Here is a 72,089-nt window from a genome sequence, read left to right on the forward strand (position 1 = left end):
CTTAAGACCCACGACCATAAAACATGTTGGGGAATCTATTCTCAAAGATTAACTATCAAATACACTCTCTCAAACACTCTCAAATCCCTAAGTCAAGAATACTATGGTTTCTGAAGGAATTTGCAATTAGAGCTTCAAAGGATCTATTCTCTCCATAAATCTTGATATCTCAGACATGTTACTCCTCCCAAAAGCTTATTTTATTGAAATCATGTATTAAATTGTTACCCATGTAATTTAATTATGGTTTATGAATGTGGGTTTGAGGGTTTTGGAATGAATGTTACTTGAATTGAACTCTGATAATTCTATATGCATTATTTATGCTTTATCAATGGTTTTTGAACTAATTAGGTGCATGGGTATGGGAATTGGAAAGGGGGCAGAGGTATTCCCCCAAATTGATAGTTTCTTGTTGGAAAATTGGTTTGGAAATTGTTTTCCCTCAATCCACATGTGTTATTGGGTTTAAAAATGGTTTGTCACATAATTTGACTTACTTACCTATACTATAGCATTGCATAAATGGTTAAACTGATAAACATGAATTTTGAAGTACTTGATATCCATGGTAGATATTATTAAAATTGGAAGCTCGAGGAATTCCCTCGGGTTAAATTGATAAACCAAAAAGGGGTTGAGCCAGTCCCCAAATTTGATTTACTAAACAAAAGGGGTTACTGCATTCCCCCATATTGATTTAATAAACAAAGGGGGTCGAGGCATTCCCACTTAGTTAATGGAATTTTAATGGCATAATTATAAGCTTGCAAGCGTAAGTTTATGGCTATACCTATGGTGTGCCTTAGTGGTCAATTCCTTGGTTCAATGAATGGGTTATGTAAAACTTGTTTCAACTGGTTTTAATAGGGGTTATGCAGCTAAGCCATGAATGTATAGGCACTGAAGGATCGATACTGGAAACTCATATTTTTTGGCGTGAGGGTGTAAGACCTTGCAAAATTCTAAGCATGACTCAGTCCTTTAAAGCTTACAAAGGGGTCCCAGACTTAGAAAAAAATTCAGCTAAGTATTTATATTTAGAGTCATTGAACCAGTCAACTCAGCTAGGGGTCGTGTCGCGATAGGTAGTCAACCCAAGTAGGGGTCGCGACGCAAGGGGTATCCCAGTTCAACAAATTTCAGTTACGAGTTATGGGGGTAAATAGGTCAATTTCCCTACCCATATTCACCCAAAAACATGAAATTAAGCCCCCATTCACCAAAATATACTCACTTTCTCTCAAACTCTCTCAAGATCAAGCATTAGGGTTTTAAATTCAAGATTCAAATCTCAAGAATTCTTCCATCAATCTTCTAAAAAACAAGCATAAAGGTATGTGAAGTTTTCATCCAAGGGCCCTTTTACCCTTGGAGTTCAAGAAACCCTTTTTAAAATCTTAATACATGATTTCCATGTTGTGGGTTGTTTGTATTCATGTTAATCTTATTGTGTGATTTCCAAGATGATGTCTTTAATGAATTTTATGAATTTATGTTAGCATATGGTTGAAATCTTTGAAATTGAAGTGATTAATGTAGTCATGATGTATTGAATTATTATTCATGCCCAAGTATAATGTGATGACTCCTATGTGTTTGCCAAAAATTCCTAAGTGAATTAATTGTGCAATTTGATCCATTGTTGATCTTAATTATGAACTCATGAAAGAACTACATGTCTAAAGGACTCCTATGTTAAAGCTATGCCTTGAAGGTGTTTGTTGAAATGCCTATGTTAATTGTTAGTGTACTTATGACATGATAGCATGCATCCTTATACATGTACAAGTTCAAGATTTACAAGTGTTTGATGAAATGCCTTATAAAATGAATTATGAACATGTGGCCATTGTCGTGCCTTCAACATTTATATTACGCTTTACTCTTTACGCTATCGATTCCTGAGGGTATTTAATACTCGACAATTTAGTTGTATACCTAAAGCCAGTGTCAGTTATAGAATAGTCTCCGCCAAGTCATGATCAGTGGTACTTTTAGTCAGTTCCAGAATCCAGGAAAACTCAGTAAACTTAGTACTAATCTAGTCCAGTTCAGTAATAGTTCAGTCAAGCCTAGTATGAACTAGGAAACCAGTTCAGTGTCTATTCAGTTTGGAGTAGAATTCAACACCGAGTGAACCCAAGGATGGGGAGTCACCTACCAGTAGAGGGTGTGACTCTTAGAAGCAATCCTTAAATTCCAGAACTACATAGCCAGTATAGGTTGAGACATCAAATCTGCCAGTCGAGGGTTGATAAGGTATTTTAACCTGTCAGTTAAGGGTTCAACCATTCTCATTAGAGTACCTGCCAGATGAGGGTATCTCTTCAGTTGTCTTTACCCGTGGCATGGTACTGGCACCCTTCTAATCGGAGTTACAGGTTGGACCCCAAAAACTATTTAGAAAAAAGGGCATGTCGATTAGATGATTACCTCACATAGTCTCAGTTTCAGATTCAGTCTCAGATTAGAACTCAATATAGTTTTATAGACTTTAGGACTATCAGATATGGTCATCCAGATAATTAGTAATACAGTATCATTAAAACTAGATATCTGTAAATTAGTATTCAGACTGAGTATCCGGTATCATCACAATTTTAGTTACATTCTACGTATTCATGCATGCACTTCTATTCAGTCATATTCATATTATTCAGTTAGTATTTTTCATGCATCATGAACCCATGGATTTCAGCCTGCCTCACTGAGCATACCAGTACATTCAAAGTACTGATGCATGCTTTTTGTGCTATGATATCTTATATCATAGGTTCAGACGCACAGGACCTAGAGCATCCTTGGTAGTATAGCTTTTCAGCAGACAACATAGTGGCGAGTCCTCATATTTTGAGGACATGATTATTTTTACCATTTCAGTATTTCATCAGTCAGTCAGACTTAGTTGGGGACTTGTCCCATCAACTCCATATTTTAGATAGTTTAGAGGCTTATTAGACCAGAGTGTTTTCAAACAATTGTTTTCAAGCATTCAGTTTTCTATATATAGTATCATTTTCATATTTGAACCTTATGGTAGTGTTCATATTTACTTTCTTATTCTGTCATTACAGCATCTTTATTATCCAATGCTCACAGTAGGTACCACTCATGGGTTAACTAGTGGTCCTTTGAGATTGTTAGCACTGTGTAGCATCTGGGGTAAAGACTCGAGCCATTACAAAACTTGGTATCAGAGCCTAAGGTTCAATAGAGTCCTAGGAAATCTAGAAGTTGTATCTAGTAAAGTCTTGTGCATGGGTGGGTAGCGCCACACTTATGGGAAAGAGGCTACAAGATGTTTTGGGAACAATTTTCCTTCTTTTAGTATTCATGTTGTGCGAGTGAGCATGAGCTTCAGTTAAACTCTTTATTTAATTCGAGTTTCTCTTCTATTTACAGATCATGCCTCCCAAAAAAACTAAGGGAAAGGACTGAGAGACCATCTAGAACCCCAGCCCGTCCATCCAAATCCTCTGGACGAACGTATCTCCCAAGCTGAGTTCAGAACAACTTTAACCACCCTAGCTCATGCTGTAGCAGCCCAGAATGAATACTTAGCTATTATTCTGGCCAACCCAGTGGCAAACACAGAGGCTGCCAGGATTCAGTACTTCACCCGAATGAACCCTCCATCTTTCACCGAGTCTAAGTCAGATGAGAACCCTCAGGAATTTATTGATTAGGTGTAAAAAGTTACTAATATTATAGGGGTGACAGATAGTGAGGGTGCTGAGCTAGCTGCATATCAGTTGTAGGATATGGCTCACTCATGGTTCAAATAGTAGAAAGCAGAAAGGGTCGTAGATGCAGGGCCCATAGAATGGGAGAAGTTTGCCACTGTTTTTCTGGATAGGTTCTTTCCACAGGAGTTGAGAGAAGTAAAGGTTCTAGAATTTATCAATTTGAAGCAGGGCAACATGATGGTGAAACAGTATTCTCTAAGTTCTACTCAAATAGCTAGATATACTCCTCATGTGATAGTAGATAACAGGTCTAAGATGAGAAAGTTTGTGTCTGGGGTGAATGATATTGTGGTTAAAGAGTATAGAACTGCGATGCTGATTAGTGAGATGGACTTGTCTAGACTGATGATCATGTCAATAGATCAAAGAGCAAAAGAATAAGGAGAGAGAGAAGTAGAACAAGAGGGCTAGAACAGGTAGTTTCAACTTTGCTCAACCTAAGTCAAAGGGTGGGAATCATTCTTAGTTCCACCCAAAATCTTTAGTTCCAACCCCATCCTCAACTAGTGCTCTAGTGCCAAAATTCATAGATGGTAACTGAGCTAGGGCGTCAGGCCCTAAACCTGAGGATAGTATTAGCAGTGCCCAAACGAATCCTTTCAGCCAGTAGTGTGGCAGAAACCATCAGGGTATCTGCATAGCAGGAAGTAATGTATGTTTTGGATGTGGCATGCTAGGACACAGAGTCAGAGATTTTCCTCAGTCAAGTTCTCATGGTAAACAAAGCAGTTCTCCAGCTCAGTCCGATCGTCCAAATTAGCAGAGTGCCTCATCCAGTGCCACCAGTGGACAGTGACCAAATAGACTCTAAGCTTTTTAGTCCCGACAGGATCAAGAAAGTTCTCCTGATGTGGTCACTGGTACGTTACAAGTTTATCATTTGTATGTTTATGATTTACTAGATCCAAGATCTTTTTTGTATTTTGTTACTCCATATATAGCAGTTGATTTCTGAGTCAGTCCTGAAATCCTAGAAGAGACTTTCTCAGTCTCTACCCCAGTGGGTAAATCTATCATAGCCTGGTGGGTATACAAGAACTGTCCGGTTATGGTATCTTAAAAAGTCACTTCAGCAGACTTAGTCGAATTAGAGATGACTAATTTTGATGTTATTCTTGGCATGGATTGGCTTCATTCCTACTATGCCTTAGTCAACTGCAAATATAGAATTGTCCAGTTTTAATTTCCAAATAAACCCGTCCTAGAGTGGAGGGGTAGTACTTCAGTACTTAGGGGTCAGCTTGGTTCTTACCTTCAGGCTAGAAACATAATATCTAAGGGGTGTATCTTCCATATTGTTCGAGTCTAGGGCTCCAGATTAGAAACCCCTACTCTTGAATCAGTGTCAGTAGTTTGTGAATTCCCAGAGATATTTATTGAAGATCTTCCCAAAGTCCCTCCCAAAAGGGAAATTGATTTCAGAATCGATCTCCTTCCAGATACTCAACCCATATCTATTCTGCCATATAGAATGGCTCTAGTAGAACTCAAAGAATTAAAAGAGCAGTTAAAAGATCTCTTAGATAAGGGATTCATTAGACCCAGTGTGTCCTCGTGGGGCACATCAGTTCTATTCGTGTAAAAGAAAGACGATTCTCTTAGAATATACATTGACTAGAATCAGTTAAACAAAGTTACGATCAAGAACAAGTATCCATTTCCCATAATTGATGACTTGTTTGACCAACTTCAGTGTTCCAGATATTTCTCTAAGAAATACCTTAGATCGGGCTATCATTAGCTTAGAGTTAGGGAATGTGACATCCCGAAAACAGCCTTTAAAACTTGATATGGTCACTTCGAGTTCTTAGTCATGTCCTTTGATCTTACCAATGCCCCAACAGCTTTTATGGACCTAATGAACCGTGTGTTCAAGTAGTACTTAGACATGTTTGTCATAGTCTTCACAGATGATATCCTTGTTTACTCCTGCAGTGAACATGATGATGCAGACTATGTCAAAATAGTATTGCAGACTCTCAGAAACCATCAACTATTTGCCAAATTTAGTAAGTGAAAATTTTGGCTAAGGTCACAACCTTTTCTTAGCCATATAGTTTTTAGTGATGCCATTAGAGTTAATCCCTAAAAGATCGAAGTAGTGAGAAACTGGTTCAGACCCATCTCTCCATCAGATATCAGGAGTTTCATGGGTTTGGCTGGTTATTACCAATGGTTTGTTGAAGGATGTTTATATATTGCATCTCCTATGTCCAGATTAACTCAGAACAAGGTCAAATTCCAATAGTCAGATTCTTGTGAGAAGAGTTTTCAAAAGTTGAAGACTTGACTTACTACAGCTTCAGTTTTGACCCTACCAGATAGTTTTGATGGATTTATTATGTACTGTGATGCATCCAAAGTAGGTAAGGTCATAGCCTATTCCCCCAGACAACTTAAACCCCATAAGAAGAGCTATCCTACTCACGATCTAGAATTAGCAGCAGTAGTTTTTACCTTAAAGATTTGGAGGCATTATTTGTATGGGTGCATGTTAATGTGTTCACAGACCATAAGAGCCCACAGTATGTGTTCTTCCAGAAAGATCTTAACCTCCATCAGAGAAGGTGGTTAGTGTTATTGAAAGATTATGACAAGAGTGTGCTATACCATCCGGGTAAGGCCAATATAGTGGCTAATTCTCTCAGAAGGTTGTCTATGGGTAGTGTTGCTCATGTTGAGGACAGTAAGAAGAAGTTAGCTCATGAAGTCCATTAGCTTGCCTGACTAGGTGTCCTCTTAGTCAACTCAGCAGAAGGTTGTGTGTGGGTTAAGAATAGTTTAAAATCATCTCAAGTTTCTAAAGTAAAGGAAAAATAAGATATAGATCCCAGTTTAGTTAAGTTGAAAGAGTCAGTCAGCTATCAGAAGGTAGAGGTTTTCTCCTAAGTGGGAGACGGTGTATTACATTTTCAGAATTATTTGTGTGTGCTGAGTGTAGATGAATTGTGGCAACAAATTCTTATATAGGAGCATGGTGTGCGTTACTCTATTCATCCAGGGGCCATGAAGATGTACCACGATTTGTGAGAAATCTATTGGTAGAGTGGGATGAAAAGAGACATTAAAGAGTTTATGGCTAAGTGCTCGACATGCCAGTAAGTTAAGATTGAGCATCAGAAGCCTAGTGGGTCTATGCAAGAGTTCAGCATTCCCATGTGGAAGTGGGAAGAAGTGAACATGGACTTTGTGATGGGTTTTCCTCATACTCGTCATCAGCATGATTCAGTTTGGGTCATTGTAGACAAGATGACCAAATTAACTCATTTTCTGCCAGCCCATACCTCTTATTCAGTCAAAGATTATGCTAAACTCTATATCAGGGAGTTGGTCAGATTGCACAGTGTTTCATTGTCCATTATCTCAGATAGAGGTACCCAGTTTACCTTTCATTTCTGGAAAGTGCTCCAAAAGGGTCTTGGTACCAGAGTTCACCTCAGTACAGCCTTTCATCCTCAGACAGATGGTCAAGCAGAAAAGATCATTCAGACTTTACAGGATATGATGCGAGCATATGCAATAGATTTTAAAGGTATTTGGGATGACCACTTTTCTTTGATTGAGTTTGCATACAACAACAGTTACCATTCCAGTATTCAGATGGCTCTGTTTAAGGTGCTTTATGGAAGAAGATGTAGATATCCCATTGGTTGGTTTGAAGTGGGTAAGGCCATAGTGGTAGGGCCTGACTTAGTATTTGATACCTTGGAAAAAGTTTAGTTAATCAGGAAAAGGCTTAAGGCAGCTTAAAGCCAACAGAAATCATATGCAGACGTGCGCAGAAAGGATTCGAGTTCGAGATCGGTGACTATGTGTACTTAAAAATATCTCCTATAAAGAGAGTGAAGAGGTTTGGCAAGAAGGGGAAACTAAGTCCCCAATATATCGGTCCTTACCAAATTCTCAGCCATTTCGGAAAGGTAGCTTACGAGCTTGAGTTGCCTTCAGATCTAGCTTCAGTCCATCCAGTGTTTCATATCTCCTTTCTAAAGAAATACATAGGTGACCCAGCAACCATAGTCCCGATAGAGGACATAGACATTTAGAATAGTCTCTCTTATGAAATGGTTCCAGTCGAAATCCATGACTATCAAATTAATAGACTGAGGAATAAAGAAGTTCCTCTAGTCAAAGTTCTTTGGCAGAATTAGTCCGTTGAGGGAGCTACTTGGGAAGTAGAAGCAGATATGCGAACCAAGTACCCTCACCTCTGCTCTTCCAACTCAGACTTAGCTTAAGGTAAAAGTTTTCCTTAAAAGTTACTCAGAAATCCCTTGAAAATTTGGTATTAATTACCGTTGCATATTAAGTCATGCATTCATGAATTATTTTCAGTCATTGCATTCAGATATGCATATTTAGTATACAAACCTAGTTTGTCAGTATATTCAGTCATGTATTTGTTACATTAAGATATGCATGTTCAGTATGAAAAACTCAGTATATCAGTAGTTTCAATCACGTTTCATTGTTTGTGTCCAGTAAATAAGTTTAGTAAATTAGTAATCTCAGCTTAGTCAGCCTCATTCAAGGACGAATGTTCCTATGGGGGAGATATTGTAAGACCCCGCAAAATTCTAAGCTTGACTCAGTCCTTTAAAGACTACTAAAGGGTCCCAGACTTAGAAAAAAATTCAGCTAAGTATTTATACTTAGAGTCATTTGAGCCTTTGTAGTTTGGTAATCCTAGTTCATGACCTTCCTGACCTTATTTTGTCAATTTTTAAATTGATTCATGATCAGGGTCACTTGTAGGCCATCTCGAGTGAGTTTCAAGTTTTTTTGACTAGCGTAAGGGCGAGTTTGGATGCTAAAAATAGTGAGGGGTCGTGATGGCCCTGCATCACGAGGCCTAGTCAACCCAGCTAGGGGTCGCATTGTGATAGATATTCAACCTAAGTAGGGTTCACGGCGCGAGGGACAACCCAGTTCAACAAATTTCAGTTACGAATTATGGGGGTAAATGGGTCAATTTCCCCACCCTTATTCACCCAAAAACACAAAATTAAGCACCCATTCACCATATTTCAGACAGTTTAGAGGCTTATCAGACTAGAGTATTTTCATACAGTTGTTTTCCAGCATTTAGTTTTTCGTATATAGTATTGTTTTTAGATTAGAACCTTATGGCAGTCTCTACATTTACTTCCTTTATTATTACAACATCTTTATCATTCAGTGCTCATAGCAGGTACCAGTCATGGGTTAGCTAGTGGTCCTTCGAGATTGTTAGCGCCGTGTAGTGTTTCGGGTATAGACTTGGGGGCGTTACAGAGGGTTAGTCTTTATGACCATATGAATAGTTCACAATATTGATATCTATTTGTATCCTCGATTGATGTGGGGTTAGGGAATTCCCTGGTCTTCCTTGATACCTCTAGTTCATGTGGCTAACACATGTTGGGCCCTTTCAGCAGGGGCAGTTGACCCATATAGCCCTGGGTGCCTTTTTATGATAGTAAGCTACATAGTCCAGGCCAATGTTTTACTTTTATGTTAAAACCTTTTCCCTACCCCAACATGTTATATATATATGTATGTACAATGTGGGCATATGGATTTTACTATGGTTTTGAGTTGGCATTATTTTATCCCTTCCCTAATTTACATGCTAGCGCTCAACCCGTTAATTATCTGCGGAAACTGTATTCTTATATGATGTAGGAATCAGAGACACTTCTATATTTCCTGCATAGTGATAGGTAATCTTGGACCGTTCGTGAGTCAGCTTGAAGTGGTGAGACTCCTTCCGGAAGGCTATTACTTCTTGGTTTATTTTGTGTGATAGACTATTCTCATGGTTTCTATTTGCTATCATCGAGGGCATGTCCTGACTTTGATTATTTTTGGTTTGGAGGCTTTTGTGGATATTGTTGATTAGGATTTTTGTTGCATATATTAGTATTCATCTTGAGTTAGATGTTCAAATATCTTGTTATATGGTTGGACTTCCGCTGCTATAGTTGAATGGTATTCTATTTGGCTAGGGTATAGGGGGTAGTCTCTGGTCCTCATTATACTTGGGATACCTGTCATGGCCAGGCCCTGGTTCGGGTCATGACACATAAGGTCCTACTCGTACTCAGGATAGAAACATTTGGCTAATCCACTGGTTTGGTCAGAGTCCCTCCATACAACTTGTGACCACACCTTTATGACTCGTAAGGTAGAGGTCATAATCAGAATAGTTACTTGGGCACCTACACTCGTTAGACTACAATTGGGATCCTACGACTCTTAATGAGTCTTTATTACTCATTAGGTGAGTCATTACTTGGGCAGTAAGCACAACAGTCAAGAATTTTCAGAGACAAAAATTTGGGGTGTTACATTCTCTCCTCCTAGGATCATTCATCCCCAAATGGTGAATCAAGGCATCAATTAGCATGATTGTAAAACAGAAATGCAACCACAATTTCTTTAACAAAGAAAGAAAACAAATAGAGGAGGAAAAAGCATACCTTAAGCACGATTATCCTGCTCGGGGAATAAAAACAAATATTTGGATTTCATGTCCTCATCAGCCTCCCAAGTAGCTTCTTCTACCCTATGGTTCCTCCAAAGGACATTCACCGTAGCTACATCTTTTGCCATTAAACAACAAAATTGCCTATCCAAAATCTCAATAGGAACTTTCTCATAAGATAAGGAATATGAAATACCAATACTCTCAGTAGGCACCAGCAAAGAAGGATTACCCACACATTTCTTCAACATCGACACATAGAAAACTGAGTGAATGGGACCCAAACTCAAAGGCAGTTCGAACTTACAAGCAAAATTATCCATTCTTCTTAAAATCAAATATGGGACCACATATCGGAGACTGAGCTTCCCCTTCTTCCCAAAACATATCTCTCCCTTTGAAGAAGATACCTTCAAGAACACCTAATCACCAACCTCAAACTCCAACTCTCTTCGCCTTACATCTGTATAGGATTTTTAGTGATTCTGAGCAGTCTTAAGTCTATCTCAAATAATCTTTACCTTCTCCATAGCTTGGTGATCCAAGTTCGTACCAAACAATCTAGTCTCACCAACCTCAAACCACCCACTAGGAGATCTATATCTTCGATCATAAAGAGTTTTAAGAGAAGTCATCCCAATACTAGAGTGATAACTATTATTATACGCAAACTCAATAAGAGGAAAATGATCGACCCAAATACCACTGAAAGCAATCATATAGGCCTATAACATATCCTCCTACATTTGAATAGTCCTTTCCTCTTATCCACTAATATGAGGGTGGAAAGCGGTGATAAGGTTCACCTTAGTCCCCAAACCCTTTTGAAATGAATGCCAAAAGTAAGATAAAAACCACATACCTCGATAAAAAATAATGGAAATTGGAGCACCATGCAATTTGATGATCTCCTAAATAAATAACTTCGTATAATCCTCTCTAGTGTAAGTAGTCCTCACGGGAAAAAATTGAGTAGGCTTAGTTATCCTATCCACAATGACCCAAATCGAATCATGGTGATTCCGAGACCACGAAAGACCAGTAATAAAATACATGTATATCACCTCCCACTTCCACATGGGAAACTCAATCTCTCAAGACATGCTACTAGGCCTCAAGTGTTCAACCTTTACTTGCTGACACACTATACACTTAGCCACGAAGTTGGCTATATATCTCTTTATGTTGTTGCACCAATAGATTTCCTTCAAGTCATGACACATCTTTGTAGAACTAGGAAGAACGATATACCGTGACTCATGAGCCTCATCCAAAATCCTTTCTCATAGCCCATCAACATTCGGCACACATAACCTACCTTAGTACCTCAAGATACCATCACCACCAATCTCAAAAGCCATAACTTTTTATTGACCTACATCATCCTTAATCTGCATTAAGATGGGGTCCAAACCTACTTTTCCTTCACCTCTGCACCAAGAGATGACTTCACCACCTCGTTTACAATCATACCTCCATCCTCAGAATCCAAAAGACAAACTCCAAGATTATCCAATTAGTGAATATCCTTCAGCAATCCTTACTTTTGTTCATCCTTATAAGATAAGCTACCCATAGACAACATGCTAAGAGTATCAACAACCATATTAGCTTTACCTGGGTGATAATGAAGACTCATGTCATAGTTGAGCAACTCAAGTCATCTTTTTTTCCTAAGATTCAACTCCTTCTATGTGAAAACATACTACAAGCTTTATGATCTGAATAGATATCAACATGAACCCCATACAAATAATGGCACCAAATCTTCAAAGAAAAAACCACCGCTACCAACTCTAAGTCATGAGTCAGATAATTTATTTTATGGACCTTTAATTGGCTAGAAGCATAAGCCATAACCTGACCAGGTTGTATCAACACACAACCCATCCCCATAAGGGTCACATCACAGTAAACTATAAACCATCGGTACCCTTGGGCAGACTCAAAACCAGAGCAAAAGTCAACTTATCTTTCAACTTCTCAAAACTATGCTCATCAGCATTAAATAATAAAAACTTCACCTTTTTTTGAGTCAACTTAGTCAATGAAGAAACAATAGAAGAGAAGCTCTTCATAAACCTCCACATTAGTAGCATGAATTACCCTGAATATCTTCTTTATTTAATTAACAAACCCTTAAAAATCCTCCTCAACCTTATAGCCTTTGAAGGTTAGGGGATTTAACTTTATGAACTAGCCAACTCTAATGACCTTGGAAGATAGAGAAACAGAATCCCAATAGTCAGGATGATGAGACTGAGAAGTCACTAACTGAGTCAATAAATGAATAGATTAATGGAATTCTGCATTATAAATGTCTCTTTAGGGTGGTGAGGCATAAGCAATATCATCTTGGAAAAGACTGGTAGGAACCGGTGGAACTCCACATGGGTAGTCAGGAGCAGAGACCCTAAACCAGGTATGTACTGTATAAGTAGAACTAGTTTTATCTACATTATCCTTAGGTGGGATAGAGGATTTTCCATGAATATTAGATCTTTGGGGAGGCATGATCTAAGATGCAAACAAATAAAATTAGAGGATATTTCAATACCCTAGACTCTATAGCTCAAAAATAAAACATAAGAAAGGATATTTCAATACCCCTTCCTTATAAGTATAGCATACTACACACCCATTAAAGAGACTCTACCTGACATGACATTGTGGAAACCTAATGAGTATAAACCTAGGCTCTGATACCAAGATTGTCATGACCCAAACTAGGGCCTGGCCGTGATGGGTATCTCAAGTCTACAGAGGACCAGAGACCACCCCTTTTAGCTAGATAAATAGAACACAATACAACTAGTAGTGGATAAGTTTCAAACATATAACAAGGTAGAGTTAAGTTTTGAACATATAACAAAAAAGTTAGGCAACTAGCTCTGAAAGAAATCTAAGATAAGTTTGAACATATAACAAGGAAGTTAAGCAAATAGCTCATAAAGGAATCTAAGAATTTTAATAACTATCCCATTCCACAGTAATCCACAAAGTCTCAAATAACCAAGGACAACCCAAGATGAGATATGCCCCTGATCATAGCCAAAATGAGTCCAAAAGTTTTAGTCTAAAACATAAAGAATGAAACAAGAACATGAAATTAGGGTCTTACGGAGAGTGAAAGCTCACCACTTCAAGATGAAGGATAAACAGAACTGTCTCCAAACCTTGAATTACATGGGGCTATAGCATTCGTGGATGATTAGCAGGGCGAGCGCTAGATTGTAACTCGGGGAAGGAATAAAGTAATGTCATGATCAAATCTACAAAACCATTTAAAACCAATGCACGCAATCATATACATATAGATATAATATGTAGGGATAGGGAACAACGTTTAACATAAGAGTTAAAAACATTAACCTAGACTATATATCTCCTACCATTATCTACACCTATAGGCTATACGGGTCAGCACCCCTTCTGGATAGGCCTAGTGCATGTTAGCACACACGAACTAGAGATATCATAGAAGGTCAGGGAATACATGATCCTACACCATCCATGATACATATATCTATAGTGTGTCACAATCACTTGATCATCAAGACCAACCCTCACATCGACAAATATGATTTTCTAGTATCAGTCCGTCGGGACCTCTAATTTTATGGCTCAGCTACACAATCACCTTTAAGCCCAATTAAAACATTTACACATTTCTATTTATTAAACCAATAATCATACATTAAGGTATAAATCATTGGTATCATCATACCAGCCATACTTCCAAGCTATTATTAGCATGTCATTCCAATTATCAATATTGAAGGGAATTCATTACCCCATAAGCTCCAGTTATTCATCCACATGGAAGAATCCACGACCCCTTAGGTTTAATTATTCATTATCTTAGGGGAATCCATGACCCCCAAGGCTTAATTTAAAACCATTATTATTCATTAACCTTTTATATCATGTGATAGCTCCAAAAGTAGTTTCAATATGCATATACTCATGATCCAAAGCCAATTCCATAAGGTTGGGCTAAGGTTATTACCAGCTCTAGTTCCAAAATATATTTATTTAGGGGAATTCAAGACCCCTATTCCCATTTACCATGACCATGCACCCAATGAGTTCAAAACTATTAATTCAAAACATGAATAATTCATAAAAGTCATGGGAAAAATAATTTCATCAATAACATTCAAAGGCCCTCAGCCAAATTTCCAAAACCATCAATTAATCACATGAATAATAATTTAAAAACATTATTTTAATAAAAAAATTTTAAGAAAGACATACATGCCTGAGATATCAAGAAAATTTAAGAGAAACTATAAAATTGGAAACTTGAATGCTCAATCCCTTGAAAACCCTAGTTGTTCTTAACTTGGGGATTTTGAGAGAAGAATGATTCTTATGTTATATAATTTGATGATAATATTACTAAAAGAGTGTTTTAAGTTATGGGATAAAAGTTAGATTGGAAAAAAGACCGATTTGCCCTTAATGAGAACGTGTAGGAAAAACTATCCCAATCGCTACGAGTCACGTCACAACCCGTGATGTCTGGGTATGAATCATTAACTCAGGGCATCTTTATTTTAGACCTTATGATTCATACCATACGACTTGTAATGTGACACTATGACTCATAGATCCTAGTCGTACTCAGGACATAAATATTTGGCTACTCTACTGGTTTTGTCATGAGTCCCTCTATACGACTAGTGACCATACCTTATGACTTGTAAGGTAGAGTTCGTAATAAAAAAAATGACTTGGGCTTTTACACTGGTTAGGCTATGATTGGGGTCCTACAATTTATATTGAGTCTTTTTTACTCGTTAGGAAAGTTGTTACCTGGGTAGTAAGCACAACAGTCAAGAATTTTCAAAGGCTAAAATTTGGGGTTTTATAGTTGGTCTATTTCTATCCAAAAATTCCAAATTTAAGTGATGATCGGAATTCATCTTACAATAGCTAGTATAGTGAGTTATCACTCTTTAATACTTAGTTAGACCTAGATTAATTTAATTCTCACTTTCTTATAGAGCATAATGACAATTTTTGTAAGGTCAAATTCGTAGATCCATGTGAATATTATTATAATTTGCATCATGGACTCATCGATATGCCAAGTTAGAACATCTGATTCGTGACCTAGAATATCTAGGAGCACCAATCCTAATAAGGAATTCTATGACCATGCCTCATAGAAATATAGAGTTATGTGAGTTATGAGTTAATAGAATTCAAAAATAAAATAATATAATGCTAGCGAGAAGTGGTAGATTTTTTAAATATCGTAGGTTTTGGCCTATAAAAATTTCCTGAGTTCTGAACTCACAGTCCTAGTAACGACTCACCATATGAGTCGTATGGTGTGGGTATAGGTCAGGTGACCCTAGTTATAGAAAGTCCAGTAACTGGTGGTTGGGATTCTTCTATAGTTATGATTGGGGTGGTACGACTCTTTGTGGTGGTGATGCTTTGTTTGGTCGGTCCCTTAATCAAATCAGTAACTTAGTGACTTGACTTGGCTCTGAGTATGAGTGTCTCACTAAGAGCCGTGAGGATAGGGTATGAGTGGTATTGTTAAATCATATGTTGTCTAGTGTTAATCCCTTTGGATTCTATCTTGGGTACGACTAGGTCATATGATTCGTATGGTTTGGTAATGAATGTGATCAGGAAGTCATATGGTAGGCAGTTTCTGGGTAACTAACTCACTATATTAGTGACGTCTCAATGGTACAAGTCGTATGTTGTGGTTACGAGCCATGGGATCGACTTGTAACCACCTGCGGTATTTTTATAATTTTAAGTTAGGGGCATTTTGGACATTTCTCCTTTTTAACTCCTTTTAAGGCCGCGACTTAAAAAACCCCTTGGGACTTTATTAACCTATTATTCCCAATCAAGCACTTTTAAAATCTCTTTTAAGTAAAAGGCTAAGGTTTTATCAAGATAATCAATTAAGGCTTTCAAGGGTAGTTTCTCTACATCTTTCTTAGTGTCTAAGGCATGTTACTCCTCCCTCTTAACTTTTTTACAAAGACCATGTATTTTAATGTATGGTTTTCATGATATTGTTATGGTTTGAAATAATGGTTGGGGGTTGTGGATATTCATGGTTGAATATGTTTCTCATGGTTAATTATGTTTTCTTTTATGCTTTTTGTATGATTTTAACATTGTGGATTGCATGTTAAAGGTAAATGGATTTTAGGGCATTATGGGTTCCCTAAATTACTTTGTTATGGTTTTTAAACTGATGTTCCCTCAACCTATTTGTTAAAATGCCAATGAGTGATTTTGTCACATAGTTTGACTACTCTTGATATCTTTACCTTGTCATATAGTTTGACTACTCTTGATATATTTACCTTAAATAAATGGTAATGGAACCTGAATTAGTTTGGTTGATTTAAATGGGTTGGAAAGGCCTTATTTTCCATGATTTGGGTTTAATTGGAAACTTTTGAGTCAACCTGATTTAATGGTTTTGGTATTGCATAAAAGGATAGACTTGCAAGCTCTAATTTTGGTATGATGATACCAATGGTTAATGCCTAAAAAAAGACTCCTTGGTAAATGGTTGGAATGTGTAATTGGTTTAATATGGGCTTAAAGTAGGTTGCGTTATCAAAGTCATGGAAGGTAGAGGTCCCAAGGGGACCAACAATAGAAACTCATATTTGCTGATGTCAGGTTTGGTCATGGTAAATATGTATATGATGTCACAATTTATATTTTTGGAGATGTACTAATCATCTCAGGTTTTTCTCTGGTTCATAGGGATAACACGTACTGGGGCTCGTTCAACAAGGGGGGCTAAACCCCTATAGCCCATAGGTGGACATTTAGGACAGCAGAGCTATATAACCTAGGTTAAGGTTTTAAATGCATGCTAAAGCGGTTCCTTATCTCGGCACGATATAAATATATGTATATGATTGCATATGGTTATTTGATTTGTTTTTTAATAATGACATTATTTTATCCATATCCCCGAGTACATGCTAGCATTCATTTCGTTAATCATCTCTGGGTGTTGTATCCCCACGTGATTCAGGAATTGGCCATACTACCATTCTTTTTACTCAGTGACTTGGATTCGGGGACAACTTTGAATCAGATTGAAGTGGTGAGCTTCCATACACTTAAAGACTTTATTTTATTTTATGGACTTCTTTTCATTTTTTTGTTTCTTGGATTTTGGTTTTGGCTATGGTCAGGAAAATATCCCTATTAGATGTTACTTGATTTTGGTTAGAGGCTTTGTCGGACTACTATAGGCTTAGGTGGTGTTGATATTGATGTCAGCCTTGGTATTTGTATTCGCATTTAGTTTGGAACCAATTAGATATCTTATTGAGGTTGTTGGATTACTAATATAGACTTTATTTAATTCTTTAAATTATTATTGATTTATCTTGTTATATGTTTGGAATTCATTTGACATAGAGTACAACACGGTTATAATTAGGTATTGGGGGTAGTCTTCAGTCCTGATTAGACTTAAGATGCCCGAATTAACTAGGCCCTAGTTTGGGTTATTTCAAAATGGTATCAGAGTCATAGGTTCATGGTCAATTGGGTATATGACTAAGCCGTATCTAATAGAGTCTCCTTAAGGGGTGTGTAGCGCGCTACACTTATAAGGGAGAGTCTACAAGGCATTTAGGAATGTTTCTCTTTCTTGTATTCGGTGTTCAAGATATAGAGTCTAAGGTCCTGAATTTTCCTCTAATTATCATTTATTCACCTTTTAAATCTTGCCTCCCTAATGATTTGAAGCTCATGGAAACTCCTCTATCCCACTTGGGATAATGCTAATGGGACACACTCTGCTTATGGGGTCCAGTCTCAGTCTAGGGGTCTAGTTCTTGATTGTCCTCCTAGAGTTCCACCGGTCCCTCTAGCCCTCCTCGATCTCCTCAGGCAAATATGATGAATTTGAGTTTTGTTAGTCTATCTATATGTTGGAATAGTTGGTAGCTTCTTAGGTTGAGTATGGTGCTTATGTTATTCCATCATCAAAGGCCACAAGGGTTGGTCAATTTATGTTGTTGAGCCATCGTCTTTTCACTGGTGTTAAGGCTGAGAAGAATCCTTAAGGTTTTATTATTGAGATGGAAAAGATCTTCCATGTTATGCATTCTACTAATGTGGATGGTGTGGATTTTGATGCCCACCAACTAAAATATGTAGCATACCAATGGTATGAGGAATGGGAGCAGTCAAGGGGTGATGATGCTGAGTCAGCCCTGCAGGATAATTTCTCTAGTGCGTTTCTGGACCGCTTCTTTCCTCAGGAGTTGAGAAAGGCAAAGGTAGAATAGTTTGTTAACCTAAAGTAGGGTAAGATGTCAGTCAAGGAGTGTCCCTTGAAGTTTCACCAGTTATCTCGATATGCTCCAGAGTTGTCTCTAATATGAGGGCTAGTATGAGGAAGTTGACTTTTGGGTTATCCGGAGACTTGATTTTAGAGAGTAAAGCTGCCTTCTTGAACAAAGATATAGACATCTCCAGATTGGTTGTGTATATGCAGTAGGTCAAAAAAGATAAGAAGAAGTAGGCTGAGATTGGAGAGAGCAAAATAGGAGGTTTAGATTTTTTAATCAGGATGGTAATCAATAATAGAGTGGTAGGGATGGTGGAAAGTGGTCCAAGAAGAGGTAGGGTAATTCTAGTTCTCGCTCGATGGCTAGAGCTCCCTACATAAATCCATCTAGTGATAGAAATTTTTAAAGTAGCAATAATTATAGGGCATATGGTGCCTAATCTCAGGCTAGTGGGGCCCAATCAATTACATCGTATCCTCCCTATTTGTTATGAAGGAAAGGACAAATGCTTCAACTGTGTTCAGCTAGGGCACATGATTAGAAACTATCCTATTGGTAAGGTTGATTCTGGGGAAGACAAGGTTCTAGTTGCCTCTTCATCTACTTTGGCTAAAAAAGGTGCACCATTTAGTTCCGGCACTGGTCAAAACTACCACTATGCTCTCCTTACTAGCTAGGGTTCTGAGGCATCTTCTGATATTGTTATTGGTATGTTGAAACTCTTTTCCTGTGATATGTATTATTTGCTTGAGACGGGGTCCACTCTTTCTTATGTGACCCCATTTATGGTTGTATATTTTGTTTCAATTCTGAGTGTATTTTGGAACCTTTTTCTATTTCTACCCTAGTGGTTGATTTTGTAGTTACTAGAAGAGTCTATAGGGGTTGTGTGGTGTTTATGGGTGGACGGGAGACTTTGGTGGATCTATTTGAAATAGACATGGTAAATTTCGATGTTATATTAAGGATGAATTGGCTACACTTGTGCTATGCGTCTTTAGACTGTTGAACTTATAAGGTCATTATTAAATTACCAAATGAGTCGATTACTAAATGGGAGGGTGGTTCCCTAGCTCTTAAGTGAAGGTTCATATCCTATCTTAGAGCTTGAATATTGATCTCCAAGGGGTGTCTTTATCATCTAGTCTGGGTTAAAGATTCTAACTCAGAGGGTCCTTCTTTATATTTTGTCCTGGTGTTTGATAAATTTCCTGAGGTTTTCCCTGACGACCTCCCTGGTGTTATTCCCGATAGGTAGATTGATTTTGGGATTTATCTTGTTCCAAACACTCGTCTATTTCTATTCCCCCATATAGAATGGCTCCAGCCAAGTTGAAGTAGCTTAAGGAGCAATTAAAGGATCTTTTAGACAAGGGTTTCATCCATCCTAGTGTGTCTACTGGGGTGCACCTACGTTATTTATGCTTAAGAAGGATGGTTCCCTTCGATATGTATTGATTATCGGCAACTGAATAAAGTGATGGTAAAGAATAAGTACCCTTATCTAAGCATAAATAATTTGTTTGATCAGCTTTAGGTTGCTAAGTTTTTCTCAAAGATTGATCTATGGTCTGGGTATCATCATCTAACGGTTAGGGACGTGGATATCATTAAGAATACTTTTTGAACCTGTTTAGGCATTTTGAGTTTTTGGTTATGTCTTTTAGGTTACTAATGCCCCGACATATTCATAGAATTGATGAATAAGTCTTTCGACAGTTTTTATATTTGTTCGTCATTGTATTCATAGATGATATTTTTGTGTACTTTAAGAGTGGGGAGGAATTATGCCAATCACCTCCGTGTTGTATTACAGACCCTGAAAGAACAACAGTTGTATGCCATATTTTCAAAAAGTGAGTTCTAGTTGAATGCTGTCACTTTTATAGGTCATGTCATTTCTAGTGGAAGGATCATGATAGATCCATATAAAGTTGTAGTGGTTAAGAAATGACCTAGACCCACAACTCCAACTGATAGTTAGAGCTTCTTGGGTTTAGCTGGATATTACAGGAGATTGGTGGACAGTTTATCTTGTATAGCTACCCCATTGGCTAAGTTGACTCAGAAGAAGGTGAAGTTCTTGTGGTCTGATGCTTGTGAGGGTGGTTTTGAAAAACTGAAGGATAAGATGACTTCGACTCTAATTCTAACCTTACCTGAAGGCACTGACAGTTTTTTAGTCTATTGTGATGTATCTCGTGTGGGGCTAGGCTTTATTTTGATGTAGCGTGGCAAGGTGATAGATTATGCCTCTAGATAGTTAAAGGTACATGAGAAAAGTTAAATGTACATGAGAAAAATTATCTCAATCATGACTTGGAGCTATTGTTTGTGGTGTTTGTATTGAAAATTTGGCATCACTACCTATATGAAGTGCGTGTGGATATCTTTTTCGATTATAAAATCCTACAATATGTGTTTACTCAAAAAGAGCTGAACCTCAAGCAAAAAGAGATGGCTTGAGCTGCTTAAAGAATATGTCATGAGTCTTTACTATCATCCAGGTAAAGCTAATGTGGTTGTTGATGCTCTTAGTAGGTTATCCATGGGAATTATGGCTTATGAGGATAAAGTGAAGCAGGAGTTGGTGAAAGATATAATAATACCTCGTATTATTCTCAGTTTAGTTCAGCTCTTAGTTGCATGCATAAGAGGCTTAAAACCTAAAAATTTCACTAAGTGTTAGGGACTTAGTCATTTGTAAGGCCTCGTAACTTTGAGGGTTTTTAAATTAGTCTTCCTGACCCCGAGATGTTGGTTTTGAGTTAATTCATTTTCAGGAGTGTAAAGAGCATGTCTCGGAGAAGTTTTAGATTTTTTGGATGAAGATTGGGTCATGTTTGGATCACGATATCAGCAGCTCATTGTGATAGCATTACATCATGGTGATAATAGATATGGCACACCTACCGCATCATGGTGACCATGTAATCCGCAATCCAGTTATGAATTTAGTTGCCTGAGGGGCAATTATTCCTTTTCCCCTTAACCCAATACATCAGTTCACAAATTAAACCACTATTTCGGGCATTATTTGCCCATCTTATCTAATTTTCTCTCAAAAAAACCCTATCCTCCCCTAAGATCATCAAATTCCATTACTTTATCTCCAAGTAAACCAGGAATTCAAGTTCTCCAATCCAAAAACATTCAAGAAAGTATCAAGATTGGTGTTCCTCTCTCCATATTAAGGGTTTAAGGTATATGTGATGTTCATACATAGGCCCTTTTCACCCATAGGGTCCAAGAACCCTCTTTTATTTTTAAATTATGAGTTTTTACATGTTAAGTTGAATTATCTTCATGAAGCTATAATTGATTTTGATTTTGAGTTATGTTTACAAGTGTTTTCGATGGGATGAGCCATTACATGTTTTGAATATTGAAATCTTCATATTAAAATCCCTAATTCATGGTTTTAGTATTGTAATCATGTTATCCTTGCATGCTCTACCCGTTACCATGCTAAAATTCATAACTCTCATGTGTTTTATGAAATTTCTAAATATTGGGTTTTGAGCAATGATCCCCTACTATGGATTTTAAAGTTGTATATGTGATCATTGTTATTTTCATTCAATGTTGGTGGGTTATGAACACTCGATACCTAGTTGTTTACATAATTTAGTATCTTCAGAATGATTTCAGATAAACCATGAGCATTGTCATTTAGTTAGGAGTAGGATTCAGCACCGAGCAAATCTAGGGATACGGGCATCCAATCAGTTTAGGGTTTGACCCTAATTAGCAATCCCTGAGTTACAGAACTACGTATCCAATGTAGGTTCTGAGATGTCTTCCTGCTAGTTTAGGGTTGACACATATCACATGAGTTTTCTGCCAGTATAGGGTAACTTTTTAGTATTTCGGAACACCAATTTAGTTTATCCATACAGCCAGTGTTAGTACCCATGGAATGATACTAACACCTTTCCAACTAGGGGTTACAGGTTGGACCCCTATTAGCTTAAATTGGGGCATATTGGTTAGATGATACTTCCCACAGTGTCAGTGCAATATTCAATCCAGAATTCAGTTTAGGTTTGCTTGACCAAAGTATATAGATTACCAATCATTCAGTTATCAGATTTCAGTATTTTAGCTTACAAATTATTTCAAAAATATATATATTCCTGGTCATGCATTCTTAGATATTTTAGTTTTCATGCATTCAGGTTATGTTCTCTCATGCTATTCAGTTATACTATATTTTATATGTATAGTAACCATATATATCAGCCCAACATTATCTCATATAACAGTACATTCAAAGTACTAACCACATACTCTTTTTTACGCTATGATGTCTTATATCATAGGTTTGGATGCTCAGTTTCCCAACAACACTTAGACAGTCTAGCGCTTTAGCAACAATAATAGTAGTGAGTCCTCATATATCAAGGACCTATTATGTTTATTAATTTATTTGCATATTCTTTTTAGTTAGTCAGTTGGAGTTAGTGTAGGCCTGTCCTATGAACTCCTTAGTTAGTTTAGAGGCTTTCAGACATTCAGATAGTCAGTTAGATAGTTAGTCAGTTTATCAGTATTGTCAGTTGCATTTTAGTATTTTTATCAGATATTTATGGACTTGTGATTGAATCACGCTTTTAGTTCTTAGATTGATTTAGGCCTTATTAGCTTATCTTCTATATACATCTTTTATTTCCAGTTTGTTCAGTGCTCACAACAGGTACCAACTCATGGGTTAGCTTATAGTCACTCATGATCGTAAGCACTATTATCGCAACTTGGGGGTAGTCTCGGGTCATGACAAAACTTGGTATCAAAGCCTAAGGTTTTACATTGTCCTAGGGAGTCTAAAAGCTGCATTGAGTAGAGTCTTGTACATGGGTGTGAAGCGTGCCACACTTATGGACAAGAGGCGATAAGATGTTTTGGGAAAAATTTCCCTTTATTCAGTATTCATGTCGTGCGAATGAGCATAAGCTCTATTTAAAACTTTTTTTTGACTCATTCTTCCGTTTGTTTATAGATAATTCCTCCCAAAAGAAATAACAGGAGAAGAAATGGAAATCAACCCGCACCTCTGCCTGTTCAGGAAGATCCCCTGAATGAGTACATCTCTTATACCGAGTTCAGAGTTGCATTCACTGCCTTAGCTTACCCAGTAGCTGATCAAAACAACTAGTTGGTTGTTTCCCAGCTAACCCAATGGCAAATACAACTGCAGCTAGGATTCAAGATTTCACTCGAATGAATCCCTTATTATTTTTTATATCCAAGTTTGAGAAGGACCCACAGGAGTTTTTTTATATGGTTTAGAAGATGACTTATATCATGGGTTTCACCTCCAGTGAGAGTTCAGATTTGGCTACTTACCAGTTGCAGGATGTAGCTCATATGTGGTATAAGTAGTGGAAGGATGATAGGGGTGTTAAGGGAGGGCCTATCGAGTAGAAGGATTTTGTGATGACCTTCTTAGATAGGTTCTTTCTATTAGAGTTAAGAGAGGCTAAGTTGCTGGAATTCATTAACATGAAGTAGGGTAATATAAGTGGTGAAGGAATACTCATTTAAGTTTACTCAGTTGGCGAGGTATGCTCCATCGATGGTGGCTGATAATAGGTCTTGAATGAGTAAGTTTGTTTCTGGTGTAGCTGATAGTATTGTCAAGGAGTGTAGGACTGCTATCTTGATTAAGGAGATGAACCTATCTAGGCTTGTGGTTCATACTCAATAGATTGAGGAGCAGAAGCTAAAAGAGAAAGAGAGAGAGAATAAGAGGGCCAAAATAGGTAGCTTTAACTTTTCTCAATCGAGGTTAGAGGATGGTAACCGTTCTTAGTTCTGTCAGAAATTTTCAACCCTAGGTCCGTCTTCAGCTAATGCACCAGTGCCAAAGTTTCAGAATGACAATCAAGATAGGGCATCAGGCTCTAAGTCCTAGGGTAGTGTGAATAATGGTCGTACTAATCCTCTCTGCGGGAAGTCTGGTAGGAATTATAAAGGCGTGTGTAAGGCTGGAAATGATGTATGTTTTGGATATGGCAAGCCAGGCTACAGAGTCAGAGAATTCCCACAGGTGGGTCAGCATTGTCAGTACAGTCGTTCCCATGTTCCAATCAATCACCCAACTCAGCAGGGTGCCACTTCCAATGCAACCAGTGGATAGCACCAAAATAGGCTATATGCACTCCAGTCCTGACATGATTAGGAAAGCTCTCCTGATGTGTTTATGGGTATGTTACAGGTTTTTTATCTTCATGTGTATATTTTGTTAGACCCTGGTGATTTACTTTCTTTTGTAACCCCCTATATAGCTATCAATTTTGGTGTCGGCCTAAAAATACTAGCAGAGCCTTTCTTAATGTCTACCCCAGTGGGTAAGTTTATCATAGCCAAACAGGTGTACAGAAATTGCTCGATTATAGTATCTCAGAAAATCACTTCAGTAGATCTTGTAGATTTAGAGATAACTAATTTTGATGTCATTCTCGGCATAGATTGGATCCACTTATGCTATGCCTCAGTTGACTACAGAAATAAAGTCGTTTAGTTTTAGTTTCCTAATGAACCAATTACTGAATGGAGGGGTAGTACTTCAGTGTTTAGGGGTCAAATTGTTTCATATCTTAAAGCAAGAAAAATGATATCTAGGAGGTGTGTTTATCATCTTTTTCAAGTGAAAAACTCTAGTTTTGAGACTCCAAGTCTCGAGTCAGTTTTCATTGTAAGGGAATTTCCAGACATTTTCCCTAAAGATCTTCCCAGAGTTCCTCCTGAAAGAAAAATTAACTTCAGAATACATCTCCTTCTATATACTCAGTCTATCTCTATTCTTCCCTACAGAATGGCTCCAGTCGAGCTCAAAGAGTTGGAAGAATAGTTGAAAGATTTCTTAAATAAGGGATTCATCATACCCAGTGTTTCCCCATAGGGCACTCCAATCCTGTTCGTGCATAAGAAAGATGGTTATCTTAGGATGTTCATCAATTATCATCAGTTAAATAAGGTCATAATCAAGAATAAGTGTCCACTCCCCAGGATTGATGACTTGTTCGACCAACTTCAGGGTGCCAATTATTTCTCTACGATAGACCTTAGATCTGGATATCATCAGCTCAAAATCGGAGAATATGACATTCCAAAGACAACCTTCAGAACTCGGTATGGTTACTTTGAATTCCTAGTTATGTCTTTTGGACTAACGAATGCCCAGTAGCTTGCATGGACTTAATGAATAGAGTGTTCAAGTAATACTTAAACATATTCATTATAATATTTATTGATGATATACTTGTCTATTCACGTGGTGAAAACGATCATGCAGACAATCTCAGAATTGTATTGCAGACTCTTAGAGCCCATTAGTTGTTCGCCAAATTCTTTAAGTGTGAGCTTTGGCTAAAATTGGTACCTTTCCTAGGCCATATTATTTCCAGTGATGGCATTATAGTTGACCCTCAAAAGACTGAAGTAATGAGAAACTGGCCCAGACCTATCTCTCCACCACCAGATATCAAGAGTTTCTTGGGTTTGGATGGCTATTACAGATGGTTTGTTGAAAGGTTTTTGTCTATTGCATCTTCCATATTTTGATTGACTCAGAAAAAAGTCAAATTCCAGTGGTCAGATTCTTGCGAGAAGAGTTTTAGGAGTTAAATACTCGACTCACCTCAGCCTCAGTCTTAACATTACCAGATAGTTCAGATGGGTTTGTTATTTACTATGATGTTTCTAGAGTTGGTCTTGCTTGTGTATTGATGCAGAGAGGTAAGGTCATAGCCTATGCCTCTAGATAGCTTAAACCTTATAAGAAGAACTACCCTACCCATGATCTTAAGTTGGCATTTGTTGGTTTTTCCTTACAAATTTGGAGGTATTATCTTTATAGATTTCATGTTGATGTGTTCACAGATCACAAAAGTTTGTAGTATGTGTTTTCATAGAAGGATCTAAATCTTCATCAAAGAAAGTGGCTTGAGTTATTAAAAAACTATGATATGAGTGTTTTATATCATTAGGGCAAGGCTAATGTAGTAGCAGATGCCCTTAGTAGATTATTTATGGGTAGTGTTGCTTATGTTCAGAATGATAAGAGGAAGTTAGTCAGAGAGGTTCATCAGTTTGCTAGATTAGGTATGCGATTAGTTGATTTAGTTGAGGGTAGTATATGGTTTTAGAATGGTTCAGAATCTTATTTGGTTGCCAAAGTGAAAGAAAAGCAAGATAGGGATTTCAGTTTGGTTAAGTTGAAGGAATCGGTTAGAGATTAGAAAGTAGAGGTTTTTTCCCAACGAGGAGATAGTGTGTTACAATGTCAAGGTAGGTTGTGTGTGTCATGTGTTTATGATTTGAGATAGCGGATTTTACTAGAAATGCATGGTGTGCATTACTCTATTCACCCAGGAGCTATTAAGATGTATCGTGATTTGCGAGAAATCTATTGGTAGAGTGGTATGAAGAGAGATATTGCAGAGTTTGTTTTGAAGTGTTCTAACCATCATCAAGTTAAGGTTAAACACCAGAGTCCTAGTGGCAGGAGTTCAACATCCCTACTTGGAAGTGGGAAGAGGTGAACATAGATTTTGTGATAGGGTTGTCTCGTACGCGTCGTCAGCATGATTTGATATAGGCTATTATAGACAGAATGACCAAATCATCTCATTTCTTGCTAGTTCATACTTCTTATTCAGTCGAGGACTATGACAAGATCTATATTTAAGTGTTAGTTAGGTTGCATAGAGTCCCATTGTCTATCATTTCAGATAAAGGTAGTCAGTTTACCTCTCACTTTTGGAGGGATTTTTAGAAGGGTCTTTGTACCCAAGTTCATCTCAGTTCAGCTTTTAATCCTTAGATAGATGGTCATACAGAGAGGACCATTCATACCTTAGAGTACATGTTGAGGGCATGCGTTATTGACTTTAAATGTAGTTAGGATGATCACTTACCCTTGATCAAGTTTTCCTATAATAACAGTTATGACTCCAGTATTTAGATGGCTCCATTTGAAGCCCTCTATGGGATGAGATATAGATCTCCTATTGGTTGGTTCAAAATAGGTAAGGCTATATTGATCGGGCTAGATTTAATTTTTTATATGATGGAGAAAGTTTAATTAATCAGGAAGAGGCATAAGACAGCCTAAAGTCATCAGAAATCTTATGAAAATGTGGGGAGAAGAGACCTTGAGTTTAGTGTTGGCAATTTGGTGTATTTGAAAATCTCTCCCATAAAGGAGGTGAAGAGATTTGGCAAGAAGGTGAAGCTTAGTCCCCTATATGTTGGCCCTTATAGAGTCTTGAGTTGTTTTAGGAAGGTAGCTTATAAGCTAGAATTGCCTGCAGATTTGGCATCGGTGCATCCAGTGTTTCATGTTTCCCTGTTAAAAAAGTGTATTAGTGATTCAACTGTGGTTATTCCATTGGAGGATATGTAGATTAAGGATAGATTTTCCTTTGAAGAAGTCCTAGTTAAGATCCTCGAATGTCAAATTCATAGACTAAGGAAGAAAGAAATTTCCTTGGTCAAAGTTCTTTTTCGGAATCAGTTCGTTGAGGGAGCCACTTGGGAAGCAGAAATAGATATGCATACCAAGTACCCTCATCATTTCTCTGCAAACTCATACTCAGCTTAAGGTAACAGTTTTCTATAGATTGACTCTTTTTAATTCTTAATTCCAGCCATATAATCATTCTCATGTCATTGCATGCATTCATGAAATCAGTTCAGCCATGTGTCCTATTTCAGACTCATGTATTCATGTTTTCAGTCCTGCATATTCAGTATATGATCTTAGTTTTTTCAGTACTCTCATCTAAATCCGTCTCATTCAAGGATGAATTTCCTAATGAGGAGATATTGTAATATCCTGTATTATTCATAGCTTAGTTCAGCTCCTAGTTGCATGCAAAAGAGGCTTAAAACCTAAAAATTTTACTAAGTGTTGGGGACTTAGTCATTTTTAAGGCCTCTTAACTTTGAGGGTTTTTAAATTAGTCTTCCCGGACCCGAGATGTTGGTTTTTGATTTAATTCATGTTTAGGGGTGTAAGGAGAATGTCTCGATGAAGTTTTGGATTTTTCAAACTAAGATTTGGTCATGTGTGGATCATGATTCTAGCAGCTCATTGCGATATCATCGCGTCATGGTGATAATAGTGATTTCACACCTACCACATAATCCACAATCTAGTTAAATATTTAGTTTCCTTTGGGGAAATTATGTCTTTTCCCCTCAACTCAATTCGTTAATTCACGAATTATAACACTAGTTAGGGCATTATTTGCCCATCTTCTCTAATTTTCTCTCAAAAATAAACCCTCTCCTCCCCAAAATCATCAAATTCCATTACTTCCTCTCCAAGAAAACCAAGAATTCAAATTCCCCAATCTAAGAACATTTAAGAAAGCATCAAGATTGGTGTTCCTCTCTCCATATTAAGGGTTTAAAGTATGTGTGATGTTCATCCATGGGCCTTTTTCACCCATGGGGGTCCAAGAAGCCCCTTTTATTTTTAAATTATAAGTTTTTACGTATTCAAGTTGAATTATCTCTATGAAGCTATTATTGATTTTGATTTTGATTTTGAGTTATTTTTACAATTGTTTTTTATAGGATGAGCCATTACATGTTTTGAATATTGAAATCTTCATATTGATATCCCTAATTCATGGTTTTAGTATTGTAATCAAGTTATCCTTGCATGCTTTACCCATTATCATGCTTAAATTAATGACTCTCATGTGTTTGATGAAATGTCTACATGTTGGGTTTTGAGCAATGGTCCCATATTATGGATTGTAAAGTTGTATATGTCATTATTGTTATTTTCATTCAGTGCTGGTGGGTAATGAACACCTGATACCTAGTTGTATACATAATAAAAGTATCTTCAAAATGATTTCAGATTAACCATGAGCATTGTCATTCAATTAGTTGTTATGATCAGTTGTTTGCTAAGTTAAGCTTAGTTTAATCTAGTACATAGTGTCATTCAGTTAGGAGTACGATTCAGCACCGAAAGAACCTAGGGATAGGGGCATTCCATCAGTTTAGGGTTTGACCCTTTGTAGTAATCCTTGAGTTATAAAACTATGTATGAGATGTCTTCCTACCAGTTTAGGATTGACACATATCACATGAGTTTCCTGCCAGTATAGGGTGACTCTTCAATCCTTTGGGATACCAGTTTAGTAAATCCACACAGCCAGTGTTAGTACCCGTGGCATGGTACTGACACCTTTCCAACTGGAGTTAAAGGTAGGATCCCAATTAGCTCAGATTGGGGCATGTCAGTTAGATTATACCTCCCATAGTCTCAGTGCAGTATAAAGTCTAGAATTTAGTTTAGGTTTGCTTGGCCAAAGCATATAAAATACCAGTCATTCAGTTATCAGATTTCAGTATTTCAACTTACAAATTATTTTAGAAATGTATATATACTTGGTCTTGCATTTTAGATATTTCAGTTTTCATGAATTCAGGTTTTGTTATCTTATGCTATTCAGTTATACAATATTTCATGTGTATAGTAACTCATGTATTTCATGTGTACTGTAACCCATGTATATCATCCAAATTGTACTTAAATAGTCCAGTGCTTTAGGAACAGCAACAGTGGTAAGTCATCATATATCGAGGACCTATTATATTTATTTAGTTATTTTTGCAATTCTTTTCAGTTAGTTAAATGGAGTTAGTTGGGCCTGTCCCATCAACTCCTCAGTCAGTTTAGAGGCTTTTATATATTCAGACAGACAATTTATCAGTATTGTCAATTATGTTTCAGTATTGGTATCATATGTTTATGATTGATTTTGGACTTATTAGTTTATCTTCCGCATACATATTTTATTGCTAGTTTATTCAGTGCTTACAATAGGTACCAGCTAATAGGTTAGCTTGGTCACTCATGATCGTAAGCATTGTTGTCGCGACTAGGGGGTAGTCTCGGGTTGTGACAAATATTTACCATTTAGTTAACCTTAGAGTTTGTCTCTGGGACTCTGAGGATGGTGGTGTATTTGTGCATAAGGTGGCATACTCGTCTTTTGGTGGTGAAATAAATGAGAAACAAGTGTTAGATCCCATCTTGAAGAGAATCAAAAGTGATATAGGTGGGTGGAAAGTAATGGCCTTTGAGGTCAGTGATGATGGTACCATGTGGTACCAAGGAAGATTATGCATTCCAGATGTGGATGGATTACGAGGGAGGATCTTGGCTGAGGCGCATGATTCGTGCTATGCTATTCATTCTGGTTTGACAAAAATATATCATAACCTTAAGGATATGCATTGGTGGAACAAAATGAAGTGGGATGTGGCTTGTTTTTTAGCTATGTGCATGGTGTGCCAACAAGTGAAAGTTAAGAACATGAGTCCTGGAGGATTTTATCAAGAAACTTTTATCAAAATTTTTCCTCCTGAGTTAATGAGGACTTACAGATTCTCTCATTTGGGTTTGTCACCCAAGTCGGTTCTCCGTCAGCGATGATGTTGGCCAACCAAGCATGTTGTTTGTCCTTATTCTTTATCCGACCATAAAATGATGATGTGGTGGCCTGAGGCATTAAGTGGGGCCATGCAAGAATCTGTTGATGGCTCTAGTCGAAACATCAACGCTTATATCCCTCACCCAAACTCTCACTAGAAGAGGCTGATCTGCTACTTTGTCACCTGGTTTGCATATATTGTCCAACTGGGCTAGGTAATTCACGTAGACCAGTGTAGGGAAAAATGAACCTCCCCTTTCTGTAGTCCGTCCTAAGCCTTATTATTTGAATTTCTTCTCCACTTCAGGGTATCTTCTCAACCCTTTTGTGATGATCATCTTTTCTTCTTAGATTGGCCTCTTCGTATTCCTTCTATCAGTTCTTTGCAACCCAACAATATAGATGTCTTCAGCTCTAGGGATTTTCCATCTAGAATTGTTCCTTACTTTTGGGTTTTTACATTTGATAAGAGTCCTCTGAGGTGGAGACTCTTTATCATCTTGTTGCTCAGTGGTTGGGGACCTGGAAGTTGTTCCTTCGGACTCAGATTCTTTAGATTCTTCTTGATCCTCTTCATCAGCTTCAGCATGTTCAGACTCATGTTGTTCAGACTCACTTTTTTCAGACCCCTCCTGCTCAGAAGTTATGGTAGACTCAGTAACATCACTGTCCTCCACCTCAATTGGTAGAGGTGGTGGAGTTTTCTTTGGACTCTGCTTGTTCTTTAGCCTTCTGAGCAAGGGTTCCTCCTCCTCGTAGTCAGATTCCTTGTTGAGAAGCTTACGATGTACATCATCTTTGGCCATTTTCTTTGGTTCTATGGGACTCTTTCTTTTTGGTGCCATTTTAGAGTACCTAGAGACATTAGAAGAATATTAGTCAACCCTAAAGATCACAAACAAAGGTACATTAATAATTTAAGATCATTTATGTTTTATGCCCCAGGTGTGACGATAATTCGTGACAAGCCATCACGACCATGATAGCTTATCACGATTGTCGTCAACCTTAGACAGAACCCAAAATTTTTTTACACTTTTTGATGACCTTCATGATAGGCCATCACAATTGTGATAGCCTATCACGATTGTCGTCATCTCTATCCAGAACCAACTTTAATTTTGTCAGCTTTTGACGACATTCCTGATAAGCTGTCACAATGGTGATAGCCTATCATGGATGTTGTCACACTTAACAGAACCCTCTTTTGAATTTAACTGAATTTTTTTGTCTCCATTCTTGCTTAAGATTTACTTGAATTTGAATCGTGAGCTATCTTTTCAACCCTTGGGCTTGTACAGCAAACCCTAGGTGTGATTTTAGCCATTTTCCAAGTTTGAACTTGGTTCAATCACATTGGGGACTTGAGTTAGCTTTCATTCACCATACATCACAAGCAAAGAAGTGCTGAAGTAGAGTACACCTGATAGAGCTTTTAATCTAGTTTCACGCACAAGAAAAAGTATGAATGAAGAAGATGTTCTTGATTCTTAACTGCAAACCACACACAAATTAAACTTGTTTTTCTTAGAGTGTTTTGCCAAGAATAGAAACTATTTTAACTAAGGAAAAAAAATAACTAAAGAAAAAGAAGTTAAAAGCAACGGAAATTTGAAAAGGTTTATGATTTGGGTCGGGTCGGATCTAATTAAAATTAGGCCCAATTTTTAGATTTTAGGCTTTGTGCTGATGACGACTTGTGACAGCTTTTCACGGTTTTGATAGCCCATCAAGATCGTCTTCAATAGTAGCAGAGAATTTCTTAAGTTTGATCTAGCTGACGCCATTCATGATACCTTATCACAGTTGTGACGGCTTGTCACGGATGTCGTCATGACCTACCAGCTGACCCTTTTCATTTTTTTCACCTTCTCTATACTAAATCCTAATTTAAAAAATATAAACACTTTCTCAAACATAAAAATTCTAGGTTTCCTCCCATTAGCAACTGATTTACTATCAAGGCACGACTAGGTTTCTCAAACATAAAAATGCATCCTCATAGAAGACGTCAATGATTGGGAAGACATTTATATCATTTTGTTATGATATGGGTGGATGCATTTTGAATTTTTCCTTTTTTTTACCGAGCCTAAACTTGAGCTCATTCAACTCCATGTCAACTATTACTATTCTTGTTGTCGAGAGTGAACTTCTCAAGATAATGGGTACCTCGAAGTCCACATCATAATCCAGTACCACAAAATCAGCAGGAAGAATAAAGTCTGCTACTTTCACCAACACATCATGCAAAATTCGAACAGGTCGCTTTATTGACCTATCTGCCATCACCAGTCGCATGTTAGTAGGTGTTGGATCTTCCAAACCCAGCTTCTTACATACAACAAGTGGCATCAGATTCACGCTGGCACTCAAATCACATAATGCCTTTGTAACATCTAGAGACCCAACCTTGCATGAAATAGTGAATGCACCTGGGTCGACCTTTTTTTGCACTAAGAATCGCGTGGAAACCACGCTACAATGGTGGAGATTGTCCACCTGCTCACTGCTGACCTTTCTCTTCTTTGTGATGAGGTCTTTCATGAACTTAGCATAGCCTAGAATTTGCTCAAGTGCCTCAACCAAAGGTACATTAATTGTCAATTGCTTGAGCATAGCCACAAACTTGCCAAATTTTGCCTGATCGACCGTTTTCTTCAATCATTAAGGAAAGGGAGGTGATGGTCTAGGAATAGTCTTTAACACCACTTCTTTCTCCTACTCATCTTCTTTATTTGAAATATCAACAAAACCATCTAGCTTCTCAGACTCCACTGGGCTACTTTCTTGGGGTTCATCAATACTTACCTTATTTTTCATAGATTTGCCCACAGAGGGGTCACATAAAAACTTACCACTCCGAGTGGTAATCGCCATACACGAACCATTATTTTGCGGGTTTTGAACCATATCACTAGGTAAAGTACTAGTTTTTATTTGGTTTAGTGTAGCAGAAAGTTGGTTCATCTGCTGCTCCAACTGCTTAATAGAAGTAGAGTGTGAGCTAACCAACTGACTAAGGGTAAAGAATTCACTCTTCATAGTAGTTACTCCCGAGTTGGTATCTTCAACTCCCTTCAACAACTTTTCCATCATGTCCTCCATAGACATCTTGCCAGAGCTAGTTGTTACAGCATCCCTACTTCCAGGAGGAATATACAAACCACTCATGTTATTATTGTTTCTCCAGTGTCCCTACTCCCTATCTTTATAATCAGGCTTCTCATAGAAGTTCCGACCTTGGTTCCCTTGGATATTACCTCAGAAACCCCCCTAATTACTTACATAGTTTGCCTCTACATCGGCACCTATAGCAACAGTACCTTAAGATTCCACTGCCTTAACCATTTCGGTCTTGCCTGACAGCAAGTGCTTGGTCAGCAAGTCCATCTATGTCTTTAAGTGGGCCATGTCCTAGTCTCGCTCCTCATCCCTTCTGCACTGCTCTACAGTTACACCACCGACAATAGTTGGGCTAGCCACTACAGAATCCCTAGTGTTCCAAGCCCGACTCTACTTGGTCATTCTATTCAGCATGTCAGAAGCATCAAGGAAAGAGAGATCAATAAACGAACCACCTACAGCGTTGTCTATAATTGGCTTTGTGATAGAGTTGAAAGCTCTGTACAAAGTTTCCTTCAAGTTTAAGTCCATCATGTTGTGGTTTGGACATTGTGCAAGCTTCTTATTAAATCTCTCCCAGGTTTCGTGCAATGCTTTAGTTGGGAGTTGTCTGAAGTTACTGATTTCGTCCCTCAACTGTACCCTTCCGGAGGGTGGAAAGAACCATTCTAGGAACACCTCTTTCAATTGTCTTTAGTTGGTTATAGAATCAGGCTCTAGCTCATTTAACCATATTGTTGCCTCTCCAGATAGAGACAAAGGGAACAATCTCAACCGAATCGCATTTTGGCTCACTCCCGGATTGTCTAAAGATTTGCAAATAGTGATGAAGTTCACCAAATGCATGTTTGGGTCGTCACCAGGTAAGCCTCCAAACAACCCCTTCAGATTTAGGAGTTGGATCATGGTGCTTGTTATGCTGAATTTTACACCTGGTGCCAATGGTGGAGGGATGATAGCAACTGTTGCACCAACTCCGTCCATTCCTTCATCAGTCTCGTATTGAATGGGCTGTTGGCCATACCTTCCTTGGATTGGACGGTTTATATTGATATTTCGCTGCACTGGTACAGCAAGTTTCTCAGCTCGCCTTGGGTTTTGAGGATTTAGCAATTCCTCATCACCCAATTCTTCGTTATCAGGGTTCTAATGACATGCTTGTTGACCCAAATTCTGTACGTTCACCTGAGCCCTGACCAAAGCGGCTAGTCTGTCCGCCTCCTGTTATTCATCCATTTTCCCTATCAGTTAAGGTTCTAGATTAATTGACAATAACAATTCTCCGGAACTTCTTGTTTTTGGCATAAATAATACAGTACCTACAATAGACAAAAACAACAAATAAACGTAAATTTAGAAAACTTAACTAACAGCAAATTAGCATACACAAACTTTCAGTTTACAACTGTATTCCCTGGCAACGGTGCCATTTTTTATAACGCTCAAACTACACTCTTGAATGGGTGTAAGTGATCGTTGCCAATATAAAACCCAACTAGGTTGGGATCTAATCCCACAGGGAATAGGGTGTGAACTCAAGTTGTTTACAAAATAATTCACTGGTAGTTTACTATTTTTTGAAATGGGGGTTTAAATTTTTCAGACAATTGTTAGTCACTTTGAGATTAATGTTTGTAATCAATATGTTATGAAATAATCGGGATTATGTTCACTAGGGTTTATGGTATATGACAGATGCTACAAATAACTAAAGGTTCTCACGGTGGTTAGGATGAAAAACTATCTCTATTGATAGTATGCTCGAATGTATCTCGACCTATTCAAGCGTCTAATATCCTAATCCTTTCGGACTTAGGGAATCGCAACTCACTGCCCAGATTTTACCTCAGGTTAATCAACCTTGTTACAATGCTGATTATTAAACGAAACCTTTCTAAGTCCCTGTCGATAATTCACTTCCTACTGTTTATGATTTCTTTCTCAAGAAAACCAAAGTAGGTACTCCTATTGTTTGCAACAAACAAACATAAGTTATAATATCAGAATTACCAAGAAATCCTAACACCTATTAAACCTTGAGTAATTAATCAACACCTTATCATGACCTAACCCTAGATTCCATAACCCGGGTTAAGAGAGTTTAGCTACTCATAATGCAGGAAATAAGCACACATGTTGAATTCATAATTGAAAGGATTAACTTACAATAATGAAGGAAATAAAAAGTGTTCTTTCAATTAAATCAAAAGGCAAACCACCAAAATATTTGTCTTCAAGAGAGAGAGAGAAGAAAAAATCGTATTTTGTAGGATATGTCAATTAATTGAAGGATTCTAGAAATACCCTAAAACAAGGCTTTAAATAGTTAACCCTAAATAAGGAAATAAAATTAAAGTTTCAAATTTTCTTCGGAATAGATGACGATGATTGTGACAGCCTATCATGATTTTGACGGCCTGTCACGGACGTCGTCAGCTTCTCTGCAAATTTAGCTTCTACTGCCTAAGGTTGACGATAGTGACGGCCTATCAGGATCTTAACGGTGTGTCATGAAGGTCATCACAAAACTTCCTGCAACTCCCCTCTTCTGTTTAAGTTTGACGGCATCCTTGACAGCCTATCATCAGGCTGACGATGTGCCATGGATGTTGTCAGCCACACTTGCTCTTCATTTCCTTCTGATTTCATACTTTTTACTTCCTTTATTTTTGGTTCTCCTTCTTCTCTACTTTTACTGCAAAATCAAAGTAAACTAATCAAAAATGATTAAAGTTTCTCATGACTTTGCAATTATTTAGAGTTAAAAGTTTCAAATGTGTTGGCATGGGCTCACACATCAATATATGCATAGATATATGTGTGTGTGTGTATGTATATATGTATGTATGTACATATATATATGCATATATATATGTATGTATATATGCATAGATATAATTTAACTTTTTATACATAAAATATTAATTATAATCTACTTTTTAAATATATTTTTAATTAGTTTTATTAACTTTCAATATTTAGAAAGTAGATATGTGTTATATATATATATATATATATATATATATAATTATATTTGGTCCTTTTAGTTGCAATATTATTCCATTAATTGCTAATAAAATGATCCAAAACCCAATATAAACTTAAAACCTAAGCTTTTCACTCTCCATCTTATTTTTTAGTTTCAAGAGAGTTTTTCGCTCCTCAATTTTTCATAATTGTGGTTTTTCATTAGCACATGAGTGAAAACATACTTGATCTAGTCTTCAATCACAATAATTGTAAAAAATAAAAATTATAAAAAAAATGAGAAAATCCAAAAAAACGACTAAAACCCAAACCGAAAAAACCAATTTTATGTTGGTTTGATTTGGTTTATAGTTTTAATAAACCGACATAATTGATTTATTTTTTTAATAAAAAAATAAACCAACTCGATCTATGTACACCCCTAGTTGTTTGATTACAAATATAGACTTTATTTAATGTCTTAAAATTATTATTAATTTATCTTGTTATAGTTCGGAATTCATCCGACATAGGGTGCAGGGCGGTTAAGGTTGGGTATTGGGGATGGTCTCCGGTCCTGGTTGGACTTGAGATGTCCGACATGACTAGGCCCTTGTTCGAGTCATGTCAGTTATACATGCTGAAGCTGATGCGGGAAAAAGCATCATCCACATGTAGGAAACGAACATCTACTAAAACAAGACGTGTATTAAGAAATCCCCAATAGTTTTTGAAGAAGATATTGAGGACTTTTATATTGACGACTAAGTATTTATGACGTATTAATATTTTTATATTGTAACGATCTCAGTAATGCAAGAATATTTTTTCTAGTAAGGTACTATAAGATTTCTTAGCAACATACCAAAATAAAATAGAATAATAACATTACACAAAATTTGTATACCTAACCAAGGGTATAGCAAAATAAAAACATTGCCAAAGTCACACAAATAACTCTCAAAGTATTGATTACATTGTCCTTCTCGTTTACTTTTTCTTGCTACAGGTCTCTCTCACGAAGGGCATCCCATATCAGAGACCTTAGTAAATTCAATCTTCTCTCACTTTATTAAAATCCTTACGTGAATTGATGGTATCATTTTCCATTATTGGCCATCTATTTGTTGAAAAATCATCCTCAAATAATAGCATCCACCATTTTCCTAAATATTTTTAAAGACACAAATATTATATTACTATAAGTTTTTACTAATTTCTTTTTAAATTGATAGCAAACACTCTTACCTGAGAAACTTTGCAACCCCAAAATAAATGAATTGAATTTTCAGCAGTCCTTGATGTTTTAATTTTGCAATGATCGCTGTAGTAAGATGTGTCTGGTTGTATAGGGAACATCGATGCTCCAATATTTAAGACATGATTGATGACTCACAGTAGTATAAAATAGGAAAAATCCATTTATATAAGTCGCTGACCACATGTCGAAATAAATAAGAACAATTTGAAGTTAGGTAAATAGTTTAGAATTTTTTTAAAAAAAATATTATTGCAGTTAATAATATCCGTTATCTAGACTTTCGTATGATGAATACAACTGTGTTTTTGCTAAATTTTTGTTGAGATACTGTACATAATAAATTTATAATAAATGTATAAATACTCACTAATTATACACATACACATGTAACAGATATATATTACAAAAAAATTATATATATTAAGTGTTGGGGCGGAGCTACAGCCATCGAAGGGTGGTCAGATGAACACCCTTCGTCGCAAAAATTTTTTGAGTATATGCGTTAAATATAAATATTTATGGTTATATACATATTGTAGAACACCCTTGACAAGCTAAAGAAGCATAGCCCAGTGGTCAAGGGTGTGCAATTTCGCCCCAACAACCTGGGTTCAAAACTTTTCATTTTATGAACACCCTTTAACCAAAACTCTGGTTCTGCTGGGTTCGAACCTTGTCAGGCGTAACAGTATTTTATTTTTATTTTATGAACACCCTTAACCAAAACTCTGACTCCGCCACTGATTATGTGTATAATAAATGCATTAGTCTAATATATACTGATATATATAGTTAGGGTGTATACATTATAAATTGAGTATATATTGCTTATACATTTTTTACACTAGAATTATTAAAAGAGATATAAGTGTGAAGGATTACTGTCCATTAACTTTTTTTCTATCTAACAATCTCTACCATATTTTTCTAAGTTAATTAGAATTAGATGTATGTTTTCAAGTTGATTAGAATTAGGAACAAGGACTTTACTTTTTTTGACAAAAAACAAATAATAATAATAATAATAATAATATCTTGATTTGGCTCCTCAAATAGGTTATTTGTAGTACTATCCATGAGGTCTGTAGAAAGGTTTCTCAAGAACTACTGATGGATTTTGATCTCAGAGACCGATATCCTCTGTTGCTACCAAGAACCTGTTGGTATCTGTATGATTATCAATATACATGCTATCAAGTTGTTTTACTAAAAGAAGTTTTAAGCAAAAAAGATATTATTGGAGCTTTCTATAAGATATGTCAAAAGACAAATATGACATTTCACATAGTACAACATTTATAAATTAACAACATGTCTATTGATAATTAGTGACATCATGTACATGAATATACCTTCTCAAATAAGAGTCTAAGTGTAAAACTCATTCCAATTGAATTTGTAAAGATCAACACTTTTTTTAAATCAATTCTAGCTTCAAGAGGGAAAGGATATGGACAAGCTTATCATGAGCAGAACAAACACTAGAATTGGTCATCAGTGACACTAGGCCATAGAAGAAAATAATAACATAGATCACCAGCAAGACGCAATTAATGGAGTGTATTTTTCTTTTTGTAACAAGACATTTAAAACAAAATGAAGTCTCGTAAAGGGAGAGACTGCCTACGGAAAGTTAGTGTCCTATCAAAAGGTAACCAACAACATAATATAACAAATCCACCCTTAAACATAACTTCTTCAATAAGCCAACACCAATAAAGAAATAACAAATTTACCCATAAACGTAACTATTTCAGCAAGATAACAAGTTAACACCTAATATTAGTCAATCAAATCATTTATTATACTATTTTATTATATTAGAATTCAATTAATACGACCAAGTTATTCATATGTAGGCTTGATAAAATGATTGACTAAGTTACCTCAAAGAACAATAATGTCTGAAAAATAAAAAAATATCTAGATATAAATGTACATTACCATCCACATTTTATAGCCAATTAGAGTTATTGTCCTACCATCAGGTGTTTTAAATAATTTTCTGGAGACAAATAATGCATCAGTGATCAAAAATCAATTCTTCACTATGTAAAAGATATATAGATATGAGAATATGTTCTCTTTTCACAATCTCAAGTGAGTAACATTATCAAGTCCTTTTTGAAGAGTAAAACAAACACGTGAACCAGACACATAGTTACCTTTGATTCAGTATAAAACTAGTAACTAAATGAAGAATTCTCAAAATAGAAAACCAATGAAAATTAAGGATCATATAACCAATAGCAAATTAAAGCATAGATGTGAATAATAGTACAAGATATTCACGTGTTTTATTTCTCTCGGCTCCTTCAAATTATTATATAACTTTTCTAGCTAGTTGTCTTTAGCTGCAAGACCTGATTGTGCACCAATCAAGACATGCTTGGCCTCTTCCAGTTTCCTTTGAAGTTTAGAGACTTGGAGCCTCAGCCCCTTGCTTTTTATTTCAAAATCTTTTAGAAGGTTTTCTATCTGTACTCTAAAAAGTCGGTGCAGTCAAATAAAATTATCAAAATAAATATGAAATAGATTCTAAACACAAAGAGAGTTGGTGCAGTCAAATAAAATTTTTGTTAGATACATCAGAAAATTTTAAAAACCTATCCAAAGAAAGTAGGAAAATAGAGTCGGCACCAACCTACATCCCCACTTTTGGGCTGGATGTATCAGAGGAGTCTTCAAATCTTCAGAATCCTACTGTAACACCCCAGAAAATGGGTTCCGGAGCGTCACACGGTGCTTGAGCCTACGAGTAGCCCCAAGCTAACCCTTTGAACCATTTTCATTCAGTTCAATACAAATTAATGGGGTTTCCATAAATAACCCTCAAATATCAACAGAGTAATCATCATCAAAGAATAAAAGAATTTTAAAAAAATAACAAAATACGACTTATTAATCAACTCCCAACATCTATACTAGTCTGACAAGACTCTAAGAAAATCAATAAAACCAGCGAGCCATTGAGACATGCCCCAACTGACTCATACTGAGTTATCTAATGTAAACAATTCCGTGAAACCAATATCAGACATCACGTCCTCAGAACATGAGGACTCACCACAACAGAGGATGTAGAACAGCATGCCCGAAGAATCACTATTGAACCTGGAATTGAGTACCTGAACCTGTATTCTGAGAAAATGCAGCCCACATTCGAAGATGTGGGTCAGTACCATAGAAAGGAATCGAGTATATGGGGGTGTATAATATTTTATAAACATCATCGTTATAAATATTTATAAGAAATATGCAGGATGTATGAAAGACTCACATAGCCCGAAGAAAATTATCATAATCATGAGAGGATGAAATAAGTACAATAACACATGTGAGTCATCATATAATTTGTCAATCACTTTCAGTTCATCAAGAATATCAATTCTCATAATGTAAATATCATTTAAATCTTTTGAAAGAATAACTTTCACAATTCCACTTTTAAATCACTTCACTATTCACCATAGACACAAGGAAACACACACACTGGGAGATACTATAAACGACATAAACCATGTGAGCTACATGGAGTCCAACGTACAACCCATGTTGGGGAGAGCCGTCCTATCCTTGCCATTAGAGTAGGACTATCGATATCAAATCCACATAAACTAGTGATCACTATATAAATCAGCCTCAGGCTCACTGCTACGAGGGCACGTAGTTCTAGGGACGTAAGGTCGCTTTATACCTCCCACTCGGTGCTAAAGATTTCTTCCAGACTTAGCTCAGATCATTTCAAAGACAATCCATAACAAAACAATTTTAGTAATATATAAATATACATCGAGAGACATCATGCTTCCCATCTATCAAAATCAATCACGTTGTAGATTTCTTTCACACTCGAGTTCAAAACAACTCTATTAAGACCAAAAGGTCAAATCATTCAAAATATCTCAAATATTCAACATCAACGTGCTTATAACACACACTTTCTAAAAAAAAAACATAATTTCTAATGGGGATTCATGACCCAAATATCAAAATCATGATAAATATCGTTCAAGATTCATGCTTTATATCTCCACACATGTAAATTCATTTTTCAAAATCATAAACATCAAGATTTCATAATAATCATCATAAGATATGGGTTCATGCTTCAAATTCATAAAAATCAAATAAAAATCATGCCTTTGTAAAGAAAATTACTTTTGGGCACAAGAACGAAAGAGAGTTCTTGTTGAAAAACCCTACATACCTTGAATGATGAACTTTAGATTGATACTCATTTTTGAGATGTTAATCGTGCCTTTGAATGATGGTTCTTGGAGTTTTTGAACTAGGAACTTGGAATGTTGAATAAATTTGTAGAATGAATGATGAACTTTAGAGGTTCTTGAAGTTGGATGTAGGAGCTTAGGGTTATCTTTTTGAGGGAATTTGATGAAATATAACATATAATGCTTCTAATAGGCTTTAATATAGGGTTTGGACGGATTTTGGGTGAGGGGGAATGACCAAAAAGCCCCTAAAAATCAAATAATTTTCAAATATGTCCTTTGGTGGACTATTTTGATAGTCTGAAATAGATCAACCATAACGTTTTACATCGATATCCAAATTAGATGAAACTAATTTCATTAGAAAGAGGACTCTCATATATTTCCATTGATATATAGTATCTCACCCAGATCATTGTGTACGAGGAGGTATGATCGTTTGAAGTTGACCCAAAAATTCACTTTTGATAGGCTGAAGTAAATCGACCATAACTTTTTTCTCCGATAGACAAATTGGATGAAACCAATTTCATTTGAAAGAGGACTCACAGAGCTTTCCATTAATATATAGTAGATCACCCAGATCATTATGTACAATAAGTTATGATCATTTAAATTTTAAGAAAAAAATATGCCAGGCCTCAGTATTTTTTCCTGCACGTTTTACTGTTCATTACTATTCACGGTTCGATCGGAATGTTCATAACTCGTCTCTCGGGTGTCCGTTTTGGATGATCCACATATCGTTGGAAAGCTTATTTGATACTCTACGTAATGGTGGGTCATAATCTAAGACATTATGCATGGAAAATATATAAGTCATTCAAGAAGACAGAACCCAACACGTTTGCGCACAAAATTTCAACAAAAAATTTCCCGGGATATTACATCATCCCCCCTGGAAACATTTATCCTCGAATGATGCTAGACATGCCAAGATTAGATAGGGAATAGAGCATACAGCTGAAACCATTCTTTAGACTCATTACCACATCGTTTCTCACTCCGAATGCAACATAGAATGCATAAATTCAAGAAACTACAGCTGAACATATAATAAATGGGAGCTGAACTGCTGCAACTTTTATCAAAAGTGCATGATTTAGGAAAGAACGGTACCTTTGGCTTGATCAGAGTTTTTGGAAAATAGGTACGGGTACTTGGATCGCATATCCACCTCAGCTTCCCAAGTTGCACCCTCAACAGATTGGTTTCGCCACAACAGCTTGATCAAGGGAACTTCTTTGTTCCTTAGTCTTCAGACACTGAAATCAAGAATCTCAACAGGAATCTCATCAAAAGAAAGATTTCTTTAATGTCAACACTCACAGAGAAATCCACTACCACAACATCATTAATATGCTTTTAAGCATGGAGACATGGAATATTGGATGAACAGAGGACAACTCGAAAGGCAACTCGGCCTCATAAGCTACCTTACCAACACGGCTAAGAATTTTGTAAGGACCAACATAATGGGGACAAAGCTTGCCCTTCTTTCCAAATCTCTTCACCCCCTCTCATGGGTGAAATTTTCAGATACACTAGGTTACCAACTTCAAACTCAAGGTCTCTCCTTCTAACATCTGTATATGACTTCTGACGACTCTGCACAGTTTTCAACCTTTCCCTAATCAACTTAACTTTTTCCATAGCCTCAAATACCGAATCAAGACCACTCACAGCCGCTTCACCCACCTCGAACGAACCTATGGGTGATCTACACTTCCTCTCATATAAGGCTTCAAATGGAGCCATGCCAATACTAGATTGGAAACTATTATTGTGAGCAAACTTTATCAACGGTAAGTGATCATCCCAACTTTCCTTAAAGTCAAGAGCACAAACTCTCAACATATCCTCTAAGGTCTGGATGGTCTGCTCAGCTTGACCATCGGTCTGCGGATGAAAAGTAGAACTCAAAATCACTTGGGTACCAAGGTCCTTCTGAAAAGCTTTCCAAAATTACAAAGTGAACTGAGTACCCCTATCTGAAATGATAGACAAGGGAACTCCATGCAGTCTGACTAGCTCTTGGATATACAATCTAGTGTAATCCTTAGCAGTATATGAAGTATGAACAGGAAAGAAATGAGCAGACTTAGTCAACTTATCAACCACAACCCAAATGGAATTATGATGGCATCGGGAAGGAGGTAAGCCAATCACAAAGTCTATATTTATCTTTTCCCACTTCCAGGTAGGAATACTAAACTCTTGCATCATACCACCAGGTCTTTGGTGTTCAACCTTAACCTGTTGGTATGTTGCACACTTAGCTACAAATACTGCTATATCTTTGTTCATTCCACTCCACCAATAGATTTTCCGCAAGTCTCGGTACATCTTGGTGGCACCAAGATGAATAGAATATCACACCCCGTGCACTTCAGCCATAATCCTCTATTTCAAATCATCAACATTCGGGAAACACAATCTACCCTGCAATCTCAACACACCATCTCCCCCTTGGGAGAAAACCTCAACTTTTTGGTCCTTGACTAACGCCTTCAGTCTGACCAAACTAGCATCTAAGTATTGCTTTTCCTTCACTTTCGAAACCAAGGAGGATTCGGAGCTACTCTGAACCCCTATACTACCTTTAGCAGAGTCAAACAACCTAACCCTCAATCTAGCCAAATGATGTACATCACGAGCCAACTCTTTCTGACTTTCTACCACATGCGAAACACTACACATGGACACTCTACTTATGGCATCCGCCATAACATTGGCCTTGTCCGGATGGTACAGCACACTCACATCATAGTCCTTTAATAATTTTAACCATCGTCTCTGCCTAAGATTCAATTCTCTCTGGGTAAACACATACTGCAGACTCTTATGATTAGTGAAAACATCAATATGGACACCATACAAATAGTGTCTCCAAATTTTTAAAGAAAACACAACAGCAACCAACTCAAGGTCATGGGTGGGGTAATTTTTATCATGGGGTTTCAACTGTCTAGAAGCATAAGCTATCACCTACCCTTCTGCATCAATACGCAACCTAACCCAACTCTCGAAGCAACACAGTACACCATAAAACCATCAACACCATCAGGCAAAGTTAAAATAGGGGCTGAAGTGAGTCGAGTCTTCAACTCCAAAAACCTTTCTCACAAGATTTGGACCACAAGAACTTTACTTTTTTGGGTTAACCGAGTCATAGGAGATGCTATAGAGGAGAAACCCTCAATAAAACGGCGGTAATAGCCAGCAAAACCTAAGAAACTTCAAATATAAGTCAGAGAAATAGGTCTAGGCCAATTCTAACAGCTTCGGTCTTTTGGGGATCAACTCTAATACCCTCAAAAGAAATGATATGACCCAGAAAAGCAACTGACCTTAGCCAAAACTCATACTTGCTGAACTTGGCAAATAACTTGTGATCTCTAAGGGTTTACAAGACAGTTTGGAGATGATCAGAATGTTCATCCTCACTACGGGAGTACACCAGTATATCATCGATGAACACTATGATAAACATATCCAGATATGGTCTGAATACTCGATTCATGAGTTCCATGAAAGCTGCTGGGGCATTAGTTAACCCAAAAGACATAACAAGAAACTCAAAATGGCCATAACGAGTTTAAAAAGTTGTTTTTGGGATGTCACACTCCCTAACTTTAAGTTGATGATAGCAGGAACGAAGGTCTATCTTTGAGAAATAACTTGCACCTTGCAATTGGTGAAACAAATCATCTATTCTCAGAAGGGGGTACTTATTTTTTATGGTGACTTTATTCAGTTTGCGGTAATCAATGCACATATGCAAAGAGCCATCTTTCTTTCTTACAAACAACACAGAAGCACCCTAAGGAGAAACACTGGACCTTATGAAACCCTTATCTAGTAGATCTTTGAGTTGCTCTTTCAACTTTTTAAGTTCTGCAGGGGCCATACGGTAAGGAGGAATAAAAATGAGCTGAGTATCGGGAAGAAGATCAATCTCGAATTCTATCTTTCTATCAAGAGGTATCCCTGGGAGATCATCTGAAAAGACATCAGAAAACTCATTGACGACGTTAAATGACTGGAGAGTTGGAGTATCAGACTTAGTGTCTTTGACTCTAACCAAATGGTAAATACACCCCTTGGAAATAAGCTTTCTAGCTTTGAGGTAAGAGATAAAATGACTCTTAGATGACATAAAATTCCCAGACCACTCAAACACGGATGCACCCGAAAACTAAAACTTGACCACTCGGGTTCGATAATCAATAGAGGCATAAGAAGAATACAGCCAGTCTATACCCAGAATCATATCAAAATCTACCATGTCTAACTCAATCAGATCAGCCAACAAGACTCTATAAAGAACGGTAACAGGACATTTTTTCTACACTTTCTGGGCAACAATCGAATCACCCACTAGGGTAGAAACTAGGATAGGTTCAGGAATAAACTCAGGACTCATTCCAAAATTCACAGCAATCAAAGGTGTAACATATGAGAAACTGGATCAAGGATCCAATAAAGCATACACATCAAACTGAAATATATGAAGCATACCAGTAACAACAACGGGAGAGTCCTCCTATTCCTGGTGGGACGGTAAAGTATAGAATCTATTCTGGCACTGCCCTCCAGCATTGCAAGAAGAGGCGCCCTGAGCTGGGGCTGGGTGAGTCGCTGGAATTGGAGCACTAACAGTCTGAGTCTGGGTCTGAGGGCGATAGTCACGACGCCCTTGTCCATCCTATAGACAATCTCTAACTCTGTGACCTATGTCACCACACCAAAAACAACCCTTCTTCTCACCCCCAACACTCACCCGAATGAGCCCTACCACACTTAGGACACAGGGGATGATTTGGCTTACTGCCAACACTGTACTGGGACCTGGATACATATGACCTGCTACCTTGCTCCTGCCTACCTCTAGGCACGGGAGCACTAGCAGATAATAGTGCTGCATAGACAAACAATCCTGATACTGAGGGCGACTCCCTTCCTGCGATCTAGTCTGACCCTGTCCATGCTGCTCGGACTTAGCTCTCTTATTCTCTCTCATTCTATCTCTTTCTTTAATCTTGTCTACCTTAATCTGTTAGGCATGAGTTATCAGTCTAGAAAGATTTATCTCACTATTCAGCATGGCAGACCTACACTTCTTAACCACACAACTAGACACTCCAGTCACAAACTTACTCATACTAGCCCGATTATCAGCTACTAAGTCAAGAGCATACTTGGCCAACTGATTGAACTTTAGATAGTACTCCCTAACAGTCATAGAGCCTTGTCACAGGTTCATAAACTCTTCCACCTTCGCCTCCCTCATCTCCAAAGGGAAAAACTTATTTAAGAATGTATCCTGGAACTCTTGCCAAGTTGTAGGGACATCTCCCTCACCTCTGCCTTTCCTCCAAGCAACAACCCAATCATAAGAAAGGTCTTTCAACCTATACGCAGCCAACTCCATACTATGTTTCTCAGATATATGCATTACCTGAGTAATCTTCTGCACCTCCTCTAAAAATAACTGTAGATCCTCATTAGACTTGGACCCATAGAATTTCGGCGGATTTATCTGCATGAAGTCATGGATCCTGGCAGTAGCTGAATTACGTCCTTGCTGCTGTGGAGCCAGGGCCAGGTTGTCCTAAACATTAGTAATAACAGCTTGGGCAGCCTCTGAAAGGCTGCTCGAAATTCAGCATGAGAAACGTTTTTATTTAATGGTTCAGCGGGTTGAGGTTGCTGACCATCATTATTTCTTCTCGCTCGACGTGGAGGCGTATTTCTGAAAGAGGAGATCATGAATCAATAGCAGAAAAAGACACTTTAAGCATGATAGACTTCTGAAAGAAAGAATCACAATTTCTCCTAAAATGTCTTGTAGCCTCTTGCTCATAAATGTGGTGCGCTACACACCGATGATCAAGACTCTACTTAATAAGGCTTTTCAGGCTCCTTAGGACACCTTAAAACCTTATGCTTTGATACCAAGGTTGTAACGCCCCAAAAAATGGGTCCTGGAGCATCACACGATACTTGAGGCTACAATTAGCCCCAAGTTAATCGTTTGAGCCATTTTTATTCAGTTCAACACAAATCAACGGGGCTTCTATAAATATCCCTTAAATATCAACAGAGTAATCATCATCCAATAATAAAAGAATTTTAAAAAAATAACAAAATATGACTTATTAGTCAACTCCCAACATCTATACTAGTCTAACAAGCCTCTAAGAAAATCAATAAAAGCAGCAAGCCATTGAGATATGCCCCAACTGACTCATACTCAGTTATCAAATGTAAATAATTCCATGAAACCAACATCAGACATCACGTCCTCGAAACATAAGGACTCACCACAACAGAGGATATAGAACAGCGTGCCCGAAGAATCACTGTCGAACCTAGAACTGAGCACCTGAATCTACATTCCGAGAAAATGCAGCCCACATCTGAAGATGAGGGTTATTACCATAGAAAGGAACTAAGTATATAGAGGTGTATACAGTTGTATAAACATCATCATCATAAATATTTATAATAAATATGCAGGATGTATGAAAGACTCACATAGCCCGAACAAAATCATCATAATCATGAGAAGATGAAATAAGTACAATAACACATGTGAGTCATCATATAATTTGTCAATTATTTTCAGTTCATCAAGAATATCAATTCTCATAATGTAAATATCATTTAAATCTTTCAAAAGAATGACTTTCACCATTCCACTTTCAAATCACTCACCATTCACCATAGACACAAGGAAACACACACACTGGAAGATACTATAACTGACATAAACCATGTGAGCTACATGGAGTCCAACGTACAACCCATGTTGGGGAGAGCCATCCTATCCTTTCCATCAGAGTAGGAATATCGATATCAAATCCACACAAACTAGTGATCACTATATAAATCAGCCTCAGGCTCACTGCTACGAGGGCACGTAGTTCTAGGGACGTAAGGTCGCTTTATACCTCCCACTCGGTGCTAAAGATTTCTTCCAGACTTAGCTCAGATCATTTCAAAGACAATCCATAACAAAACAATTTTAGTAATATATAAATATACATCGAGAGACATCATGCTTCCCATCTATCAAAATCAACCACGTTGTAGATTTCTTTCACACTCGAGTTCAAAACAACTCTATTAAGACCAAAAGGTCAAATCATTCAAAATATCTCAAATATTCAACATCAACGTGCTTATAACACACACTTTCTAAAAAAAAAACATAATTTCTAATGGGGATTCATGACCCAAATATCAAAATCATGATAAATATCGTTCAAGATTCATGCTTTATATCTCCACACATGTAAATTCATTTTTTAAAATCATAAACATCAAGATTTCATAATAATCATCATAAGATATGGGTTCATGCTTCAAATTCATAAAAATCAAATAAAAATCATGCCTTTGTAAATAAAATTACTTTTGGGCACAAGAACGAAAGAGAGTTCTTGTTGAAAAACCCTACATACCTTGAATGATGAACTTTAGATTGATACTCATTTTTGAGATGTTAATCGTGCCTTTGAATGATGGTTCTTGGAGTTTTTGAACTAGGAACTTGGAATGTTGAATAAATTTGTAGAATGAATGATGAACTTTAGAGGTTCTTGAAGTTGGATGTAGGAGCTTAGGGTTATCTTTTTGAGGGAATTTGATGAAATATAACATATAATGCTTCTAATAGGCTTTAATATAGGGTTTGGACGGATTTTGGGTGAGGGGGAATGACCAAAAAGCCCCTAAAAATCAAATAATTTTCAAATATGTCCTTTGGTGGACTATTTTGATAGTCTGAAATAGATCAACCATAACGTTTTACATCGATATCCAAATTAGATGAAACTAATTTCATTAGAAAGAGGACTCTCATATATTTCCATTGATATATAGTATCTCACCCAGATCATTGTGTACGAGGAGGTATGATCGTTTGAAGTTGACCCAAAAATTCACTTTTGATAGGCTGAAGTAAATCGACCATAACTTTTTTCTCCGATAGACAAATTGGATGAAACCAATTTCATTTGAAAGAGGACTCACAGAGCTTTCCATTAATATATAGTAGATCACCCAGATCATTATGTACAATAAGTTATGATCATTTAAATTTTAAGAAAAAAATATGCCAGGCCTCAGTACTTTTTCCTGCACGTTTTACTGTTCATTACTATTCACGGTTCGATCGAAATGTTCATAACTCGTCTCTCGGGTGTCCGTTTTGGATGATCCACATATCGTTGGAAAGCTTATTTGATACTCTACGTAATGGTGGGTCATAATCTAAGACATTCCATAGGAAAAAGTTTTAATTTATTCTAGAAGATAGAACCCAACACATTTGCGCATAAAATTTCAACAAAAAATTTCTTGGGGTATTACTCCTACCAATGGGAGGTACCTACAAGTTTGTAGGTACTGCCTATGCCTCCTAGGTAGTCGTTGTAGGAATCAGTGGCAAGAATCAACTTTCAGAACTTTAGGGGGCCTACCTATGGACCCAACCTACGAGCCCATAGGTATTACCTACGACCCATAGGTAGGGATTATAAGTAGCCTTCCTAGTTCGCTTCATTACCTTTCGCTCTTTTTCTACTAAAAACTCTGTTTTCCTGCAAAAAAATACAAAAGCACATCACATCTAACAAAAATACCTAAGTACTTGCATAATTTGCTTATTTTAAGCACCAAAAGTGTCGTGAAACCATGAAAAAACAACACCCTCAACTTCGAACATTTTCATATTCTCAGGCAACTAACACATAACATCCTTTCTTACCCCCTCTTATTTCCAACTTTTAAAAACTGTTGTATGGATCCATGTATCACAAAAGTATGACACAAAATAATTAGGTGATGAAATTATATTAGCAACAAACAACCACACATATATGCAATTGACACTCCCCAAACTGATAAGTAGTTAACAATATAATCCATGTACCCTCACAACAAGGAAGTTCTAACTCTCACAGTGTTCTTATGAATGTCATTTCAAGGGACTATATCATGACACTCATGCTGACAACAAAATTTCCATGATGTGCATGAAATACCATAGGCTTGCCCTTATTTTCTATACCTCAGTTTTCAGACTGTTGGACTACGATCTCTATATAACTTTTTTTGACTTGTAATATAGGCTTGGGTAAAGTATGGTGTATTTGGGATATAGTGACTCACACTATTTGACACTATACTTACATTTTTGGCTCTACGACTTAACCATGCTTCTTTTGTTTCTCTCTTTTTTCTCCTTAATTGCTTATTCGAATTGGGTGTGGTTTTCTTCATGCTTTTCATTTATTTTTTATTTTTTATTTTGTTCTTTCTTTTATTTTTTCAACACTTTTCTATCACACTCAACCCTACTTTATTTTTCTTATTTATTAAAACTTTTCTTCATACCCATTTTCAAATTTTCACCCCTATGATAGCCACCCTCAACTTAGGTAATTTGCTTGAGTTAAGGTACACAGTGTCCAAGGAGGGACTAGGCTAAAACAAGTTCATTATAATTAAATTGAAAGGTTACAAGGTGAAAATAATAAAATAGGTCAATTGGGGCTCAAATTAGGGGTCAAGAGATACTTATTCTCATTTGGTTGGTCTTTTAGGCTAAGAGAGGATTTATTCAAACATGAGCCGAGGGTCTATCAGAAACAGCCTCTCTACCCCCATCGGGGGTAGTGGTATGGACTGCGTACATTTTACCCTCCCTAGACCCCACTATGTGGGAATATACTGGGTATGTTGTTGTTTTTTGTCGGTCTATAATCATGTCCTAACCAACTGTCCTACAACCTAGGAAACACTAATAAGGAAAGTTTTGGATTAAATGCACAAAGTGAAATAAGTAAATGCCTCACACAGATATGGTAGTAGGTTATATTATCAACTACTACCTATCCAGTTCATGCAATCTAAGATTTGATTAGTTTTTCCCTAATACTAATGTCAGAACAAGATTCACACATATATTTACATGTACAGTTCACAAAAAATTTTAGAGGGGTATCATATTTCTCACAAAATAAAACATGTCAACTGCACTTAGGTTTCTTATTTTTATTCTAATTAAATAAAACTACACATAACACATATTACAACACAACATAATACCTAAACATGTTGGCCCTACTATGATAACATACTTCTAAGAAAAGATACATGGCAATAAAAACCCCAAGAGGACATCTAGACCCACAAGTATCCCTACTTCCATCAAATAAGCATGCATTATTCCTAATGCATTAGGCCACCATAAATCAAGAGAGTTAGGAACATACCTATGGCAATTTAGGTATGTAGATCTGATGTCAATCACAATCACAATAACAAAAATTGTCACAAATGCAAAAATAACAAGACACTTTGGGTTACCTCTTAAGCAGTGCCTGATTTAACCTGCAGCATAATGTATGGATCTTGATTACTCAATTTTATCAAGGTATCCATAGGGTTTTCCTCCAGGGTCATCAATACTTTTTATTACCAAAAAACTCTCATGTCAGTTGGCTTCTTCATAGTTCTACACATATTGAATGTGACTTCCTCATTATTTAGTTTGAACTTAAGCTTACATCTTTACATACACATATATTCTCTACTTGAGGATAAAAACGGTCTCCCCAAAATTATGGGCATTTCAAAATCAACTCACAATCCAAGACAACAAAGTCGTCCAAAAATATGAAGTTGTCTACTTTGACCAACACATCAAATGATATGCTCACGAGCTTCGTAGTTGTATAGTCTTGTCATAAATAACTGCATCATCATGGGTATAGGAGGTATAAAGCCCAATTATTCAAACACTGCTAGTGGCATCAAGTTAATGCTTGCACCCAAATCACTCAAAGCCCTGGCAAATCTAGATAACCCAATCATGTAAGGAATTATGAAGGCACCGAGATCATCTTTCTTTTGCACGAGAAATCAAGATCAAATTGTGATATAATGATGCAAAACACCAATATCCTAATAACTGACAGTTCACTTCTTCATCACTATATCCTTCATACATTTCGTATATCCAGGTATCTGCTCTAGAGCTTGAAGAATAGAGATGTTCACACTCAACTCCTTGAGTATTAAAATAAACTTCTTATATTTCCCTTCTTCGGGCTTTGACTCCAACCATTGGGTAAAAGGTGGAAGAGGTCATGGAATAGGTTTGAACACTGGTTGGACCTCTTTAACTTCCCCGTTATTATTGTTAGCTCATTTTCTCTACACCCATCAACTTTTGCAATGTCTCACCCTAGGTCACCAAGATTTTAGTTTCAACTTCGGGTGCATCATCAACAACCATAGTATTATTTCTCACCTCATCAATTACTATTATGAGTGGTGATGGCAAGGTAGTGATTATCATTCTTTGGATTTCAAATAGTATTACTAGTAAGAGTGCCTGTTGATGCTAATTTAATGAGGCAGATATCTGACAAAAATATGGCTCAAGCTGCTTAATTATGATGGCATGCAATTTTACTTTTGGTATTAATCCTGATATGTCTGCCTTAATCTCTTTAAGGTAACTCTCTTAGCTCATTGAACCCTTCACCAGCTTAGCTAGCAATTCTTCCATTCTTGTAATGACCCTCATGGTCATTTCCCTGATTTGCATGCATTTTTAGCATTTTGAGACTTTCCACAATGGCTATAGGTATTTATGACTCATGAAAACTATTGGTTCAGTGATTGAATAGTTTATTTCAATTTTAGGCTTATTTCCCTATTTTAGAACTTTTGCTATTTTGGATTTGGTCATGGACCAAAACTCCTAGTAGGTGACCTCGAATGAGAATTTTGACAGTTTCATTATCTTTGGAACATTGACTTTAGGCTATGGGGACCCATGGTTCAGGTCCTGAGGTTTTGAACTAGTTTTGGGATAAGGCAGATTATGTGAAAATAGAATTATAGGTATGGGCTCTATATTTAGTTAAAAATATCTCAAATGAAAGTTTCAATGGTTCCATTGAGTTTGGAATGATGAATTTAGTATGGTATAAAATCTTGTTTCCATGCATGGGGTTCCGAATGAATCCCAAACCTACTAAAGACCCCTTCATCTATGAGCCATCATTCTGGAGAAGAGAGGCTGCCATAGATCCTGTCTTTGCAAGTCATCAGGATGGAGGAGATATATGTGTTGGTTTACTTTATGGTATTTGGATCGATTATGGTATTATGGATTATATCTATCATTTATTCTTGCATACGCATTGCCTATCACCAGTATGCACTTATACCTATTAGCCTTATAGGGGTTGCGTAGGTATAGGTGATGATTATGGCTTGTGGTATATTTTATGTTGATTGAACCTTTCTAATTCTATGGCTATGGGGATTTATAAAAGTCCCAATTAGGTATTATTTTCCTGGACTAGCCGATTACTGCATTGTTGTTGTTATTGTTATTGTTATTATAATTATATTGATCATTGTTATAGGTAGTTTATGATAGCTTGGTTAATAATTTTGTATCGAGATTTGAGGTATGATTTTGATTCTCTTATCTTACAATTGTATTATTATGCATGATTATCTATTGGTTAGGCATAATGGTTTTAGACCTTGATACCTTGATTCTTTCTTTATGATTTCTCCATTATGGTAATTATGTCATGATTAGATGTACGTATTAGAAACCTTGAGTATGCTAGCACAATTTCCTGCTATGGTTAGGAGGACTTAAGATGCTAGTCTGATGATTTAGGTTGTACCCTCAGTTAACCTTATTTATATATGCATATATATATATCCATGTTATTATCATATATCCCTTCCTCCATTTTTTAAGATTGTATATTCATTCCTTGGTCTTGTATACTATTATATATTCTCCTTTTACCCTTTTATTCATATTTTGGCCAGTGATATATGGTATAGTGTTGATATCTCTTAGTGTGGCTGGAATAGGATAGTTTATCCTTAACAATTCCTTAGCCTTATTATGTTAGTTTCTTAGGTATGAGTAGGATAGTTTATCCATGTAATCTCACTAGCTTTACTATGTCGTTGTTGGATATTTGGGTGTAGCTACCATTTTTGTTTATATGTTATATGTATTTGCATTATATTTGGATTTTAGTTGGTAGTTACCTACTGAGTACCACGTGTTTTGTACCCATAATACACGTTTGCAGCCTACGGATTATGGTATGGGTTATCGTTGTTATTATATGCACCGTGCGGAGCAGCTATGTTCCAAAGGTATAGGATAAGCTCCTGGTGTTTGGAGTATTACTTTTCTTCAACTTATATACTAGACTAGTCTCTATGTTATATTCAAAGATGGATTGAATCAGTATATTCATTTGTACTTCACCTTGTAATCTTATTATATTAGAAGCTCTTGTACTGATTTTGCCAGGTTTTGAGACGATCTTAAGTATTTTCCCTTTTCATTATATTTATTTTGCATTCTTTGCATTTCTCTTGGTAGTCCATTACTAGTAGTTTTGAACTATGGGTTGGCTTGCCTATTAGTAGGTAATAATAGACACCATCGTGACCTGAGAAATCAGGGCATGACAATTACTATCAGACCCTAGGTTCACCATGTATTTATATAAGAGCTAAGTGTTTAGTAGAGTCATTCAGATAAGTAAGGAGACATCCATAACCTATCTTTGGAAGGCTATAGGGCATTCTTAGGAAATTTATTTCTTGACACCTTATCGTGTATCCATAATGCTATGAGTCTCAAGCATATTTTTTGACTCTATTCTGTGCCAGGAGGATAAAGCATGATTATTGATATATGCAGATGGGAATTCATTATGCATTTCCAGAGTTTTAGTGTAGCATCAGACTAGAGAGTCAAGGATGGATATCAAAGATCTTCAACATCACCCAGAGGATTTAGTGCCAACTCGGGTTCCAGTAAAGCTTATGACTACTTCAGCCCTTTGAGGTTCAGCATTAGGGATCTCGAGCCTTTTTGTAAATCCCTCATTATCATGGATAATATTCGATTCATCGAGCAGTTCTCATGCTAGAGTTGGATTTATTGGTGTTCATCAAGTTTTCTTATCAGCTTCAAAGTAAGAGATTGGGTTTATTGAGTGAGATAGACATATTTCTTAGCTATATCCTTTAGAGCATGACATAGTGAGTGGATTTATTAGAGGATTCAAATTACCACTCCATTTAGCATTGGATTACTTTATAGCAGTTGGTTCTTTCTTCTCTCAGGTTGTTGATAATGTGAAGGCCATAGAGAGAGCATGTACTAAAACTTATGGAGGTGGTTGTAAGAGGCCATGCCATCAGTATAGTGCTATTCGTATTTCATCCAAGAGTGAGGATCCTTTCGGTGAAGTTTAGTGTCACTTACAGCCTATCAGTTCAACACAGCTAGCATTTTAGAATGTAGGTAACTCTCAGGTTAGTCATAATGGTTATAATGGACAGAGTTCTCATCAGACCTTATAGAGTTTTTAGTATGGTTCTTCAGGCCATGTTAGTCATTCTTAATCATAGTTTGTAACACTTTAGAGTATTTTAGGAGCTTTTTTTAGTTTAAGTGAGATAGGACATTGGTCCAGAACGTGCCCCAAATATGAGTTGGTTGTTCAATTAGAGCTAGCATGTGTTTCTCTCCAGTCTAGAATTCCCGAGATGTGTTATGATTATGGAAAGGATGGTCACTCTAGTTGAGAGTGCTCTTGGTGTAGGTTGGTCAACCAGTTGGATTCAGCTTATGTTTCTCACTAGGACAGCAGTTCTGGCATTTATTATGACTGCAGAGAGATCGGCCACAAGTAAAAAAAGTGTCCCTGGCATGGGATTATTGGTCGTTTAGATCATTTAAATTAGACTAATAGTGTTGTATCACCCTTATTCAGAGGTAGTTCACTTAGAGCCTTAGTAGATAATGAGCAGTGTGAACAGTATTTGTACTAATCTGCTTTGCCAAAAATATTGTCAGAATTATTGGGGTGAGAGTAAGGCTGATAGTAATGTGTGTTTTAGATGTGGCAAGCTATGCGATAGGGTCAGGGATTTCCCAAAGACAGGTTAGCAGGGTCTATCCAACCATCTTTTAGCTCCAGCCACCTGCCTTAGTAGGGTGCCACCTCTAGTGTAACTAGTGGACAACGCCAAAATAGATTGTATGCTCTCCCGACTCGGCTTGATTAGAAAGTTATCTTTATGTGGTTACAGGTATGTTATAGGTATTTCATCTTCATGTCCATAATTACTAGACTCCAGAGCTTCACTTTATTTTGTGACTCCTTATACAACTGTTAATTTTGGTGTCAGTCCTAAAATATTAGTAGAACCTTTCTCAGTGTCTATCCTAGTGGGTAAATCTATTATATCTAAATAGGTGTACAAAAATTGCCCGATTACTGTATCTCTGAAAATCACCTAAGTTGATCTTGTAGAGTTAGAGATGACTGATTTCGATATCATTCTCGGCATGGATTAGCTCCACTCATGCTATGCCTTGTTGACTGCAGAAATAGAGTTATTTAGTTTCAGTTTCCTAATGAACCAGTCATTAAATAAAGGAGCAGTAGTTCAATGCTTATAGGTTATATTATATCATATCTTAGAGCAAGAAACATGATATCTAAAGGGTATGCTTACCATTTTGTTTGAGTTAAAGATTTAAATACTAAGACCTCAAGTCTTGAGTCAGTTCCAGTAGTAAGTGAATTTTCATATGTATTCCTTGAAGATCTTCCCAGAGTTCCTCCCAAGGGGGAAATTCACTTCAAAATAGATCTCCTTTCATACACCCAAACAATCTCTATTCCAGCTTACATAATGGCTTCAGTTGGGCTTAGGGAATTAAAAAAATAGTATATCTCCCAGATAGGGATTTTATCCAGCCTAGTGTTTCTTCATGGGGTGCTTCAGTCCTATTTGTGTGTCATAAAGATGGTTCTCTTATAATGTGCATCGATTACCATCAGCTAAATAAACTCATCGTCAAGAATAAGTATTCACTTTCAAAATTGATGATGTGTTCAACCAACTTCTGGGTGCTAGTTATTTCTTGAAGATAGACCTCAGGTCCAACTATTATTAGCTTAGAGTTAGAGAATCTGACATTCCAAAGAAAGCCTTCAGAACTCGATATAGTCATTTTAAATTTCTAGTTAAGTTCTTTGGACTAACAAACGAACCTACAGCTTTCATGGAATTGATGAACAGGGTGTTCAACCCATTTTTGGACATGTTCATCATAGTGTTCATTGAAAAAATCCTTGTCTATTCTGTAATGAGAATGATTAAGGAAACCATCTAAGAATTGTATGACAAATCCTTAGAGCTCATCAGTTGTTTGCTAAATTTAGTAAGTGCAAATTTTGGCTAAGGTCAGTAGCCTTCTCTAGCCATATTATTTCCAGTGGATGGCATCCAGGTTGACCCTAAAAAGATCAAAGTAGTGAGAAATTGGCTTAGACCCATCCCTCCATCGGATATCAGAAGTTTCTTAGGTTTGGCTGGCTATTATAGATGATCCCATCCCTCCATCGGATATCAGAAGTTTCTTAGGTTTGGCTGACTATTATAGATGATATTTTGAAGGTTTTTCTTCCATTGCCTTCCCCATGACACGATTTATTTAGAAGAGTGTCAAATTTTAGTGGTTAGATTCTTTCAAGAAGAGTTTTCAGGAATTAAAGACTCGACTCACTTCCACCGTAGTTTTGACTCTACCAGATAGCACAGATATGTTTATACTATACTATGATTCTTCTAGAGTTGGTCTTAGTTGTATATTGATACAGAGAGGTAAGGTCCATTACCTACGACTCTAGACAGCTTAAACCCCTTCAAAAGAACTATCTTACCCATGATCTTGAGTTGGCACCTATTATTTTTTCCTTGAAAATTTAGATGCACTATCTTTATGAGCTTCATGTTGATGTATTCATTGACCATAAGAGTTTATAGTACATGTTCATGCAGAAAGATCAGAATTTTTGTCAGAAGAGGTGGCTTGAGTTGTTAAAAGATTATGATATGAGTGTGTTGTATCAGCCGGACAAGGCCAATGTAGTGTCAAATACCCTTAGTAGATTGTCCATGGTTAGTATTGCTTATGTTGACGAAGATAAGAAAAAATCAATCAGTGAGGTTCATCAGCTTTCTACATTAGGCATTAGGTTGGTTGATTCAGCTGAAGGGAGCTATAGGTTCAGAATTGTTTAAAATCTTCGTTGGTTGCTTAAGTTAAAGAAAAGCAAGATAGGGATCCTAGTTTGGTTAAGTTGAAGAAGGTACTTAGAGACTAAAAGGTGGAGGTGTTCTCCCAAGGATAGATGGTGTGATTCATTATCAAGGTAGGTTATGTGTTTCATTTGTTGATGGTTTGAGAAAGTGAATTCTTATAGATGCACATGGTGTGTGATATTCTATCCACCCAGGAGCCACTAAGATGTACCGTGATTTGCAGGAAATCTATTGGTGGAATTGTATGAAGAAGGATATTGCAGAGTTTGTGGGTAAGTGTTCAAATTGTCAGTAGGTTAAAGTTGAGCACCAGAGGCCTAGTGGTACTTTGTAGGAGTTCAGCATCCCCACCTGGAAGTGGGAAGTGGTGAACATGGATTTAATGACAAGATTGCGTCGTACGGATCATCAACGTGATTTAATTTGGGTTATTATTGATAGAACGACCAAGTCATCCAATTTCTTACCAGTTCATACTTCGTACTTAACTGAGGATTATGTCGGGCTTTATCTTTTGGTGTTGGTTAAATTGCATGGAATTCCATTATCGATCATTTAAAATAGAGGTACTCAATTTACCCCTCTCTTTTGGAAGGCTTTTTAGAAGGTTCATGATACCCAAGTCTACCTCAAAACAACCTTTTATCCCCAGGCAGATGGTTAGGTAAAGAGGACCATTTAGACCTTAGAGGATATATTGAGGGCATGCGTTATTGACTTTAAAGGTAGCTAGGATGACCATTTTACTTTGATTGACTTTCCTATAATAATAGTTATCACTTCAGTAGTTCGGTAGCTCTGATTGAGCCTCTCTATGGAAGGAGATGTAGCTCTCCTATTGGTTGGTTTAAAGCAGGTGAATCTTCTTTGATAGGGCCAAATTTAGTGTTGGAGGCAATGGAGAAAGTTTAGTTAATTCAAGAAAGGTTGAACACAGCCCAAAGCCGTCAGAAATCATATACATATATGAGAAGAAGGGATCTTAAGTTTGAGGTTTGTGATTTGGTTTATTTGAAGATTATGCCTATGAAGGGAGTAAGATATTACAAAAAGGGGAAACTCAGTCCCCGCTATATTGGCCCTTATAGGATCTTGAGCAATTTTAGAAAGGTAGCTTACAAGCTTGAGTTTCCTTCATATGTAGCGTTAGTACATCTAATATTCTATGTTTCTTTATTAAAGAAATATATTAGTGATTTAGTTGTTGTAGTTCCTTTAGAAGGTATGGATGTTTTTCCTATGAATAAGTCCCAGTTATGATCCTTGATCATTAGATTTGTAGGCTAAGGAATAAAAAAGTTCCCTTGGTTAAAGTTCTTTGGCGGAATCAGTCCGTTGAGAGAGCTACTTAGGAAATAGAAGTAGATATACGGACCAAGTACCCCGATCTTTTCTTTGCAAACTCATATTTATTTTGACGTAACAAATTTTCTTAGATTGAATCAATTTTGTTCTCAGTTTCAGCTATGTAACACTCTCATTTCATTGTATGCATTCAAGAAATCAGTTCAGTTCATACATAATGCTTTAGACTCAGTTATGTAATCATGTTCCAAGTAATGCATGTTCAATATATGATCTCAGTTTCCTTAGTTTTTACACTTTAAGCAATCACATTTGAGGACAAATGTCCCAAGAAGAAGATATTGTAATACCCTGTAAAATCCTAACCTTGATTTAGTTGTAGTTGCATTCTTAAGGGGGGTCCAAGACTTGAAATTTTCACTATGTTGTAAGGACTTAGTCATTTTCAAGACCCTCATACCTTATGGATTTTTAGTTTGGCCTTCCCAACCCTGAAATGTTGGTTTTTAAGTGATTCGTGTTAAGGGAGGTTAAAAGTACATCTTGGGAGAGTTTCAAGATTTTTTGACGAGGATCTGGGCATGTTTAGATGCATAAAACAAGCAAACAACACAATATGCCATGGTATATTTCTCTTTCCCTAGGTGGAGTGGTCCACGATGAGCTACTTTCTCTGATGGAGTAAGCTGCACGGTGCATTGCTCTCTCCCGCGGAGAAAGAGGTGCAGTACGTGGACCTTCCCCGCACAATTATATGGTTTAAGTGCACAAGGGGCATTTGAGTCTTTAGCCTCAACCTAATCATCCTTAACATAATTTGGGAATTTCAAAAGGGCATTATTTGCCCCTTTCACTCCAAATTGCTCTTAAGAAATCCTCCTCTTTCCCCAAGAGCAAACTCAGGATTTTTTCCCAAGAAATCATACTTTAAGTTTCCAATCTAAGAAATCATCAAAAATTTAGTTATTAATGTATGTGGGGTGTTCATCCCTAGGTCCCTTTCACCCATGGAACCCAAAAAACCTTTCTTTGAGTAAAGGTATAAATGTTCCTTTATTGTGAAGATGCATATGCTCTAAATGAGCTCAAATTCAGGTTTTTGCTTAGTAGTTTGACTCAATTTATGTCCTGGGATAATTCCATAGAAAGTTAGGTTATCTCATGTTTTCAGGTTTCAATTTTCCCATGTCGTATTTATTGAATTTTATGTCATTGAATCAAATTGTGAATTTAGCCATGAAGTCATGTTGTTTTCTCACGGTTTAAGACATCCCCATGTTCAAGGTCATGCTTCTCACTTAAATTGGTTAAATTTTATGTTTTGTGTTTTGAACCACTCCCTTCTACAGTTTTAAGCTTTAATATGGTGTTTTAGGATTATTCAGTGTTGGCGGGTTATGAATACCCGATACTTACGTGTTTACTTTCATTTCAGATTTTTTAAGTAATGATTTCAGTTAAACCATAAATATTACCTTTTATTTAGTTGTTATGATCATGATAAGAAATGTCAGTTGTTATGTATAGTTAAGTCTAGTTCAGTTTAGTAAAAGTGTCAGTTTAGTTGGGAATAGGATTTAGCATCGAGGAACCTAGGGGTAGGAGCTCTCCTCCCAGTAGAGGGTGTGACCCTTAGTAGCAATCCCTAAGTTACAGAACTACATAGCCAGTGTAGGTTTTAGATTTCTACCAGCTAGTTGAGGGTTGACATATATCTCTTTAGAGTATCTACCAGTAGATGGTGACTCCTTAATTCTTTGGGATACTAGTTTAGTGGATCCACACAGCCAGTGTTAGTACCCGTGGCACGGTACTGACACCCATACATCTTGGGTTACAGGTTAAACCCGATTAGCTAAGACTGGGGAATATCGATTATATGATACCTCCCACAGTTACAGTCAGTATCATAGTGTATCTCATATCAGGTTTGCTTGACCAAGCATGCAGATTGTCAGTTATTTTGCTATACAGATTTCTGCATTACAACTTACCTATTACTCCAGTATCATGTTTATTCTTTGTTTTGCATTCTCAGATATTACATGTTCATACATTCATGCTCAGTTATCACATGCATTACAACCAGTCCTTATCTCATATATCAGTACATTCAAAGTATTGACCGCATACTTATCTTTGCGCTATGTTGTCTTATAACATAGGTTTGGATGCCCAGTTTCCCGACCATTCTTAGATAGCTCAGAGTTACTCAGCAGCAATTGTGGTGAGTTTATATCCATCGAGGACATGATTTTTTTTATCCCAGTTATTTTCAAATTTCCTTATATTTAGTCAATTAGAGTTAGTTTAGGGCTCGTCCCATTAAATCCTCATAATTTTTAGAGGCTTTCAGACAACTAATTATGCAGGCAGGCAGGACTTTCATTAGTATCAGTTGCATCAGATAGATAATTTAGTTTTTCGTATTATATTAGAATTTTCAGACATGCTATTAACACGTATCACAGTATTCAGATTTTAGTATCTTGCTAGTTTCTCTTCTACTCAGGTGTTGTATTACTATTTTATTTAGTGCTCAAGACAGGTACCAGCTCATGGATTAGATTATGGTCAGTTGTGATTGTAAGCACCATTGTCACGACTAGGGGGTAGCTTCGGGTCGTGACAAAGGTAATACCTCATTTATCTATTTGTGATGCAGGCAATCTATAATAAAAGACTTGAATCTATCCCATGTATGATACAAACTTTTTTCTCTCTTATTCTTAAAACTTAGCCTCACACTCCTCAACCATGATGTTTTGCCAAAATGATAGAATCAAATGAAGAACTTCCATGCTAAGTCGCCTATAGTTATCATTGAGTTTGATAGGTCTTCCTTCAACCATTTCTTTGTTTCCCCCATTAATGAGATTGTAAATAATGTGAGCGTCAGATAATCTATAGAGACTCCAGCAAGAATTAATACATCACTGATCTCTAAGAAATTCTGTAAGTGGACCTTTGGATCCTCATGTGATAGGCTTGTGAACTGTCGGTTACTATGTAACAATTGCACCATTTTCTACTTAAGCTCAAATGGACCTCCTAAAGATGGTCTACAAATGCTGGAGGTAAGATTAGTTGTGAGTGGTATTGCCAATTTGTATGTTTTCCAGCACGCTAATTTCTCATCACCCATGATTGTAGGAACGGTCTCTCCTTGTCAAACTTGTAGGATTGGATAGAGAAGTGTTTTATCTCTCCACAATTGATGCAAGTAACTCTCAGGTTTGGGGTATGGTTCAATGAAATCCCTTTTCTTTGCTAGCTTAATTGAGATTTAAACATTTACCTGCAAGTTCAGTAGCTAAGACCAAGTTGTCAAAACTTATAAAACAAAATAGCAGGACTTAGAATTGGAGGTTTGCTAATTTTTAAGTCCCTGACAATGGAACAAAAAATTTGTGTCATCCAACCACACACTCAAGTGTACGTGGTTGTACAAGTAATATAGTGGCTCTTCCAAGACAAATATCGATACTATAGGGATTTGGCATTTAGAAAACAATCCAATTCAAGTATTACTAATAAAGTTAATTGAGTGCGATTTGTAACCAAAAGGATCTTGATTTTAATATACCAAAAGTAATAATGAACAATAATAATAATCTAACTTATTGGAAATAATAATTAATTAATTCCATGGTCAAGGCATCTTGATCAATACTACAGAGCTATACAATCTTATGTGTCAAGTTTAATATCTTCGTTATTGATTCATAGGGTTAATTTTATGATTATGGTCTTCTGAGCTTCTATCGATGTGAACTCCGAAGTCAAGGCATTTTGATCAATTCTACAGAGCTATATAATCTTGTTAGTTAAGGTTAATATCTTCGTTATTGATTCATGGGGTTAATATTATGATTATGGTCTTCTGAGCTTCTAATTGTCTATTTCAATTAGCCTCATAACTATAACATTGAGAAAGGATGTGGGAACTAATTCAAACACATTTATATTTTATCCTATAATTGAGACAAATAGGATGAATAAGGTATAATGATGACCTGACCGCAAATATTATAGTTAATTTATCTAAAAGACAAGAACCCACTTTATATGTTCCATCTTCTAATCTAATGTTACTTTTTCCAGGCTCATAATAATAATATATATGTATTCTAAAGGTCAGAAGTCAATAGAATTGTAATTACAAGTACATATGAATAACCAAATTTTCTAATCAATCATGTTGGTATCCTCAACCCTAGAAATAGGGTGTTTATAAATTCATAGTCAAACAAAGAATCACCGTAAATGAATTCATAAGTTAAAACTACAAGAAAACTAGTGTAAAAGAAAAAAGAACCCTAGTTTGGAGCCCTTGATGCTTTCTCCTCTATCCAATTGTGTGTTGATCCAAAGATGATGTGTAAATTTGGATAAGTACTCCTTATATAGTTGTTAGGTCGTCCTTAGGCTTCCCCATAAAAATAGATGTATTTACAACTTTACCCCCATATAAATAATGTTAAAACCAACTTTTAGACAAGGGGGAGAGGGAATTCATTGCATTGACAAAGGGATCCAACGCAAGACCAAAGAACACCCCAAAAAAAGTAATACAGCCATATGGCTATGTGGTAAGGACCCCTCACATGCTATGGGGGTGCAGTGCAAGGCCAAGGCCTTTTAGCGAGGTTTCGGCCAATCTTTGCTCATTTCCCCTTGTGCACTTGTTCCTTGTTTTACCACTTCTTATGTATTGTTTGTAGGCTTTATTTAGATTCCATAGCATCTCTAATAGTGTACTACAACATCATATTACATTAATTTGTCCAGAAAACACAATAGAGCTCATCAAAGTACACTTGAACAAGTATAGCTCAAGCTAGCATCACTAGTTTTCTCGTCTAAACTCTATTTGGTCATTTTTACTCTTAAATTGTTTCAAATGAACCTTCAATACTCTAAAAATGTAAATTAACACACAAATACACACTTTATACTTCATTAAGCACATCAATTTTTCCTTAAAACCAAGCTAAACACGTAGATAATGACACATGTGTATAATTACACCTTAAATCACATCCTTATTCCAAGCCAATGCCATTCCCCCATTATTACAATATCCCCACTCTTATACTACCTGAGTTTGACTAACTCTATAATGATGACCTTTATTGGTACATCTTACAACAATTACTACAATGTCCCACCCTCCTAAGTTTTACCAATTCCATAATGATTACCTTCTCGGTAAAACTCAATTTTGACAAGTACAATTACAAATGAGAATAACGCAACCATATTGGTAAAACAAACAAGTCTTTTATATAACCTCATTAGATGAGATTATACACTTATATCGTTCAACAATTCAACTTTTTAAGCATGCATTATAACAAGTACAAAAAGAGAAAATTAATATGCACATATAAACTATATTGAGTTTTCAACTACATTTAACCATCACTTACTAGGTCGTGTGTAGCACAAATGTCCCACATATCATTTTAGAACTTACCTAGAACTTCCAATATCTAAATACAAGTCCACCATTGTAATTCACAATTTATCGATCCAATCATCCATCAATTCATTAGTTTAGCAACAACTTCTAATATTATCATCATGAAAATTGTATTCAAATTGATTTACTATTAATAAATAATGCACACCAGCTATAACCATATTTCAATACTGCACACAAACACAATTCTAATTCATATATTCGAAGTTACTATTTTTTTTCCCAACCCAACACTATGCTCGTAGTTCTAAGTATGGAATCTCCCTCCAATCTACGTTGCACATCTATTTTCAAACATAGGTATATGCTCCTAAATTAGACCTAGCTTACCTGGATGCCAAACAGCTACTATGGAAGCATGAACACAAACTTCTGACACTATTCCAATGATATTTGGCATGAAATCCATAAGAAAATAATGGGTTTTGCCCTGTTTACGTATATCCCTTCTTCTCCATTGCTACAGGGATATGAGGCAACCTTAAGGGATTATTAGAAGGAAAAATAAAGAAAATTAGGTACTATTTGAAAATTAGGTACTATTTTTAGTTCTTGGAATCCCACTACAGCAACAGCTAGCAGCTACTCTGGTGCCACTAGGAAAATTCGCAGCATAGCGGCATGATGTCAGCTCTCCAGAAACTTAAAAATTCAAATTTATTCAACTAAGTCTCCTATGCAATTACTTCGAGGATAGTTATACAACTCTTGCACCCCATGACCTCTAGGTGAGGTGATTTTAAAAACGTTGAAATGGTTCATTACAAATAGTAAGTAATGAGAAAGCAAGCCATGATATGCAATAAACGTACAATATACTCCTCCTCCAACCATACCCATAAAACATGCCCAGACTTGAACGAAACTCCCAACCAGCAATCAATCACAATACATGCCCAGACTAAAATCGGGGCTAAATATGTAATAAGCAGTAAAATCATATGCCAAACTTGAACTGAGACTAAATAGTCCATTTTTCTTTTTTGAAAATCAAATTTCTTTTAAATATTTCAAAATCCTATTAATCAAGTTAAATTAGTGATTTTAGGCCAAAATACTAAAATGACAAAGATACAAGTCAAACAATTTCAATAGAGTGAACAAACATCTCAATATCTTTAAGCAGGCCACCAATATGAAACATAGGTATTTTAGTTATCTATAACAGTAAGGGACACTACCCTAAGGTGATTTATCTTAAAAGGAGTGTGCTAAGGCTTAACTTACTCATTAAATTAAGTGCAACACGATCGTTTTCAATATAATACCCAACCTTGAGTCAGGTTTGAATCCACGAGGAACAATGTGAATGGTGATCGAGTAAGTTCCAAATGATAAATACCTGCTAAATTTAAATATAAGGTATAATTATTTGGGGTTTAAAATGTTTCTAAAAGTATAACAATTTTTAGGGCTTAGAGTGGACTAAATCAAGGCTAAGAATAAATAGAGTGTAATCAATTAAGAGCGGATCTTTGGGTCATGCCATTTTAGGTGCAAACTCATACATGGGTAATTGCGAATTTATCAAAATTTACCTAGAACCATAGGTAGGCTAGGTTTAGAGGTATTAGTATCAATCTTTAAATAAAACAATAAATTTTTCTCATGGATTCTTTCGAACACCTCAGGAGCAGGACAAGCTTACTAATCCATAACCTCAACTGAGCATCCTTATTTATAAGATGATTCTTATGAACTTAGCCAATTCACTTAACACCCTTATTTCTAAGATAGTGCTAATAGACAAGATAGATCAAGGTGTTGTTTGCAAATATTCATCATCCAGTACCCTTCTTTCAAGGATGGTATGGGATCCAAAATAATTAGGGTTTTTACTCATAGTTTTTAGATCAAACATGGAGTAAGGGAAAACCCAGAAAAATAGCTAATTAGGTAGATAATAAACAATGCCCATGCACTAATTACTACCTATTAAAACATAACCCCAAGAGCAATACTTAGCTAGTTATAAAGATCGAATGAAAGATATACCAAAATTTCCACCAAATTGATCCATGAAAGTTAAAAATAATGCAAATCCAAACCTTAAATTTCAATAATCTTCAATGGAAATTTCTAATCGTTCACTTAGGAATTACTCTATGTATTCTTCACTAAAGAGTAGTACAATAGAGTTCCCCAAAAATATTGAAATTAGAAGATGGGTCAAGATGGATAAAAGATTGATGATAAAAAAATTGAGCTAAAATCCCCTATTTAAGCTCCAATTCCTTATTTTCCAAATATTAAAAAGTAATGCGACCTTTCTCTCAGTCTCTTTAAGAAAATTACAATTCTGCCCTTGAAAATTTTCTGATCCATCAGAATCGCCATCTCTTGAGTGCGTTCACTACTCTCACAATCATAGTGGTCTCCTTGTCAATACTAGGGTTTGACTAAACCTTAGATCGCGATCGCGACCCTTAGTCCACGATCAAGATAATTGAGGGTCGATTCTTAGGCGTGATTTCTAGCATTTGGCTCTTTTCTTACACATTTGGACTCTTGTTGATTTGAATTGCTTTCTCAACTTCCCTTTTAAACTTTTACCTACATAAATGAGCATAAGTAAGAAATTAACAACAAATCAATGAAAAAGTATGATAATTTAAGCTTAAAAGGTGCTGTTAAGTTATCTAATTGATGACTTGTCATAGTTGTAATACTAGCTACAATAGTTAGAAACCCAACCTAATGGCAAGTAACTTCCCAAACCTAGATCAAGGTATCCAATTCCAAAGCCAAGGATCTTCGGTACACTAAGTCAAGTCCTAAAGAAGGAACAAAGACCAAGCCTAAGGATTCTAGGGTAGAATATATTATTCGAGCCTTAATACCTTCAAATTATTAACAAATTATCAGACCAATACATTAAATAAGAAAAGTATGGAAGCAGGTAAGCCATAGCCTACCTAGACACTGACAAATGTGCTCATGATCCACTAAGCTAGAGCTTTTCCATTGTACAAAGCCTTTGACCACTGCTACTCTATCAAAAAAGTATTTGCATTCCCAAAAGAGAATAATGATGCACATATTGAAAATTTACACTTCAATCCAAAAACTGATTCAAAATTCACCTGTGTGGATCTCTTATGCTATTTAGAAATTGAACCTGTCACAAGGTCCCTCGGTAAACAAGGATAGTGTACTAAAAAAGTAAGCATAATCGGGGCATAATTTTGAGGCCAAAAATAGCCCCAAAAGTCAAATAAGAAAAGAGAAATAAACTCAAATAATTAATAGAATTAAGGTTGGAAACTTACTAATTTAAGATGGACTTATGATCTTAGAGAAAGAATAAATAATATCTAGCCTTAATTTATGATCCTACATTGTTTTCCCCAAGCTCAAGGTGTAAAAATGGTGTCTTAGACTAGGAAAATAAATGAAAAACACAAAGGAAACCTTTATATATTGTTAGTGGTTCATCATTACATATACAGGACCCCTGGTTTCAATCGTGGGGCCTCATTGATAGGACTGCTGCGATCGTGGTGGCAAATCATGTGATTGTTATACACGAGTAGGCTCAGTCACACAACCCTCCTTAATAATAGTTAGGATCCTCAATCTCATGACTGCAATAACCAAGATCCACAGACCTTCATGATCAAGAAAGTCTTTATCATGATAGTAATGAAGAACCAGGCTTGCACCAGGTGGTGTACACCAACTGCTTTAGCTAAGTTGCAAATTCTCCACATAGGTCGTCAGATTCATTCAGAAGTCATGAACACAAATAAGACATTCTACCCTATCTAAAATGGCATCACAAATTTAATGACATCGACTAAATTCCCAACTATGTTCTATTGAAAAAATATAGGCCCCATATTCAATGTTCCATTTTAACCAATTTGTAACCAAGAGCCCAAAATGAGCCTAAAAGCCATGAGTCCCAAACCAAGAGTCCCTTTAACCTAAAATCCATGTATTGGATCTAATTGAACTATCGAAATTCTCATCTGAGGCCATTTACTTAAAGTTTAGGACAATTACCTATTTCTCAACTTTAAAAACTCCAAAATAGTGTAACTAGTATATAAACCAAATAAATTACCCAAAAACTAAACTATTAATCTTAGCAAGTCATAAAATGACTTGGCGGCAATGGGAAAATTCTAAGCACAAAAATAAAACAAACAGGAGTAAAATGACCTGGAGGTTCATTACAACATTAACTACTAAAAGGACTTTTATTAACAAAAGTTGAGTTAAGATTTACTTGAAGGCTCGAATAGGAGAGAATGCTAGGTGTATATGTTGTGCTTAGTTTCCTAGTGTAACACCCCAAGAATCCAACTCAATGTTAGAACCATGATTCAAGTTCATGGAAAATCAAACAAGATTTTTTCATAGTTTTGTGAGAGATTCAGACATACATTAAGGCACCAAATAACTCCTAACTTATAGACAAGTTTAAATATCCTATACTGATTGAATTCGTATGAGGAATATTGTTACAATTAGTTTTTAATAAGAATAACTTCAAGGTACTATGAAGTTTTGAGATAAAGACCCATAAAATTATATATAATTGAATTATCTTTCCAACACCACCAGTTTTACCTAAATTTGATATCAAAGTAAAAAGTTATGGCCAAATTACTTAAACACTGTCAAAGCTGCCAATGACGACGACTCATAGTCAGACCCTACGATTCATCAAGAAAACTCATTGTCATGGAAGTGGGGACCAAAATTTGGGTCCGTTGAAAACGAATCGTGTCTAAACCCTATGAGGGATAGCCCAAGTTGTCGGGACTGCTTGCAAAAGTTTTCAAAATGATTTTGAAGGGGTTGTTTGGTATTTTCTCATCATTTTAACACCAAAACTACATCATTTAAGCATTCCAAAGGCTAAATCATTATACTAAAACACCCATAAACCCCAGATTCCTCAATATTCATTCTACAATTAGAAATTTTAGAGATAAAAAGGGCAATTTTCCTCTCTAAGCAAGGAATAGGGCTTTTCAACTTCCGGCTTCAAATACAAGGAATTCTTTAATATTTTAAACTTCAGGTATGTGTGATTGAATCGATGGGTTTCTTCCACCCATTGAGTCTCAAGGATTACTTAATTTCTTAAAATTAATTTACTCTTCAAGTTTAGGCTTTCCATAGGAAGCATGAATTTCTTAAGTTTTCAGTTTATTTCTTTAACTAAGTCATGGATATATGTTTTCCCATAAATTTAAGAATATTACCATACTCATAATTATTAAATCTAATTATCTTGATAAATTCTTGATTTTTGGGCTTGAGTTATGAAATTTCTTATTATGTTTAGATTTTATTATTGTCATATTTAGTTGCATTCTTCAGTGATGGTGGATTATGAACACCTAATGACCTAGGATTTCTTTCATACACTTATGAATGCTATATTCTCTAGCTTATATGTTACTGATTACTTTCAGATTATACATTTATTGTTTATTTTTAGACTATTATTTTTATTGAGCATTCCTAGTTATCAGTGTTATTTAGTTAGGGGTAGTACTTAGCAATGAGCGAATA

Source organism: Capsicum annuum, chromosome 6 (genome assembly GCF_002878395.1).
Source record: "Capsicum annuum cultivar UCD-10X-F1 chromosome 6, UCD10Xv1.1, whole genome shotgun sequence".
In the NCBI taxonomy this organism is placed as follows: Eukaryota; Viridiplantae; Streptophyta; class Magnoliopsida; order Solanales; family Solanaceae; genus Capsicum; species Capsicum annuum.